Source organism: Peromyscus eremicus, chromosome 10, assembly GCF_949786415.1.
Source record: "Peromyscus eremicus chromosome 10, PerEre_H2_v1, whole genome shotgun sequence".
In the NCBI taxonomy this organism is placed as follows: domain Eukaryota; kingdom Metazoa; phylum Chordata; class Mammalia; order Rodentia; family Cricetidae; genus Peromyscus; species Peromyscus eremicus.
The window spans coordinates 32139930-32197672 of record NC_081426.1 but is presented as its reverse complement, the minus strand read 5'-3'; the positions used below and the strand labels follow the sequence as shown (position 1 = coordinate 32197672).

The 57743-nt window shown below is 48.1% G+C and overlaps 1 protein-coding gene and 2 long non-coding RNA genes across 7 annotated transcripts; 1 reads left to right on the top strand and 2 right to left on the bottom strand.

Moving 5' to 3' along the window:
- Positions 1-12053: 12053 nt before the first annotated feature.
- Positions 12054-34238, bottom strand: LOC131921113 (uncharacterized). The gene is made up of 3 exons (XR_009381845.1): positions 34111-34238; positions 19795-19880; positions 12054-12586 (listed from the first exon to the last, which is right to left on the bottom strand). It is a non-coding gene; the product is annotated as an uncharacterized LOC131921113 (long non-coding RNA).
- Positions 27621-30082, bottom strand: LOC131921112 (uncharacterized). Its single transcript, XR_009381844.1, has 2 exons — positions 29701-30082; positions 27621-28405 (listed from the first exon to the last, which is right to left on the bottom strand). It is a non-coding gene; the product is annotated as an uncharacterized LOC131921112 (long non-coding RNA).
- Positions 30188-45877, top strand: LOC131921111 (uncharacterized). Of its 5 annotated transcripts, XR_009381843.1 has the most exons (7): positions 32785-32925; positions 33401-33474; positions 34014-34194; positions 34922-35047; positions 35585-35635; positions 37162-37333; positions 41917-42053. XR_009381843.1 is itself a non-coding variant. In XM_059275788.1 (6 exons), the coding sequence occupies exons 3-6, from the start codon at positions 34157-34159 to the stop codon at positions 45835-45837; spliced, it is 615 nt and encodes a 204-aa protein (XP_059131771.1). In that variant the 5' UTR covers positions 30188-30297; positions 33401-33474; positions 34014-34156; the 3' UTR covers positions 45838-45877. The 5 variants fall into 5 exon arrangements, 4 of the variants coding, with proteins under 4 accessions (XP_059131771.1, XP_059131770.1, XP_059131769.1 ...); XM_059275788.1 differs by lacking the exons at positions 32785-32925; positions 37162-37333; positions 41917-42053 and adding exons at positions 30188-30297; positions 45438-45877; XM_059275787.1 differs by lacking the exons at positions 37162-37333; positions 41917-42053 and adding an exon at positions 45438-45877.
- The last annotated feature ends 11866 nt before the right edge of the window (positions 45878-57743 follow it).

Below are 57743 nucleotides of genomic sequence, written 5' to 3'. Positions count from 1 at the left end.
GATCCCATGAGGGATTTTGCTGCTCGGTTTTTCAGGAGACAAACTGGCTGGATTTGAATCTGGTGCTGTAGGACAGCAAGGGCTATCTCGCTGTAGGACAGCAAGGGCTATCTCGCTCTCCAGCTTGTGCAGGCATAGGCAATCTCTGCATTGTAGTTCAACTGGGCAGATACCCACATTCAGCCCTGAGTATCTGTTTGAGCACATGTAGGGCTGCAGGAACAATTTGCTGTGTTGGCCAAGAAGCAAGAGAAAGTCCACCAGACATGGAGTAAAGTCTAACCTTTGCCGGCCACAGCATGGCATTTTTAATAACATTCCCCCTGCAACACCCTCCTTTGGCTACTCCAAAATGGACTGGACTCTTTTCCCATAAGCTGGTACCTCATTAATGTTGCTACATTTAGAGAGACACCCCACCCCCTTTTCTATCCAGTGGTCAGTGCTGAACTCCTGTGTGTGGACGGCTGGGTTGCTTCCAAAGAGAAGGCTCTGTCCAGGTTGAACAATCTGGAAGTTGGTGTTTAGATGGGCTTCCCCTAGCTGTTAAGTTTTGGGAGCCTTCCTTGGGCTCCATCTGTGAAGTGGGCACAACAATTTGGTAGAACGAGAGAAAGAGCCTTTCATCGTGGGCTGTTTATCACCTGACCTCAAAGTGTGATAGTGGTCCTGTCACGGCAGTTTCCCTGATGCGGCTGCAGCTAGCCAGTAACACACCTTGGATGTGTTCAGGGCCCTTCTGGGTTCTCCCCGAGGATTATAACAATAAGTGCTCAATCTGGAGACTAGGTTGGGAGGTGAGCAATGGAGAGTTCAGGGCACTGGGCACAGGGCCAGGGTTATGCCTTTTGCCTCCCCTCCCTTCACTTCTCCAGTGAAGTCAGAAGAGATCTCACCAGGCTCCATCCTCTGAGGGCGTACAGGAGGGCGAAAGGATAAATAGGGCTGGAAGCAGAGGGATGCTCCTTGGACAAGCATCCCTTTGGTGGGAAGATCCAGAATTAAGACACTTCCTTTACTCCCCCAGCCCCAGCTGGCTCCTGTGCTGAGTCTACTCAACTCCCAGGATCGACCAGCTCTGTCCCACTCTTGAGTTTGGACCACACCTCCGAGATATGCTGTTGTCACTAGTGGGCCGGAGTTCTCTTTGACACAAGAAAATCAGACTGGAAGGAATCCTGGGATTTGGTCAAAAATCTAGGCAGGTTTAAGTCTCAGTGTTCATTGACTCCTTCAGAGCATGGTAGCAGGTAAGTAGGAATTCCAGGTCGAGACGAAGAAGCTTCAAAGACAGCAATGGATGGCATTCTCTTGTCTTCCACACAGTCAAGTTCAGTTTCGCTGCAGGGGTGACTTGTGAGCTGAAAGCTGAAGGTCAGAGTGTGGGGTTTGAAGTTTGGGGTTCAAAGAATATCCAGGAGAAGTTTCCTAGAGGTAGATACCTGAGTACAAAAGTCCTAAGGAAAAGCCATGCTGGCCAGGCTGGAACTAGCCTCTGGTAGTTGAAGCATTCTCCCCTCTGCTCCCACCCCACCTCAGTCCAGCCTGGCCCCATCTGCTCAAAGCACACTTTTTTTCTGAGCTGGATTCTGTGCCAGGTGCCTCCGAGGTATCAAAGGATGTAAGACCACAGGGAACTGGTGCATTTTTTTTTTTAACACTGTAAAGAAATAGGGTCTTGGTAAGAGGGGCACTGGGGCTCCAGTTAGCTGGGAAGCAATGGTGGCATGGGAGATTGCCTGGATGTGCCTTTTCCTCTATGAACATCTCCTTCTCTGCGTGTGTCCCCCCACCCTCACCCAAAGGGTGCTGGGAGAGACCTTCCAACCTCTCAGAGTGAAAGTTCCTTCTTTTCAGAGCTCATGCAGCTGTGAGATCCAGAGCCTGGTCCCCAGCTCCATCCAGGAGTCTCTGAAGCTCAGCTCTTTCTGTGCCAGCTGGGTAAGAGGCCAGCTGGGCCTCAGCTGTGGGGTGGAGTTGATCAGGAACACCCCTGGTCAACCGCAGCTCCCAGTGCTACTTGCTTGCTCCTTCTGACACCATGCTGGGCTCCTTAGCCCAGCTGTGTGCCAGCTGTGTGGTCCCAGAGCTCAAGTCACCCAAATCCTTTCCAGCATCCATTTCACAACCCAGGGAAACTGAGGTCTGCCTTTTCCCATCTCCAGTTCAGGAACAGAAAGGCAGAATATTGATCTAGTGGGGGCATGTGCCAAAGCCTGTGCCAAATAACAGAGTGTGTGCATGGTGACTTAATCCTGCAAAGGGCCAGGTAACAGAGAGGTGAATGTTAGCATCACCACCCCCTTGTGGCCACAGGTGTGCTGACACACAGCAGATGAAGGTAGACTGAGGTCTTGGGCAGACTGGGCTCAAACTGAGAAGGTAAGGGAGTCACTGGTGACTGCATTTCAGGAGGTTGTGCAAGTGCCAGCTGGGGTGAGGGTAGAGATAGGGATAGGGTGGGGTGGGGTGTCTGAAGGGAGGAGAGGAACACGTGGGAAGGCATGCTCCTGTTTTCCGATCCTGCCTTTGCTGCACATTTTGACGGAGTTGGGGCTCGGGTCTCCTTTCTGACCCTGAAGTCATCTCCCTTTCCTTCCCCTCTTCCTCTCTCCAACTCCACCTAGGGTTTTTATTCATTCTTCAGTTTCTGCTGTTGAGCATACCTGTCAATCTCCCCTCTGCCCCCACCCCACCTCAGTCCAGCCTGGCCCCATCTGCTCAAAGCACACTTTTTTTCTGAGCTGGATTCTGTGCCAGGTGCCTCCGAGGTATCAAAGGATGTAATCAACAGTATGCCTTTAGAGGAAAATCCTGCACCAGTAATGGTCCCGAGAAGTCAAGCAACACTCCTAAGGCCACCAAGCAGTGATCTAGGGAGGCTGGATTCTCACTCAGACTCCCAGCTTTCCCTGGGGTCTGTGGCTGTGTGTACCAGCAGAGGCAAGCATCAGGAAGCCCTGAGGAAGAAGGAGTGGCCGCCAGCGGCTGCTCTTCCTAAGGCCCTTTTGCTTCCCATTCTCACCAGCCCCCCAGAAGCCAGGCCTTTGGGTGACAGGTCTTCTAAGTTCCTCAGGGGTAAGTATGGCTCCTGTCGCCAGGATGAGGGCTGGGCAAGTGGCTACCTAGCCCATCTGCACTGTTAGCATCTGAGTGGCCCTTGGGGCAGGTCCACTGGAGAGTTCCTGAGCTGTGGTTCCATTTCTGGAAGCAGAGCCCTGGATCTCTCTACAGCAGTCTGGGACCGGAGTGCCCCGAGTGAATGTCTCCTTTTTCTTTCTCATTTTATTTTGTATTTATTTATGTCTTTGCTTCTTCTGAGATGGGATCTCTCACATGACCCGGGCTGCTTTGCACTCCTGATTTCTCCTGCCTCTGCTTCCAGAGTGCTGAGATTACTTGCTTGCTTTCTTATTCTGTTTTTAACGTGATGGATCTAATTTCTCGGAGTGAAAGGTTTCAGGTGGTTGGAGTGACTGGTTCCGAGGACACAGGTTCAGTTCGCCAACATTTACTAGGCAAAATGAGTGTTTCTCCCTGGCAGTTCACGGAGGCAGCTAGTAACAAGGACAGAGTGCAAAGTAAGCCACCAAGCCAGATGAGGCTATGGTAGAGGAAGGTGCTCTCTATGTTAGTGTTCTTGCGGCCAAACACTTAAGGGAGGAAGGGTTTCTTTACAGTTTAGGAAGGGACCGTGACAGGGCAGGCATAGTGGCCGGCTGGAGAGGCGTTACGCCCACAGCCAGGAAGCAGAGAGCAGACAGGAAGCACACTGGGCTATATAAAACCTCAAAACCTGCTCCCAGTTACTTACTTCATCCAGCAAAACTCCATCCTAAAGGTTCCACAAGGTTCCCAAACAGTGCCACCAACTGAGGGCCAAGTGTTCAAACACAGGAGCTGATGGGGGACATTTCACATTCAAATCACAACAGATAAGATAGGGACTGAGGTGGGGTTCCCTGTGGAGAGAACATGGGGACACTGAAGGATATAAAGGAAGTGTCCTTCACATGGCATGCACAGAACCCTGAGGCTGTGGCCATCCTTCAGCTGTGGTATGGCTCTGTGTGTGTTTTGTCTTGCTATATGGCATCTCCGCTTTTTTTTTTTTTTTAAGATTTATTTATTTATTATGTATACAGTGTTCTGCTTGCATGTATGTCTGCAGGCCAGACAAGGGCACCAGATCTCATTGCGGATGGTTGTGAGCCATCATGTGGTTGATGGGAGTTGAACTCAGGACCTCTGGAAGAGCAATCAGTGCTCTCAACCTCTGAGCCATCTCTCCAGCCCGGCATCTCTGCTTTTGATCCAGATTCACAAAGGGCAAAGTCTTTTCTTTTGTTAAATGTTCCCCTCCCAGCATAGTAACTTCTGAGACCCTACCTTGGTGGCTGGTCAGTCATTATCTGTTTCTGCAGTCACTGTGGGAAGGTATTGTATGGGATAATTATTTAAATCCTATTGCTGCGCCCCCAAGTCACATCACTTTGATGTCTTCTTGTTTATTCACAGTAAACTACAGTCTTTACCTTGGTCCACAAGTCTCTATAGAATGTGATGGGGAGATGTTTCAGTTGGTATAGTGTGTGTGTGTGTGTGTGTGTGTGTGTGTGTGTGTGTGTGTGTGTGAGAGAGAGAGAGAGAGAGAGAGAGAGAGAGAGAGAGAGAGAGAGAGAGAGAGAGTCACAAAAGCATGAGTGGGGCTGGAGAGATGGCTCAGGGGTTAAGAACACTGGCTACTCTTCCAGAGGACCTGGGTTCAATTCTCAGAACCCACCTGGAGGCTCATAACCATATATAATCCCCATTCCAAGGGGGACCCAAAGCCTTCTTTGGTCTCTGTGGGCACTGAACACACACAGTGCACAGACATACATGCAGGCAGACACCCGTGCACATCATATAAAAATAAAAATTAAGAAAGCACTAGAACCTGTTTAATCCCAGCACCCACATGCAAAGCTAGATTCCACAGCGTGCTCCCTCAATCCTGATACTTGTGAGGCAGAGAGAGGGGGTGGGGTGGGGAATGGTCTAGCCAAACCAGTGTGCTTCAAGTTCTTGCAAAACACAAGGTGGAAAGTAATAGAGGAAGACACTCAAAGTGAACCTCTGGTCTCTACGTAGAGGCACACTTGTGTGTACATGCACCTGCACACATGGACACATGCAAACCTTATGAGATTCAGCTTGAGTGTCCGTGTGATTTCCAGCCACCCTTACCATTGTGCCTTCTCTGGCCATCTCTCAGCTACAGCACACACGGCCCTACCTCAGGGCCTTTGCACTTGCTGCTTCCACCTGGAACGCTGACCTTTTGGCCACATGAGATCACCAGAGGGCAGTGAAGGAAGCTTGTCCTGTTGTCTCTAGACTCTCAGCTCTCAGAGGCCAGAGGCTTCATTTGTGCATCCCATGCCCGACACACACTAAGACTGCACATCTGTGATTGAGATGGATTATAGTCTCCTCCTACCCATGAGCAGTCACGGTTCCCAGAGGTCCTGCGAGCGGCTGGATAGCAAAGCAACTTATTGAGTGTGAGCACAACTTCTTGTTTTCTCTCTCCAAGGAGATCCAGAAGGCAAGAAGTTGGATGCTGAGATAGAGGCCGTCCCTCAACCCCCAGACAGCTGGTCTTGCAGGCTGTGGGTCCTGGATGTTGAGGAAAATGGAAGAAGCCAACCCTTATTTCCGTGGACTTCAGCCTGCTCCATTCATATCCTGTCTCTCCATCCAGAGCAGACTGTGGACAGTTGTAGACTGAGAAGAGGGACAGGGTTTCCAGCAAAGGAGGTGGGCAGAAGGTGCTGCTCCTGTGACCTCATTGTTAAGAAATTTAATTTCTAATTTAAGTCTCACACTGAACCAAGAATCCAGGAAGGAACCAGTGGAGCCCTCCTCCCCCATTCCCACAACTCTATGACATCAGAACCCTCCCATACCCACCACCCTCCCACACCCTGCCTGTTATGATATATGCATGTGGGTTACCCTGAGGGTATCCCACGCATTCAGAGAAACATGCTGGCATGCTGGGCAGATGCAGCGGCTGGTGGCAGGTAAGACACACCATGCAGGCATGGCAGCAGCGGTGACGGCAGACATTCATTCACAACCCAGGCGCTGCATCTGTGGAAAGAGTTCATTATAATATAGAGATAAAGAGACAGAAAGACAGAAAGGAGAGAGAGGAAGAGAAGAGAGGAAAAGTGGAGGTGTACACACCTCATGGCAGAGAAGAAAGAGAGTGGAAGAGAGAGAGGAAGGGGAGGAGTTTTTCCTTAAAATGAGGCTTTTACAACAGGATGCAGGGTGGCCCCAAGGGGTGGGATTTCAAGGGACAGGTCAGAATATTAACATTCCTCCATTTTGATTATTATAAATAAAGGTGAGTTATGGAAGCACGTTGGGGAACAAGGGCGCTGAATTCCTGAGACTGCTTCAAGCTGACAAGGGGCAAAGGGGGGAGGGGGATGCTGGGAGTCATGCACGGAGGGAGAGCTCAGGTATGTTCCTTGAGGGAGCTGAGAAGGCAGTTTGCAGCAGTGGTGTTCCAGGAGCTTGGGGGGAATGGCACACCAAATCAGGAGTACAGAAGCCATGGCATCTGCTATTTCTCTGGAGGTCAGGCAGGAACAGCGAATCTGCAAAGTACACTTGAAAAACAGGTGGGGTCAGAAATGGACTCTGGAGATTGTTAGTTTTCATCAGACCAGATTTCTTGATACAGTGGCAGAACTTTTCCCCGGAACCTGCAGGTATCTGTAAGACAGCTGGAATAGCTTTGGCAGAACCTTTTCTAGGAACCTGTAGGTATCTGTAAGACAGCTGGAATGGATTTACATCATAGCAAAAGGGTTAAAAATCCATAGACCTTTAAGGACTCTTAAGAACCCTTTGTAGTCAATGTTCTATCAGTTTATCAAAGCTGCATTTATCAATATTAAAACTTTGAACCTCTGGAGTTATATCTGAAACTATTCTGTACTATGAAGTCTGTGAATGAGACGTACCTGTCTATAATTGGAGAGCATATATATATATATAATCTTGGGATTGGGGCTGTTAAACTGATACCCTAGTCATCTAACATTGTCAGATCTGAGAAGGATAAATTTAAGAAGTGAGACAGCTTTCTAGCTACCTAGGCAGCAATCCCAAGTTTTTCTGTAGTCGTTGGGGAACAGAAGCCCCAAAGGCAACATGTGTTCAGCTGATAGGCCCAGGAGATGTGACAGATTTTTTCTGTGAAGTAGAAATTTAGGGAGGTCATCCTACTTGTCTTGACAGAGAGGACAACCGATCCCTGTTGCTCCTCATATTCACAGTCTGGACAGGATCTCAGCTTTTCCCTGCATGGCCAGCCTTGCCATGAGCTTCTGGGTGGAAGTTCTTCTGTGGCCATCTGTCTTCTTGAGGAGATACAGGATGCTGCCAGGAGCTGACATGTCTCTCTGTCATCAAAAGCTTTTATATTAAATGTCATATTCTCAGATCTCTACAGGTATTTGAGGAATAAAATCTGTTAAATGTATAGATCTATATCTATATCTTTGAGAGCATATATATAAATTAAATCTGAATATACAGGTTTCCCAGTTGGTCACAGACCAACGAAGTCAGCAAGGACAGGGAGGCCTTCATTCTTAAGCCTGAATAGATCCTGAGCAAGGAGAGACATACTCTAAGCCATTGGCAGTGATATCTGAATCCATTACCATTTTTAATGCCCTGTAGCTGTAGTTCTGATCCCTGAGTATAGCCAGACTACAATCCTGAATGACTTATATAGAAATAATTCTTTCCTTTTTTTTTTTTTTGGTTTTTCAAGACAGGGTTTCTCTGTGTAGCTTTGCGCCTTTCCTGGAACTCGCTTTGGAGACCAGGCTGGCCTCGAACTCACAGAGATCCGCCTGCCTCTTCCTCCCGAGTGCTGGGATTAAAGGCATGTACCACCACCACCTGGCCAAAATAATTATTTCTTAAGCTGTCTCCTGAGAAGGCAAAGAAGAGTGACAGGGAAAAGATCCCAAGGCTGAATGAGAACAGAGTTGGGGTATGGCCCAACTCTGAGAAAAGGACCCTCTGAGAAAAGGAAAAAGACCCTTTTGGTGGACTCTTTGCCAGGGGTTCCATCCTTAAGCTAGCCCTCCAGCCTGTCCTTGGAACAGGGAGCACAGGATAATGTATTCCCCATAGCTGTTTCAAGCTGAAATAGGGCGTGGGTGGTCAGGACTCTGGCTAGTTAAAGGTAGGGAGGGAACCCAGGAAATGGGGTATTTATCAGAAGTGTGTGGTCATCTGACCTAGCTGCAGAGAAAAGAAATAATTGCGTTTGTCTGGGCTGGTTCACATCACATAGACAAGAGTTTCTGCTGGCATCCATAGCAGGGGAAGTGCTGCAGGCTGTGGTTCACAACTATTGTTTCAATGTTTCTGCCAGTCTGCTGAAATGTGGACTAGAGATGAGAGTTAAAATGCATGAATTTATTTGGAACCTTTTGGCCTATGGTCTTAGTGACTGGGAAAGGGAGGCCAGGAGAGAGAGAAATACCATCCTCAGGAATAGATATGTGAGGAAACTCATTTGTCTAGAGCTCCTTTGACCTCTGTGAAGTGGATCCAATGGTTTCTTTGGATCCTGTGAAGTTTATATGAATTTTTAGTTCATAAAAGGACATAAAAGTTTAGATAAATTAGTATTATCAACCAGTACTGAAACCCATATCATAGAAGAGCAGACAATGGGTATCTGTAAAACAGCAGAAGTAGACTCATACCCTTGAGTTCTAGCAGAATTACAGATTTGTATTAAAAACTTTATCGCCAGTATGTGGAGGGAATAGGTCTCTGGGCCCTGCCCATTCGAGCCTGAGAGAGGCATTGAGGAACACCAGGCCAAAACCAGAGTCCCTTTCTCAGCCTGTAAAACAAATATGTGGCATGAAGCAATTTCCTGACCTCTCCCCCATACAGACGGCCTGAGTGCTGGGTGCCCCACACATGCTCAAGCTACAGAAAGGGAGTGACTTTTTGCTGCCCTTAGTAAAGATGCTGGTAAGGCCATATGACCTGTCTGTTTTGACCTTATTTAAGACGGCAGCTTGACCATGTGATTGCCCTTGTTTAAGATGGTGCCACCTGACCACTTGTTAATGTGGATTTTTCCCCCCCAAAATAAACTGAGCAGATAAAGAACAGATAAATTGAAGCATTTAAAAATCAGTCAGAAAGAAATACAGATGGCCATATCAATCATACATTTCCATTTGCACATAGGAAATAGACTTTGTAAAAGAAAGATGGAGAGCCCTCCCATACCCACTATGCTATGACATCAAAGCCCTCCTGAACCCCTTCACTCTGTGACATTCTATGCTTATTGTAATCATATTCTTTCTTACCTGGAAAAACTCTAAATTTTCCTTTAAAAGTCCTATATTTTGTGGCATAAGTGGAAGCACGAGCCTGGGAATTGGCCCAGTTAGGCACACTGGAACTTCTGAAGGGAAACTGGGTTTCTGAGTCTGGTCATTCACTGCAGGCTGTATGCACTCAGGTCTGTGTTTGCGTGTCTGAGTTACCACTCTTCATCTGGGTAGTAGGAGCTGGAAGGATTTCTGCCCCACAGGATTGCCATGGGGGGGCAAATGAACTGAATGTGACATAATTCTAGTTGTGCTGGGGACTCTCCTCAGGTCCACTGTCACAGCACCCTGGCTGATATCTATGTTTTCTGAGGCTCACATTAGCTGACCCTAAGACATCATAGGAAGTCAGGCCCTTTTTTACTGAAAACCTTGGCCCAGAACCCTGTCCTCGAAGTCTAGGGCTCTTAGTGTTCACCAGGCTCTGTAGGTCTGTGAGACTGTGCCCACCCCTGCCCCGGGGGGGTGGTGGTGGTTGTGTGTGCTCAAATGCAGGCAACCCAGTCTACGTGCAGTTACAGAGAGTCCAGTGTGCTCCTCTACGCGGGTGGGAGGAAGGGAAGAGCCATTTTCCCTGTGTTGAGCACCTACTGGGGTCCCTGTGCCAGCTCCTCCATTTAGCAGTCACAGAGACAGCCCAGTGGCGTGGGTGTCTTTTTCCTGTTCCTCAGGGAACACTGGATTCCAGATGTGCTGAACCAACTGCTCAAGAACCAAGTCTGGAATTCAGATTTAGTTTGCGCGACTGAAAGTACACACCCCTCCAATTTGCTTACACTGATGCTTACTCCAAGAGGCCTTTGAACATAAATTCACCCGCATACACTCCAGAAAGTGGTAGAAAAATAAGAATCAAGTAAAACACCTAAAGGAAGGTCATTAGGAATATGAAACAGACAACACACTGCCCCTTGCTTGGTGGTCACCGGGGACCATAAGAGCCGGGAACTCTGACAAGCAGCCTTTGACGTCCTGTAACTGGCTGGCTATAAGAGAATGTTAATGAAATGTTTTGAGTTTTCTTTTTTCTTGTTAAAATCTCATTTCAAATAATTCCGTTTGTCATCCTTTCTTCCCCCTTTTTTCCCCGTTTTCTTAAAACAAGGAACAAAAACAAATGTTTTCCAAAGCTTCAAACCAAGACCTCTGTGTGAGTTTCTCTTTTTCAGCCAAATAGTCCAGCAGGGAATTTCCTCCCCGTTCTGTTGGTTCCTACCCTCAGCATCCTGCTGTCCCCCTCCATTGTCCTCAAACACCAGTCCTATCCCCACAGGTGGTCAGAGTCCTGAGTTCAAGATGGGCAACCGTTTCTGCTACTAAAATGAGTTTTTATTTTAATATAAAGTACACATCAGCACATTTCCCACTGTATGATAAAGGAGGGACCTGTCAGAGTAGAAACTGCACCCTCATTGTTTCCCCAGAGGGTCTCCGTTTTCAAAGGTTTCAAAATTAATTTAGTTGTTTCCCCCTCTTTAAACGAAGCCATACATAGTTTAAAGGTCAAGTGGTTCTGAAGGGCCTTACAATGGAAAACACCAACCCTCCCCTCGTCGCTCCCACACCCAATTTTTCTCCATATACAACCATTTCAATGTGTAGGGTTCCCCGGGAGCTGGAGTTACAGATGGTTGTGAGCTTCCTCATCATGGTGCTGGGGTCTGAGTAAGCGAGGAGAGCTGAACGGTTAGGGCAGGCTGAGAGAAGAAACTGAGGAAGAGATGGACTCTAGAATTTGAGGTTGAACGTGAGTGGGTGGCAGAAGCCGGCAGAAACAGATGAGCCATACCTTAGAAGCGCAACATCAGCAGCTTGGTTCAGTTAGGAGAGACTGAGCCCCTTAGAAGGGGGCCCATACATGACTCTCCCGGGTTTCAGCACCAGATGAATGAAGTGAGGACATGATCACTCCGAGATATGGTTGAGGAGGTTTTTATTGCAGATGTGAGGGAGAGAACAGCTAGGAGCATTTGAAAAAGTCCAGAGCAGCCAGAAAGAAGAGAGAGAGAGAGAGAGAGAGAGAGAGAGAGAGAGAGAGAGAGAGAGAGAACGAACTAACTCAGCCAGTAGACTGAACCAGGCCATGGGAGGAGAGGGGGTACTGGGGAAGCAAGACAGGAAGACAGAAGAAGACCAAGAGAAACAGGAGGACCAAGAGAGTGCACGGCTGAATGGTAGGGTTATATAGGAATGAGAAGCTGGGGAAGGGAAGTCAATGAGCTGGAGAAGTTTAGGGTAGGGGGTGGGGTGAGAAGAGCTGAGAGGAGCCACAGGGACTGAGTGAGCCAGGATGCCTGCATCACTTTGGTATGCTAATAGGCACCACAGTTAGCTATTTGCCCTGGGTTTCTTTTGGACCTGACATGTATGTATGTATGTATGTATGTATGTATGTATGTATGTATGTATGTATTTCTCTCTCTCTCTCTCTCTCTCTCTCTCTTTTTTGTTTTTTTTTTTTTTTTTGTTTTTTGAGACAAGATTTCTCTGTGTAGTTTTGGTGCCTGTCCTGGATCTCGCTCTGTAGACCAGGCTGGCCTCGAACTCACAGAGATCCTCCTGGCTCTGCCTTCCGAGTGCTAAGATTAAAGGTGTGCGCCACCACCGCCCGGCTGTATGTATTTATTTATCTAGTGCATGTGTGGGTGTGCACATGAAGTGGCAGGAGTGTGGAGGTCAGAGGACAGTTTGGAGTTGGTTCTCTCCTCCCAGCATGTGGAGCTACTGAGCTCAGGGAGTCAGAGAGTAGTCAGATTCAGCTGCAAACTCCCTTACCCTCTGGGCTATCTTGCTGGCCCCCAGTTCTTAAATGTTAAACAACATCTTGTCTTCAGTGTTCTTTTTCTCTCTCTCCTTTACTCTGCTTCTACTTTTGTCCCTTTATTTTCAGTGTTTAAGAGCTCTGCCTTGTTCTCTGCACGGCCCCCTCTTGGAACATCACGACGTTCTTTTCCAGGCACAGTACTTTATGCCTTAGACATAAGAAGATTTCTCTGCTGCCTGCTGCCTCGCCTCCCCTCTGCCCCAATCTCCAAATCGTCTTGTTTCTCAGTTTCACCTTCCTCCTTCACATGGAGGGATGCTGCTGCTTCTTGAGCACCACTGGCAGAAGCTTCATGGGCACGAGGTGAGCTTGTGGACCGGATTGCCTGAGTAGCCAGCAAAACAGTGATCAACCCAAATGCAATGGGACCAACCAAATTATAGTGAAGTTAACATTTGGATCCAAGCTAAAGGCTAGATCTCTAAGTCTGAACTCTTGCTCATAACTTTTTGAATATGCAGCCCTGACCTTGAGGTAGAATATGTCCCTTAGCAATGCCATGTGGCTAAATCTCAGAGTCCTAGGTAAAGAGTGGGACAGAAGAAAACAGACCAGCTTTAATAAAGCAAAAGAAAAAAATTTTTTTTTTTTTGGTTTTCTATGCCTGATGTCACGCTCAGGCTGGAGAGGTAAAAAGTGGTGGAATGTACCAGAAATCCCACCATTTGGGAGGCAGAGGCAGGAGGCTGTCATTTGAGGTCAGCTTGGGCTACACAATGGGAAGGAAAAGAAAAAGGGAGAGTGAATGAATGAATGAGTGAATGAATAAATGAATTGCTTTGTTGCAGAGGACTGAAGGGACAAGGAGAAGGCAAAGGAATGGCCGGATTGTGTTGAGCCAAACTTCAACTTGGACTCACTTAGTCAGATGCAGGGTCAAAGGTCAGCCTGGAGGTCTTGTCTCAGGATTTCTCTTGGGCCTAGTGAGAGCTCTACCAGGAGCACATATGCTGGTTAGTATTTTGGCTATTTGACACAAACTAGAGTTGCTTGGGAGGAGGTAACCTCAGTTGAGGCTTTTCTCCCTTAAGTGGCCTGTGGGCAAGTCTGAGAGGCAGTTTCTTGATTAACTACTGAGATAGCCCAGCCCACAGTGTTTCCATCCCTGGGCAGGTGGTCCTGGGATGTATAAGAAAGCCAGCTGAGCAAGCCATGAGAAGCAAGCCAATAAGCAGTGTTCCTCTGTGACCTCTGCTTATGTGCCTGTCTCAGTTCCTGCCTTGGTTTCCCTCAATGATGGACTGTGATGTGGAAGGGTAAGCTGAAATAAACCTTGCCTTTCTTAAGACACTTTTGGTCATAGTGTTGATTACATTAACAGAGAAGCAACAAGGCCCCTGAGCATGTGGGTGGTGCTTACAAAGTTCAAGTCTGTCTGTCTGTCTGCCTTCAACCTTAGGACAGAGTGGGCTTGTGCTGTGCCCCTTCTCATGGGGTGCTCTTGAGACATGGGGTATGCCTCGGGCATATCTGGCGTCTGGGACTCCAGCTAGCCTCTGAACTTTCAACTTTAGTTTCCTTCTCTCTGATGTGGAGCAACTACCAATGTAACACAACCAAACACCCCACTGCAAGTGTTGATTAAAACTGAGAAGCGCTGCCAACACACCTTATGAAGTCATCAACACCAGAGAGCCATCAGTATGGCTGACTCTTCTGGGTCACTGCTCTTTTCAGTGCTTGTCTTTGTTGTCAAGGGGAGGGTTGTCACACCTCCTGGCAGGTTTCCTTCACAGCGAACGCTCAGTTTTAAGTAAGGTCTGACACACAAGGGCTTAATAAAACTTGGCTGAATGGATACTCTCTCTAATGCTATTGTTGATAGGAGACAACATGAGAGGGACTTGGGCTTTTGTTCTATGAATAGAACATTACCTAATCTCTCTCTCTCTCTCTCTCTCTCTCTCTCTCTCTCTCTCTCTCTCTCTCTGTGTGTGTGTGTGTGTGTGTGTGTGTGTGTGTGTGTGTTACGGAGTGGGTGTGGAGGTCAGGGAAAACTTTGTGGAGTGGGTTCTCTCCTTCCGCTGCTACATGGGTTCCAGGGATTGAACTCAGGTCAAGAGACTTCCACGGCAAGCCTTTTACCCATTGATCCATCTCTGCAGGCCCTCCCTTTGTTTTTAGAGAGAGCATCCCTCATTGGGACCTGGAACTCACCAATGAGTCTAGACTGAGAGGCCACCGAATCCCAGGGATCCCCCTCTCACTTCATCCCAACACTGTGATTCCCAGGAATTATAGGGGTGGACTGCCATGCCCGGCTATTTACACGGGTGCCAGGGATTGAACTCAGGGCCTCAGGCTTCCCCAGCGAGCACTTTCCCGACTGAGCCCTCTGCGCGAGCCCCACATAACAGTTTTTTGCCTCAGTTTTCTGTGAGGACCCTTGTTTCTCCCTCTCTCTTTCACGGCATTGTCGGGTCCAGCTCTGTCCAAGGTCAGACTCTCTGGCCCTGGGGTTCTCTCAAGCGCCAGAGCCAGCAACAGGCTGAAGTCATCACAGCCCCGAGATTAGATGCAAGAAGCCTCGTGATCCACATGAAAAAGATGTCAGGAATCGGAAAAAAAGATACGTTTTGGCTGGAGCGCCCCCTTCACCACTCTTGAGCTCTCTTAATAGAAGAAGTTGGAGTTTTCCTCTTTTTTTTTTTTTTTTTTTTTTTTGCGTGCAGATTATCTGAGAACGGCTTGGCACTTGGGAATTTTCCACTGGCGCGAGCTGAGCGTAGTGGCGCCAAGAAAGGAGAGAAGAAAATCAGACAACGTGGGCCCCGGGTTTCCTGCCAGTCTCAATTTGGGAGACTTTTTCCATCCTTGGGGCCATTTGTGAGAAATTAAGCTCAGAGGCCTTCTAGGGAAAAATCTTTGGACTTTTGATTCCCCAGTGTGGAAATTTTGCACATTTGAATATTAAGTAGTGACTTGAGAAGGGTGTGGGAGGCGAGGCCAGAAATTCGGCATGTGCTTTTTTTTTTTTTTCCCTTTTGTCATGGGAAGGCAGCATGGTTTCTGCAGCCTGAAAAGGCTTCGTCAAAACGTGGCCTCACTATCCACTGAGTGGGATGGAGAAATGGTGTCATCTGTGGCCTCAGTTTCCCGCCTCGGAAACAGAGTGATGCTATTGACTTCACTGAGTTTCTCTGGGGAGCAGCTGTGGATCGTTCTCTCTCTCTCTCTCTCTCTCTCTCTCTCTCTCTCTCTCTCTCTCTCTCTCTCTCTCTCTCTCCAGAAACAGTGTTTTTCTGTAGGGGCATTTCCAGTTACCTGTCTAATCCTCTCTCAAAGCTTTCCTGGTGGCAGGAAAGTGACTAAGGCTAAGCTCTCAGCTGGGCCTGGACTGTCGGTGCAGAACGCGCCTGTGGAGTGTTAACCCCGGCAGGTGCATCTGGTAGGGTGGACTCCTCTGTGGTAGTAGGTGTTAACACTCGATGGTGGAACCTGGTGAGAGGCTGCTGTCAACAATCCCTCTTTCTTGCCTTTTGAAATTCTTTGGGTTGTTGAGATGGCTTAGTACCCGAAGGTGTTTGCTGCCAAGCCTGATGACCTGAGTTCCATCCCTGGGATCCACGTGGGGCAAGGAGAGAAAAGTCTCCTGCAAGGTGACCTCTGACCTCCACATGCTCCTCCCCTCCACACATGCACATACAAATGAATGAACGAAAGAATAAATAAATGAAATAAAACGTTAAAAAAGAAATTAATTGGCCTATAGGGACAAAAAGTTGATAGAAACGTTGGGTCACATCTCACCTGTGTTAGAGAGGGTAATAAAGGGCAGAGACCAACACGTGAGAGTTCAGAGCAGGCTGGCAAAACTTGCCCTTCAACAGACCTTCATCACAGTCATGCCAGGGGGAACAGGACCAGCACAGAGGAGGAGGCAGGCCCTTTGCTCTGGAACAATTTTGCTTTAGCCCACATTCACAGGGTCGACCTGGTGCAGCCGATCTCTGCGCTTCACTGAAGTCATACACCAGCTGCCTGCTGGTGTCCACACCTGCTCTTGGGAGGCTCCATCTTCAACCCACAGGGCTTCTTACAGAGACCTTCCAGACCCTGCCCTCGAGGTAAACTTGAGGACTCTTCTGCTTCTGTCCCAGGGATGGCTCGGGGCCTCTCATTTTGGCTTCAGGGAAAGCTATTGGTCCTCAGCCTTGTTCAGCTTAAAGGAGGAACTTGTCAATGCAGCCTTCCGCAGACCACATAGTTAGATCCCACTAGCAGCAGACAGCAACATGAATCTTATTAAAGTATAGAGAGTCGGGATCCTGAGGATCCCAGCCCAGCTCATAGTGAACTTGCAAGTTAAAGGTTTCTTTTGAAATGGTTCTGGTTAGGCACATAGTAGGCATTTTGTATGAAGCCTTGCAATGTAGGATCTGGGGGTGAGCTCCAGAGTCATGTTCTGGGACTTCCAATATGGCCACTACATTGTGCATGACTTTGGGAAACTTGCATAAACACCCTCTTCTCTACTCTTTTTTCAGATGAGTATTCCTCTACCTTCAGTTGAGAAACACCTCAGTGGACAAGCCTATGAGTTTCCAGTGGCTTTGTAGAAACACCATGGTAAATCTACATTATCAGAGCCAGGTGCCGAGGCTCACACCTGTAATCCCAACCTGGACAGCTGAGGCAAGGAAGATGGTTGTGAGTTCAAAGCCAGACTAGGCTACAGAGTGAGACCCTGTCTCCTAAAGAGACACAACAGAATGAGATGAAACAAACAAACAGATATCAACCACCCTTATTAACTGGGCTGGCCTGGTGTAATTACAAGTTCTCTTAGAAAAGAGGATGCAGGGACGCAGTCAGAATAGAGATGAGGTCATGGAAGTGGGGCCGAGGAGACAAGGCTGCTGGCGTCGAAGGCAGAGAAAGTGACATGAACCAGGGACACAGGTACCATCTAGACACTGTAGAGACAATGGCATCCTTCTCAGGAAATTCCTGGCTGGGTTACTCCTGTCACATCCCAACCTCAGCACATCAAGACTGATGTCAGAATTCAGAGATCTCCATTTAACAAAATGGTGGCTGTTAGTTTGTGATAGGTAGCCTTTATTTGCGGTGAAGGGATTTTGGATTTTGTCAAAGGTCTTTTCTGTAGCAATGGAAATGATCGTGTGCCTTCTTTATGTGTTGAATTGTTTATTGATTTACATGCACTGAACCAGTCCTGCATCCCTAGAATGAAACCAACTTGATCATGGAGAATGACCTTTTAGATGTGTTCTTGAATACAGTTTGTGTTGTAGTTAGGGTTACTATTGCTGCAATGAAACACCCAGAGCAGAAGCAAGTTCAGGAGGAAAGGGTTTATTTGGCTTATACTTCCACCTTGTAGTCCATCACTGAAGGAGTCAGGACAGGAACTCAAGCAGGGCAGGAACCTGGAGGCAGGAGTTGATGCAGAGGCTATGGAGGGGTGCCGCTTACTTGCTTGCTCATCATGGCTTGCTCAGCCTGCTTTCTTATAGACCCAGGACCACCAGCCCAGGGATGGCACCACCCACAATAGGCCTGGGCCCTCCCCCATCAATCACTAATTAAGAAAACCCTACAGCTCAGTCCTATGGAGACATTTTCTCAATTGTGGTTCCCTCCTTTCAGTTGACTCTAGCTTGTGTCAAGTTGACATAAAACTAGCCAGGATAGTTTATAAGTATTTTGTTGAGAATTTTTGCATCTAACCTCATCAGGGAGATTGATAATTCTTTTGTTGTTGTTGGGTCACTATCTGGTTTGGGTGTGTGGCTGTCTGGTTCTAATGGCTTTGTAAAAAGAATTAGAAATGCTTCTTCTCTATTTTGTGGACTAATTTGAGTGTTAATACTAGTGTTAATACTAATGTTGGTATTAGTTCTTTGAAGGCTGGAAGAATTCTGTGCTGGATCTATCTGGCTCTGGGGACGCCATTATCCAATAAATAAAACCACTGCTATTTCCTCCCCTTGCAGCACAAAGTGACAGGAGCTAGCCATGACACAGGGCACTGAAATGGCGTTCAAGACTTGGAAGCACACACAAAGCTCCCTGGCTTTGTCCCAGCACAGTCAGACCGCCTAGACTCTCAGGTAGGTGCAACTAACTTCTGCTGTTTGAAGTTGCTGTGCTATAGGATCTCTTGGTAAAAGAGCCCCGTCAGGACCATCTGGGCCTTGTAGTTCTTCACTGGCCATTGCTGTGAGGAGCATTGTTTGCAGCAGGACGTGGGGATGAGGGAAAGGGACACGGGTGCCCTCTGCTGAGCCTGGATCCCAGATCCAGAGCCTCCGTGGCGGTCAAAGCCTAGTGTTGGCAAACAAATGCCAGGTGAGGCGGTGTCCCTCCCTGGGGCTCGGCTGGACAGAACCTGTGCCGTTTGGGCTTCTGCAGCTAGGGCTGGGACCAGTGGCCTTTGAGGCAGAAAGAATGGAAGGGGTACACAGAAGGCTCCAGAGCTTTGACTGCCCCCCCCCGCTCCCCCAAACTCCGATTTGTGCTGCCAATCTCTCCCCCTGGGTGGGGACACCCACTGGATCATGGTTGACCTGATGCTGAAGAGGCTCTAGACCCACCAAAGGACCGTCTTCAGCTGCTGACTCGTTCTGAGCCCGGGTCTCTTGCTTCCATGGAACAATAGTGTTCAGCAGCAGCCACTCAGCCCCATAAATTCTGAGGTTGCTTCTCAGACACCTCTTCTCCTAGTCACTCTGATGTAACTAAACTACCATAGACTGGGTGGCTTAGACAGGAGGAATTTAAGCTAAGGTTAGGACGGAAGCCAATTCCGATATTGGTGAAGGATCTCTCTGTTACTAAGATGCCATTTTTCATATACTAATTCCACCACAAATGCCCCATCCTTAACCTCATCAGTTTTCTCCCAAGTCTCTGCCTCCAAATTGCAGCCTGTTGGCAATTATGTCTTTAATGTATAAATGGGGAGGTCAGGGGCACCTCCAACCCATCCTGCTTCCTGAGTTTCAGAGGTGAATGCCCCCTTCCACTCATCTGCTGTCTCCATGAAGACCAGACAGCTACAATGATAGGGTCCCCGTCATCTGGCTGATAAGATCCAATTTTAGATTCCCACTCTGAGGGTCTGTTCATAGAATAATACCCAGCATTATCTAAGGGCTACCTAGGATTAGAACCCAAGGTAGGGTCCTTTGTGAAATAGAAAAGGATAGGTCTAGATGAGATTAGAGAGAGGGGGTCCAGGCAGTGCAGGAACGTGTCTGGGAAAGCTGGGTCTCAACTGAAGTCTGACCTGTCTGTGCACTGAGTTCTGGTCAGTCTCATTTAGGGGTGAGGTAGACAAAACTTTGTATCTACAAAGTAGTGAGAAGCTGTAGATAGCCCCCTGGTCTGCAGATAGACCCTGGTCAGCGCTGGAAAGGGTGGGGTTCCTCAGATATGTCCCAGAGGGCATAAGACAGTGTGCCCCAGGAGGGGGTTGGCTGAGTGACCTGCAGTGTGTGTGGGGTGTCCAGCCTACGAAGTGGGGTCTTCCAGGGTATTGTCAGCACCTCTCAGAGTTCATCCTACCTTTCAAAGTCAGCATCCTCATAGCAGCTTGGAGGTTAATCCCAGAAACTGGAAAATGAAACGAGTCGAATGCCAGGAGCGTAGGTCTGAGATAAGAGAGGGGTGATTGAGTTTGGCGATGGAAAGGCTTTGGCTCCGAAGCTGTTTCTCCCTGTCAGCCAACAACATGTTCACTAATCAGCACTTTACAGCTTACAAAGTGCATGCTCTCTCTTTCTCAGATTTATTATTTCATGTGTATGTTTGTGCACCTTGTGTGTACAGTGACCTTGGAGTCCAGAAGAGGGCATTATAACTCCTGCAACTAGAGTTACAGATGGTTGTGGGCCACCATGTGGGTGCTGGGAACGGAACTCCGGTCCTCTGGAAGAGCAACAAGTGTTCTTAACCAGTCTTTAATCAGTCTCTGTGACTGATGACCCATATAATAATCATGTGCATGTGTTTATATATGTATGTGTGTTGTTTATGTACATGTGTATATGTTGTGTCAGAAGTTTGTATGTATTGTACATATCCATTGGCATGTGCGTATTATGTGCATGTGTGTGCTGTATGTGTATGTACGTGTGCTGTATGTGTGCATATATATATATATGTGTATTGTGCTTGTGTGTGCTGTGTGTTGTATGCATATGCATGTGTGTATGTATGCTTGTGTGTGCTGTATGTGTATACATGTGTGTATATGTGTGTTGTATGTGTATACATGTGTGTATGTGCATGTGTGTGCTATATGGTGTGTTGTATGCATATACATGTGTGTATGTGTGCTTGTGCATGCTGCATGTGTGTTGTATGTATGTACATGTATATATGTGCCCTGTGTGAGGGGTCTCACTGTTCACAGAGGAGTGAAATGACTTCCAAGGAGTATGGGGAGGTAAGAGGCTGAGGCAGAGAGAAAAGGCAGGCTCTGCTCAGTGCTGCTCTGTCCTTGACTTTACACCTGTCCCTTCTTTCAATGAGAGGAAACCTTGGCCAGTGTCAGGTAGGATGCTCAATGGCTGTGATGACATGCATACCTGGAAAGCCCATGGGCAGGGTGTCTAAGTTCTGGCCCTCTCACCTCCCCACTTGTCGTCCCTTTCTAGGCTTCCATTGAGTGTTTTGTCTGCACTTGAGGAATGGGTTGGGTGTTCTGACTCCGGGAAACATTTGGTTCTGTTACCTGCTGACAGATGTCTTACAGGGCCAAGGGCCATAGCATGCTCTGCACACTGTAGGCAGGTTTTCCAAGTTCTCAGTCTGGAGTGGGGAAGGCGGTGCATTCAAGATGCTGTCTCTGAGCAGTACTGAAAATCTCTACAGTGCGTCATCGACATTTCCATTCTCCGAACACACAAGTGACAGTATTTTCCTCTCTACAGGTGATAAAGAAGTCTAGATGCTTCTGCTTCTACTGGGCTGGCCCATAAGCCTTCCTCCCAACCTGGTTGCAGAATTCCTTTGCTCTGGAGACCACTCTCTGGACCATGTCTTGTAACTGCCTTTTGGTTATAGATGTCATTTTCTGTTCCTCTTTTAGAATCTAGACTTTTAGAATCTGGGCTGTCTTGGTCACAACTGCATCCTTTGGGCCCCAACCCGTAGTAAGGGCTCAGTAGATTTTTACTGAAGGAACGGTTCATGTTCGGTTCCCCTCATACTCTCAAGTTCCCCTACTTTCCTCCTGCCTATGGACCCTCTTGGGATATAAGACAGGGTTGGATGGGTGATGGCGCTCCCAGAAAGGTGTGGTCATTTTTACCATGATCTCCTCCAAGCTCATGACAGTCGGATTCTCAGCCCCTTCAAGTACTGCAATTCTTATAGCTTTCTAGGAGTTCCTACTCAGCCTATGATGGGCTTGAAAATACCTCATGATGGAGAAAAGGTCACCTAGGGGAAGCGAAGCATGGATAGTTCAGTATCAGTGTGAACACTTCATCTCTGGGATGTTCCAGGATGACACAGGTGAAGACATGAAAGGATGACTGAATGGACAGGAACAGACTCACCTACACAGATCTCATCCTGGGTATATGGAGGGTAAACCATGGCTGGACCTCATCTGCTGGTGTATCGTGCCTTGTGTTCCTGGGAGAAGAAGTCAGCAGTAACACTGTGTTTGGGTGTGTTCCCTTAACTCCATGTAAGATGGCTAATATTGTCTACTTGGAGCGATCTAGAGGAGACCTACCTCTGGGCATATCTGTGAATGAGTTTCTAGACTGGGTAACTGGGGTGAGAAGAACCACGCTAAATATGGGTGGCACCATTTCGTGAAACAGGTTCTAGACTATGGGTGGCACCATTTCGGGAAACAGGTTCTAGACTGAATAAAAAAGCAAGTGATCTGATATCTTGCATTCATCTCTGAGTATGGATGCAATGTGACCAGCTACCTCACACTCTCACTACTGTACCCTCCTCATCATCCTGGACTGTACCCCTGAACTGGGGGCTAAAATAAACCCTTTTTCCTTGAATATCTTAGTCAGGTATTTGTCACAGCAGTAAGAACAGTGACGAATCCACCATCTGCTATAAGTTCTGAGTGAGGGTGTTGGGGTGGTGTATTTGGGTATAACACTATCAACCATAACTCTAGTGAGGGTGTTGGGGCAGTGTATTTGGGCTTAACACTACCAACTATAACCCTACTGAGGGTGTTGGGGTGGTGTATTTGAGTGTAACACTATGAACCATAACCCTAGTAAGGATGTTGGGGCAGTGTATTTGGGTTTAACACCATAAACCATAACCCTAATGAGGGTATTGGGGGTGTGCCTTTGGGTATAACACCATCAAACATAACTCTAGTGCGGGTGTTGGGGCCGTGGATTTGGGTATAACACCATCAACTATAACCCTAGTGAGGGTAGTGGGCAGTGTATTTGGGTGGTAACTAGACTGAAGGGAGCTTCCCTCCTAAGGAGATTAATGCCCTTATGAGGAGAGAGCAGAGGACCACCAACTCTCCCCCAAGTGAGGGTGGAACTAGAAACCAGACTTCTACTGCTCAGAACAGAGTCTTCTCCAGTACCTGACCATACTGGCACCTTGATCTCAGCCCTCCAGAACACCTGGAACTAAAGACCAGTCTATGGAACTGTGAAGAGCAGCTGAGCCTGAGGCAAACAGAGAGTCAGGCCTGCTTGAGACTTACCGAGTGATAAACCCAACACTAATGCCTCCATTGCCCTGTGTTTACCATGCACCAATCCCCTCCAACTCTGCCCTCAGAAAGTCTAACTCAATTTACTAATATGCAAATTACAAATGGGATAAAAGCAAGCCAAGAAGAAAACACTCAAGTCAAATGTCAGGAAATACAGGGAGGAAGCAATTGAAGGTGGATCGGGTTAAACTGACCTATGAGGGTTGGACAGTGAGGTGAGGACATGTGACAGAGCTGGGTCCCCACTTCTGACTTGTTAGACAAAGTCAAGAATGTGACTCCAAGTGTCCAAGGGGAACAAGGAGCCTGTTATGGGAATGAGGGTGACATAACTCTTTCTCCAACTTGTCTTCTCAAGTGTGATGTTGGGAAACAGAGAGCAATGTCCTCACAAAGCCCCCAAGTGACCACATTGGGCTTTCTCCTAGCATCCTTGACTATAGGCAGGCAGTACTGCACTAGAATGGACAATCAGTAGCAATTCATTGTGAGGGACTGGATGGGAAGGCATTTAGAGTGTGGGTAAACAGCGATAGGGATACCTCCGTCAGTATATGGTTTTTTTCTCTACTGAGTTCTGGAGGCTGTGGATGGTACCCTGGAGGTCTATTTTATGTCACCAAGATGCACCCAGCTGTCCTTTGTAGAGTCCTCTGTATTAATCCTCATGCCACCCCTTTGTCAGAACCAGATGTGTGTGTGGCACCCCGGTGTGTCCACCCAGAACCTGTGCAGAAGGTAGTCTCAGTGCAGCAGAGATGGAGGTGGGGTGGAGCTCTCAGAATCAGGTCAGTGAGGCTCTTGCCCTCAGGGTACTCAACCAGCCATCATGAACATGGATCGTTATGAAGTGAGGTACTACTCCTTGCCATGAATTGAAGCAATACACAGCTCTTAGCAGAAGCCCCTGTGATCTTGAACTTTCCAGTCTTCAGAAATGTGAGCCAAATAAACCTCTATTTCTTATAAACCACCAAGTCTCAAGTATTCTGTTATAGCAACGGAAGTGGATTAAGGTGATTGGCCTTATCTACTCAACTAGTAAGAAGTAAGCTTGGTTCTAAGGTGTGATGGTTTGACTCTGAGATGTGTCCACAGGTTCATGTGTTGACAGCTTGTTTCCCAGCTGGTGGTACTACACTGAGAAGTTGTGGGCATTTTAGGGGGTGGGTCCTATCTGGTAGAAGTAGAGTTGCCTATCACATGATCCCGCTGCCAGGAACTCCACCACACCTTCCCTGGCGATGGTGGGCAGGAACTCCACATTCAAGAACCATAAGGACCATTTCTTCCCCTACATTGTTTCTGTCAGGTGTTCTGGTCACAGTGACATGAGAGTAATTTACACACAAGCCCAGAGCCTTGGTCTGACCCTTCCCTGTCTCCTCAGTGCTGTTCCTCCAGATGAGCATGCCGGGTGAGGTAAGAGCCGAAGGGCTTTACTCGTCTTACAAGATGGCGGCCGATCCTCCTCCTCTATCAATCCCTTCAGTCCTGCAAACCACTGAACAGCCTGTTCTTTGGGCTGGAAGGCAACCAGGCTGAATTTCAATGTTTTCTAACCAGGCGTCACCCTCTCACCCCTGTCTTTCTTTGCAGCTTTCTCCCCTTCCAGACCCAAGCCCCTGATTGACGGAGGGCGGCTGCCAAGCACATCTGGCACAGGGGAAGCCCAGAGCAGCCAGTCATCCAGGTGTTGGGAAGACCCAGCCAGGGGTCATCCACGGCCAGTGTACGGCCCTCTGATTGGTCCAGACCTACTCCCCCCCCCCTTATCTGTGGAGCCTTCCTCCTGAGGACAGGCACTGAGGGGGAGGCTGAGGCCAAGGGACTGGGCCAAACATTTGGAAGCGCTTGCCTTGCAAAGACACGGCCAAGAAAGCAGATTCAAACATTTCTTCTACCCACACAGTTCAGGAAAGCTTAGCTTGGAATTTCCTAATTTTTATGCTTAATTAAGATAAAGGGGTCGCAGAGCATGTGCAGAAGAACTTCGCTTTGGCCTCCAGAGGCAGGACTCACCACGGACCCTGGCACCCAGACGTTGGTAGAAACAGGGGGGGCTCCAGGGTAAACATCTTTCTTCCAGAGGCAGAAAGAGCCTGAATGGAGTCTGCCCATGATCGCACCAAGTGACCGTACTGGGGTTTAAGTGTGGGCCCCAGGAAAGTTGGATCTTGCCTTGTCTACCCTACTGCTGCCTTTCAGGATGATGAAGCCTCTCCTTGGAGGATCCAGGCCCAGCTGAGGAGAGCAGAGTCCAAGGCAGAGCTCAGGGACCTGCCATTGCTCTCTGAGAACACCTTCTGTTTTGCAAATCACAGTGGTTTAAACTGAAGTTCAAAACAAGCCAGTTTGGTGCTGGGGCTCCAGCTCAGCCAGTGGAGTGCTTGCCTAGCATGCACAAGGCCCTGGGTTTGATCCCCAGCATGTGAAGTAGCATTGGAGGCACACAGCAATCCTGTAATCCAGGGGAGTAGAGGTCCTCAAGCTCATCCCCAGTCACAGTGAATTCAAGGCCAGCCTGGGACACGTGAGACCCCGACTTTAAAAAGATAAAGCAAGTCTGTTTTCTGAGCCTACGTGTCTGAATCCACCATCCTATTTCCGTTGGCCTTCTGTGGTTGGAGAAGAGGAAACTGAGGCACAGAAAATTTGTTATAGCCCTTGGAGGAAAGAGTCAGGACTTATCTGTAGATCATTCTGTCCCTCCCTAATTTCTCTAGGATGCTGTGGGAAGTCCAGTGCTTCCTACAGCCCAATCCTATATCAAAGTATCAACTTGAAGGAAGGGAATTAAAGTCACCCAGCTCCAGCCACATGGGGCCGTCATTACTTTTGAGTCTGACAAGACAGGAAGGCAGTGGAAGGCCAGCATGAGCCATTGCAGGGTCCTCAGGCTGCCCTAGTATCAGCCACCTCTGGACCACGCCCAGCATGTGACTGTGCCACCCGGTGATCAGAAAGCACTTCCCTCCTCTAATTCTTCCCTCCCCCTACCCCCAACACACACCAACCTACACAGAAGTCAGGGCACTAGAGACCTCGGAGAGGCAGCCTGTGAGCTAGTCCCCAAAGCTACGCCTGCTTTGAACCATATGGTGTTTTCTTAAAAACAAGTCTGATCGCCAACATTGAAAAGTTGGAGCCGTCACACAAATGTCTGCATTTCTGGCTTCTTTAGAGACTTGGACGATTTGCTATCACCAGACCTGCATTCTCTTCTGCTCAACAGTGAGGCTGAGACTCAGCCAGCCTGGACCACCCTTGTTTTATCTCCAGGTCACTCACTTGAGCCTTGGAGTTCGTCATGTGATCTGAGGACAGCTGGGGAAGCATGGCAGAGGCCCACAAAGCCACCTTGTCTGAGTCCACATTGCCCTTCTGGGCATCCCCCCCTCACAGCCCCAGGTATACAGTTGGCAGAGAGCTGCTGTCTTCGTCGATCAATCAAAATCTGTCCTGAGTATTTGATGGCGATAATCCCTTTTGGTAGTACCCATCTCATATCCACATCCCAGGGATCTGGGAGCAATCCTGCCAGGCCTTAGGTGGAAGAGGAGGTAGGCATGACATACCAAGGGCACACAGGGCTAGGATTGGGCATGCCATCTCACTAGGATCTTGGCATCAGCTTTCTCCTGAGTGGGTGGCCAGCATGTGTGGAGGAGTTGTAATTTCAGCTTTTGGATTCCACTAATTCACCGAATGTCTATGCAAGGTGAGTTTGCAGAACAGTGAATTGAGCCTGGCTCTTAGAAGCTGAATCCGTGTTTGCCAAAGTCATTCTGTCTGCCCCTTGCCTAGGAGGCTAGGCTCTGCCCCCTCCAGGGCTCACATGTTCAACCAAACACCACCCACTGCCTCATCTCGGTTCTGAAATTTTTCTGAGCAAACACAGTTGTCCAGCCTCATCAAGCCCGCCCCACAGTCTAGGTCCAGGACCTCTTTCCTGCATTCCTTATTCAGGGATGTCCTCTCCTCTGTGAGCTCCAGAACCTTGGCTTTTCTGGTTCCGGATCAGGGAGGGGCAGTCACTAGGATCTTTTGCACGTGTCCACAGCTGAGGGCAGGAGAAAGGGAACTCTGCTGTGGTCATAGGTCTGCGTCCCTGGAGGGTCAGCCCATGGGGCCTCTGCTGCTCAGCTGACCATGAACAGTCATTACCTGCAGCTTGGTTTCTGTCAGTCGTCTCTACAGAGTGTCTTCCTTGTGGGCAGGACTGAACCCGACAGTCAATACAATGTCATCTGGATGAGACTGCCTGGCATACAACAGATGCTTAAAACTGTATGTCAATACGTTGCTTGTCTCCTGCTGGCCCAGCATCTACCCCTTACCTGTCCTGTATTCACCTTTCCCTACGGGAGCTGACCCAATTTTTAAACTATCACTCACCCCCACTCCCATCCCTGCCACTTCTCTTCTGCTCACCGACACACAACCAAACTCAGTACTGCCACCATTCCCCCTTGCTGGGCACTGCCACCTTCTGAACTTCTTCATGCCTGACTCCCTGCTGGACTGGGCCAACACTGATCTTTAAAACCCAGGTTCGTGAATGAAGAATAAATAACCAAAGAGAGCTGGATCAGGAATGTCAGGCAACAGAACTCACACACCACAGAGGAAATGTAGAATATTCAGGGAGACACTGGAAGAGGAGAGTTTTGCTTCTGTTTATTGTGTACTGGTGGGGGCAGAATCCCAGAGTCTTGTGCATGCTAGACAACTGTTCTACCACCTAGCCACACTCCCAGCCTGATGAAGGTTCTAAAAGGTAAAAAAAAAAAAAAAGAGGGTTACGTAAGTTGTCTTGAAGCAATTATCCTTGGCTGAGAGGTTCAGTCCATGTTGGACAGTCCATTATGCTGAGCCTAGATGTCCTTGATGTTCTGTGTGAGGCATGGAGGCCTTCTTGTTGGACTGTGGATCTGGCAGTCTCTTGTGCTAGATAATTCTTGCTCTTTGGCACATATAAGAGAGTGCCCCCTCATGACCTTCCCTGGTTTCACATTCTCAGAGTTCGACACAAGTGACGCCATTTTGGTACTTCTCTTCACTGGGTAGAGTCTACCCTCTAAGCCGACCGTTTTGGGGACAGGGAGGAAGACAAGTAAGTAGACTCATGTGAAACGTTCAAGCTGTGTTAGAAGTGGGATAAGGTCAGGGGGCTGCCCCAGGGAGGCCAACAATGCCCCACATCCACTGAGGATGTGGTCCTGGCTGGTTGCTGAGGGTTGGACTGTGTCTCCAGCTACCCATGCCAGAGATGAAACACTGCCAGCTTAAGTCCAAGAGGACCACCCAGTGGTGCGAGCCATCAAATGAAGGAGGAACAGAGCAGAGACTGCAGAGAGACTGGGCCAACCACAACTCAAGGTCTCCTCCACCTGTGCGCCTGCTTCTGCTGGCCAGGCCACCTGTCTCATGCTGTTGTCTGGAGAGCTGAAGGAGGATTGTGGTCAGTCTGGTGGGGTCATCAGCTCAACCTTGAGTCTATTACTTTGGTGCAGAGAGTTGAGGTGCCAGGCATCCGAGAGATGCCCCCAGAGTGTCTACATGCAGGGGAGTGGGGGCAGGTATCTGAAAGGGAGGTTCCAGGAGGAGGATGCGGAAGGGGTGGGGGACATAAAGCCATCTCCACTTGGGATCTGGATCTGTAGCCGGACTACACACCATCTATATCTGATCTTCATTGTCTTGGTGGCATGCCTCTCCTGTCTTACTCCTGAGGCTACTGCCTTTCCTCAAAGGCCAATGGGCTCCTGTCCTGTTGTGGAGCTTAGCTCTCTGCTCCCACCTGAGCAGTAGAATACTGGCTGTGACATGGGTCTTGTTCACAGTCCCCTGGTACAGCAAACTCTTTTTCCTGTTCTTGGAGCAACTCTGGCTTTCCCAGTGGGTTGTAGGGATCCTGGACTCTCACTCACACTCTTCCCAGTAGGTTATAGACAAGGGCCAGGGCCAGGTCAGATGGTGTCCTGGGGCATAAACCTGCAAGCTCTATTCTGGGCTGAGCAGGACTGACTGGAAGCTGGTGTCTGGATAGGGTTTCTTCCCTCTACTCAACCTGGTGCCATCTGTCTGCTGTGCACAGTGGAGGCTGGAGAGGGGCACACAGTGTGTAAATGTGCACATCTGTCTGCTGTGCACAGCCAAGGCCAGAGAGGGGCACAGTATGAATGTCATGCAGACCTCCCAGGAGTCAGAAGACCACTTCCATGAGACTGACACATGCATGCGTGTGTGTGTGTGTGTGTGTGTGTGTGTGTGTGTGTGCGCGTGTTACATTTCCTTTACCAGGCCGTCTTGTGGGGCCTTGTAGCCCATCTTACAATATCAGCCAGGTCTGGTCTCCCCATATTCTCAGAGTACACGATCTTGAGGCTCTCTAATTTCCTTGGGGACTTAGTTCTTGGGAAACAATGTTGGGCTTTTAGGCAAAGAGGACATGAAGGCTGATGTTCAAAACAGAGTGTCCCAGGCAGACACCTGGCCACAGCAGCTGCCCCTCAACACTAGGCAGGCATCCACAGCAGAGCCTGCTCCTGCTGTGGGAGCCACAGGCAAATGGCCGCCTTGGCTGCTGCATCCTGCTGACTCATTCATCTCTCCTGGCCTATCCGAGTCATAGCGCTCTGGTTGCCCAGATCCCCGGCCAGCCTCCCGGCACAGCTGGGTAACATTAAGAACTTGGCGCCCCTCAGTCCTGTCTCAGCTCCTTTGGGCCCTTCCCTTACCACTGTTGTTATCCTTGTCGTCAGATGCCGATGGGGTTCTGGGAGCAAGTGGGGATAGGCTAGATTGACACTGGACTGCAGGCCAGGGCGGGCCTGAGGTGAGGAGCTCCTGCTGGCAGGCTTTGGGTGCCTGTTCAAATCCTGGGTGTGTTCATGGTTCTTCTAGCCCTCATTTATAAAACAAGGGCCCAGGGAGACCTACATCCCAGCCCCCTGAGGGGACTGAGTAGCCACATGCACAGAGAGGGGACAGAACAGCCCTGCTGTTCCACCCACCTCCTCGTGCTTAGTGACTCAGTGACCCCTCTGAGACCCCTCTCTTCCCTCTGCCCACCTCCTCTGCCGCCCCATTCACACCAGCTGTAGTGTGAGGCTTGGTCTTGTCCCCCCCCCCCCCCCCGACTCCTCATCAGGCTTCTTCTAACGTTCTAGGCACGCATGGAGACCTTTCATCTTTCCAGGTTCTAGAACATTCTAAACCCCAGAAGGAATCCTCTGCACAGCTGCCAAACACATGGCTCTGTGCCTTATCCTCTTCTGTTCTCTTGGCCATCACTACCCTGTGTCTGTTTTCGTCAACTCGCAATCTCAACAGAGGTAGAGATATACCTTGCATGATGGCCCGCCTCACTGTCTTGTGATGGTTTATGGTTGCCTCTAGGGGGCGCCCTCACACACTGTCTGTGGCTAAATGAAGGGCTTGCAGGCTGGAAAGGTTGGCTGCCAACCAAAAACAAAACAAAACAAAAAAACAAGTTCCACCCACTCAGTTCTTCTCCTGACCTGCCAGGTCACTTTTCATTTAAAGACCCAGAAGCTCTGTGAAAGTCACATTAAACCCTGCCCAGCTACCAGCAGAAAACCCCAGGCCATGGAAGATGACTAGACATGGCCTCTTGCTCTGATTGTCTTGGGAGAGGAGGAAGTACTGAGGGCCATACTGATAAGTTTCAGTTGATGAAACCGGAATCCTTCATGGCCGTGTGTAGCAGGAGTAGGAGTAGACCGTGCTGTGGAATAATCTTTTTGTACACTGTGAAGATGTGTCTCTGCCTGGGGTGCCTTCTGATTGGTTTAATAAAGAGCTGAATGGCCAATAGCTAGGCAGGAGAGAATAGGTGGGACTTCCGGGGAGAGAGAGAAACTCAGGAAGAATCAGAGGCATGAGGGATTTCTCCAGCCAGACACAGAGGGGTAGAGAAGAGGTAAAGAGCCACGTGGCAGAATATAGATGAATATAAACGGGCTAATTTAAGTTATAAGAGCTAGTTGGGAACAAGCCTAGGCTAAGGACAAGCTTTCATAATAATAAGTCTCCGTGTCATTATTTGGGAGCTGGCAGTCCAAAGAAAGTCTGATAAGAAAGCTTGCGACAGGATAGGGATGCAGAGAAGTGGCTAAGACACCCAAATGCTTTTGAGCCTTGGGTCTGTTCAAGCTAGACAGAACTCACTCCTTAAAAGACAGCAAGTCCATAGGAGCCTTTGGGCAGGTTCTGGGAGTCCCCGCCTCCCCACCCACTGGGCCTTGTCTCTAGCCTTGATTTCTTTCCTTGCACCGTCTTCCTGTGGTCCCAGGTCCCTCATAGCTGTGAGGAACTAAAGACCCCAGTGGCTTTAGTAAAGTGATGTTGGACTTCTGATTCTTTTCCTGGGAAATGCGGAAATGATCCCTACTACAGCATCCTCACAAGGCTGCTGGGACAACAACAGAGGCCAAGCGCGGGGAAGAATAGTTTTCCCCTTGGACGGAACATGGTGAGCAGTGCAGGCACAGTGGCTGGGAACGGTGCCGAGCTGAACGGAGTGTTGGCTCCAGGCTCTGCTAAGGGGCCATTGGGAGCTATTCCTCCTCTTGGCGTCCATTTCCCTGATCTGTGAGTAAGAGTTGTGGCCTCCTGACTTCAAGTTCATCACCACCAGCAGTCTCCATGACTGTGCATTCTCTTTCTGCTGGACTTCAACAGCCCTTTGGGTGGTGGGGCATGGGGAGAGGTACACCTCACTTGGCTCAAGGAGCTTCTTGAATGATGTAGCCACATGGTTCAGGACCCACTTGGAGAGTCTATTACCTCCAGGACCATGCAGGCTGCTGCACCATATTGGCCTGGCTTTCCTGGCATCTGGGTTGTGCCTTTCTGAGTGGGTCCAGGTATGGGAACTCCTCAGAAAAAGACTTAAGGCTATTAGTCCTTGTGGGTGGGTTCTGTCTTTGTCAGAATCTCCTCCAGGATTGCTCTTTATCATTGCATCCAGACCACTGCCGTGTGGAGAGCTGGGACCTGAGCATGGAACCAGCTGTAAGATGGGAGCTGGAACTCTAGCCCCTTCCTAGGTTGGTGCCAGGCTCATAGGCGTTGATGGGATTGGTCATTTATGAATGGCCATCAGCTAGGGCCCACTTCTGCCACTGTTCCTCACCTCTGTAAGCAAGGGGATCTCCACATCTGGATGGCCCATGGATAAAACAGGAGCCATAGAGGGATAGCCAATAACTAGGAAGTCTCCTTAAAACAGACTCCAGCCCTTGACGGAAGGGATGTATTTAATAATGACTCCAGGAGCAAGATGAGGAATGAGGAAGAGGGAGGAAGATTACAGAGTCAGGAAGGAGGGGAATGTGAGCAGGTCTCTGCGGTGGGCCTGGAGGCTGGTCTCCCGAGAGCTTCTGGGACAGTGTGGAACATACTTCAGTGTACCCCAAAGGAGAGGAAACTGGGGTGTTTATATGCCAACTGCTGCTGCTCTCTGGGTGTTAATGTCTCAGTTTTATTGCCTGCATGGGCGGGGGGGGGGGGCCCGGGCACGGGGCAAGCACGGCCTTGGGACTATGCATGTTCTAAGGTAGAGAGGCCCCCCTGTTGACAGACTGAGGGCTGTGGGCCAGGCACCACCAGCAGCTGCCATGCTGCCACCTCAGCAGCTGTTGTAGGCTGTGCCAGGGGTTAGCCCCATACCTGACATGTGGTTCCCAGGAAAGAATTGTTTATTCTTAGCATTATGTAGTCTTTGGCTTCTTCAGTCCCAGCCCAACCACAGGTTATTCCCATAGCAACCCTCCTCCCTATGATGCCTTGGGTTCTAAGGAGGCTCCAAGAGTGGGTCCTGTTAATTTAGGGCATCCTGTGGCTCCTGGCTGTACACTTGGGATCTGGAGTGATTGCTGCCTCCTCAGAAAGACCTGGGCACAGCACTTCAGGAAAGCCTCCACCCGTTCCTACACTTGGTATCACAATTTCAGCTGTTCTGTCTGAGTGCAGGGGTGGGATGGTGGTCTGGTAACTTCTGGAAGGTGGCTTCAGTCAGATGGCTCATCTTCTAGAAACTTCCTCAGGAAGGGACTGGAGCACAGGTTCAACTCTAGGCTCTATGTCTGTGAGTTTCCTTCTTGGGAAAAGACCAAACACAAACACAAAACAGCCATGTGCTGGCCTCTTCCCCACAGTGTCCCTTCTCTGCCTGAAATTTTCAGCCACCATGCATGTGTCTCCCATTCTGCTGGCTGGAGGCTGGCCAGAAAGGGTGGAAGGCATTCGCTTGTGAGTTGGACAAGGTTCCAACATTCCTGCAAGTTCGCACCTTCTATGAGCTAGCTGCGTGTAGCTGCATCCTAAGCATTTCAGCTCCTTCTGGGGCTGGGTGAAGTCACTGCTATGAAGCAATTTGCTTGGAATGAGTGGCACATGTTTTTCCTTCCACAGAGAAACTCCAGTATGTAGCTGGCTCTCCTCCTCTCAGCAATTAATTTTAGGAAGCACTCTCCAATGCAATCAAGGTGAGGGCAGACGAGGTCATAGGTGGGGCTCTCTCAGAGGTTTAGAGCCAAGCAGAGCCAGAACAAATGAGACCACAGGCCTGGAGCTGCAGGAGCGAAGCATCAGCGAAGTCTTAACTGTCCTGGGGGTGCATGCAGGCATCAGGGGCTGTCTTGGAACAGGAGATGGGGCAGGGGGCCCCGGAAGCTGGGAGGTTTCCCTGGAGACAATGTACTAGGTACTTGGAGGAAACCCTTTACTGTGACTGCTTTGCAGCGGACTGCAGGTCTCCTCCTGGGGAGGCCATCAGCTACTGTAAAGTAGGAAACAAGGGGGGTGAAGGGGGCAGTTTACCACATTAAGAGTCTGAGCAATGCTGGCTGCTCTCTGGGAGGCACCTCTGTTCACTGGGGGGTTTTCTACAAGGTGGGCTTGGGTACACATTTTGTGTATGGGGAAACTGAGGCTCAGAGCTGTCAGAGAACTTGCCAGATCACCTGTCTGGCAGCAGGGTGATCGATCAGTTTTCGTTTAGCAGATATTCCCTCCACGTCTCTAGAACTCTTCAGTTCTGAACAAACCAGGACGGTTGGCCACTCTAGCAGTACCAGAGCCAAGATCAAAGCCAGAAGCACCCAGTCCCAACCTGTTCTCACCTGAACACTGTGCTGGTTCCTGACTTCCAAACCATAAGAGCCTCCCATGCAAGGAGACACAAGGCCACACCAACAAGAAATGAGGTAGGAAGATTCGAACCCAGGGCTGCCTCTCTCCTACATTTTCTGATGAGGTCACCTTTTTAGGAACACCTTATTGTTTATTCCACAGTGGTGGAAGGTTCTAGAATGCTGCTGGGAACTGAAAGGCAAGGGCCAGTGGTTACACCCTTCTGGAGCGGCGCACACATTCCTTGGGAGGAGCTTGGGTTTCTGAAGCTTCTGCAACCTTTCCTGGAGCCAGGATGGTAGGGAGCTGACACACCAGCCTTGGGAGGAGAGAGGGCTCACACTCAGGGCTGCTTTGACTTCAGCTGCAGCTCGAGGGTTCAGCTCACTGCATGGGTAGCAGACACCAATACAACACAGAACAAGGACTGGCTTGAAAAGAACTGCAAACACATTAGTACAATGTGGTAACTTGTTTAATCAGAATCAACTGGTGGCCCTCCTTGTGTGACATGATCCAGTTCTGATGCTCTTCCAGGGTGAGGCTGAGCTGAAGTCTCACCCAACCCACCGCCCCCAGACAGACACACATCCACTGTGAACAGACTTATGTGGGCATGTTTATAGTCACAGAAATTTTGTAATGGCCCGTCCTTCATTGGAACTGTTTCAAATTTGTGAACAACTGCTGTTGGAACTTACTCTTTCATTTCAGCTGGCACAAGACATCACAGTTAGCTGCTTGTCCTAATTATCTCCATTGCTTCTCTGTTGCGGGTTCCCACCAGCCTTGTCTTTTCAGCCATGCTGGTTCCAGGCCCATCGTATTCCTGAGGAAGGTCGTGCCAGCTGAGCATAGTGCCTCCTGCTTGCTGGCTGTTGGCGCACAGTGGCTGTATTCCGATATCCCCTCTTCTCCTTTCTCACGGTAATAGAAGCCTGACGTTTTGGCTGGATGCATGGCCACCCCTCCCAAACCAGAAGTCCATGTTACATTACAGCCTTCTTTGCAGCAAGCTGTAGCTAGCGAGCTAAGTTTGGGACATCAGGCCTGATGTGCCTTGTGCAGGCTCTGGGTTGGGTCCCTCAAGGGCTTATCCTTTCTGACATGCTTTCTTCCTTTGCTGTTGGTTGGCATACAAGTGTGCTGTTGGGGAGGGGGCCGTTTGGAGGTTTCTTTGTTCATTCATTTTCCCAGTGTGATCAAATACACAAGGAAATAAGACTCCAGGAGGGATAACCAGCAGAGACAACAGACAGTAGGAAGAGATATATGGAGACACCAGATATAGGAACAATCAGAGAAAGATTGAAAAATAATGTAGAGATGACAGAACATGTAGTAAGGACCCTCGGGACCCTCTTGTCGCCAGGGCTGCCTGACTGACTTCAGTATATGTTAGAGAAATTGCATCCACTGTGGCGCGCTTCTGTGGTAACACACTCCCTGTTCCGTACCACATAGCCTCATGGCCTGTCTGGAGCAGCGATTCTCACGAAGTCTGAACACCTTTCAGTAAGTATCCTTTAGTGTCTATTGTCACATTTCCTAGCACAGACACTGCGTTAGCCTTCCGGGACTACTATCACAAATATGAGACAAAGCAAAGGGCTTACATTTACTTTAGCTCACAGCCTTGGAGGTTTGGTTCCAGGGACACTCGACTGCATTGTTTTGGGGCCTGTGGACAGCCAGCACATCATGGTGGGAGCCCATGGTGGAGGCTTCTCACCTCAGATAGACCTGGAAGAGGAAGAGATAGGAAGAATCCAGGGCCCAGTGGCCTAAGACTTCCTACTGGCCCTACTCCTGAAAGGTCCTTCTGTTTCCAAGTGGCATCAAGTGACAAGCAGATCCTCAGCATATGAACCTTGGGTGACAGTCAACATTTTCCAGGAATAGCTTTGGCTAACAACTGAAATATGGGGATTAGCTAACATTTGAGTACTCTTTTGGTAGATGAAGGTGGTTAAGAGGTACCTATAAGGGTCCAGAGATGGGATATAGGATTGGCTTGCTTAGCAGGCTTTCTTATACAACCCAGTTCCAGCTGCCTAGGGATGGCACCACCCACAGTAGGCAGGCTCTACCACATCAATCATCAATCAAGAAAATGCCCTCACCGACTTGCCACAGGCCAATCTGATGGAAGTAATTCCTCCATCAAGATTCTTTCTTCTCTGGTGATTCTAGTTTGTGTCAAGCTGACAAAACCCAACCAGCACATGGTCTATTAAATGATAAGAAAAAATACTAGTTTCCCATGAGGCCACCAACCTGCACCCAGGAAGTGGGAGGGGCTGCTGGTCCCTCTCATGTTGCCTGCTCTTCCAGCACAGTCTTAGTTACTTTCCTTTCCCTGTGAACAAACACCGAATAGAGGGAAGGTCATTTGATCTCACAACTGAAGAGGAGTGGAGTTTCTCATGGTGGAGAAGGCATGGTACAGGAGCATGGGGCAGTTGGCCACATTACATGTCCTGTCAGGACTCACAGTGGACAGGGTATGGGGCTGGCTATAAATCCTCAAGGTCCATTTTTACTTCCTTCAGTGAGTCTCTGCCCTCTGCAATCTTTACAGTCTTCCACAACAGTATCAACAGCCAGAGACCAAGTGTTCAAACATAGGAGCCTAGAGAGGGCTTTCTTTCTTTCTTTCTTTCTTTCTTTCTTTCTTTCTTTCTTTCTTTCTTTCTTTCTTTCTTTCTTTCTCTTTCTTCTTTCTTTCTTTCTTTCTTTCTTTCTTTCTTTCTTTCTTTCTTTCTTTCTTTCTTTCTTTTTCTTCTTTTGGGAAATAGGGTTTCTCTTTATAGCCCCGGCTGTCCTAGAACTCATTCTGTAGACCAGACTGGCCTTGAACTCATAGAGATCCACCTGCCTCTGCCTTCCAAGTGCTGGGATTGAAGAGGTGTGCCACCACTGCCCAGCTATAGAGAGCATTTAACCCTCAGACACTGCAACACCACCTGACCCCCCGGGACCTTCCCACATTCTTTCTCTGCTGCCCGAAGCACTTCTCACGATTTTGGTTTTGGTTTAAGCCAGCTCAGCTCCTCACACCACCGCTTTCAACTCCCTTCTAAGAAGGACTTCCTTTGCTCTGCCTTCTGAGGTTCGCCCGCGCTCTCCCCATCTGCTGGAGTCCCGTGTGTGACTGGCGGTGAACCGTGCATTTCCTGGGTGCTTGTTACAGCGTGTTTGCTTCTGCACATTGTAAGTTCCACAAGTCAGGGAGACCTCTTCCAATTTGTCCCCAACACATCCACAGTAGCCATACAGTGCCAGCCACATGGTAGGCAGTCTCTGAGTATTTGAGGAGAGGTATGAGCCAGAGAGGGCTGGGAAGTTGGGAACAGATTTGCCTTTAATGGGAATAGGGAGCAGGGTGAGGCCTGGATCCCATTCAGGTCAGTAAATGTTTATTGAGTGTCTGCCCCTTGTTCTCCTTCATCATCAGATAATCACATGTGTTAGTTCCCTGAAAACCAGCTCCCAGGCCAAACAGTGCAGATGAAAGCATTTAATCCTATAGCAACGACTTTCCCTAATGGCGGCTGTCTGAAGGTTTCCATGTGGGTCCGGGATGATGGAAGGGGAGGACTCACATGCTGGGGAGTATCAATCAAACAGCAAACCAAAACAAAACACAAAAGCAAGTTGCATCAAATAATTCCTAGATGCTCCATTAGATATAAAAATAACTGCTCTTTCCAGTTTAAACATATGCTAACTGGAAAGTGATCTGCCCCCAAGTCACTATTGAGATCTGGGATTTTTGTGCCTGGATTCACTTCTGTGTTCTCTCCCTGCTGACTCATCGGCTTCTGAAAAGCTGTACAGTGAAATGAGCGGATTGGATGACTGTCCTGGTCCCATGTGATGCCAAAGGAGTGAGAGCTGTCATTGTCTGGGCACTTTGGGACCATGTCCGGACGTCCCCCAGAGCCTGCTGTCCGCAAGCTCAGCAGTGGTTGCACCTTGGTACACTTTTCTCGGTCTGTCTTCCATTGAGTCATTGGTCACTGTGTTCCTTCATTCATTCATTTACTCACTCATTCACTCACCCACTTATTCATTTATCCATCAATACAATAAATGGGGACAGTAGATACAGAAACAGGAAGAGGCCAGTAGTCATGAGTACCTGGGAGTCACAAGTGCTGGGGAGGGCTGGCCCTTGTGCTGGCTGCCAAAGTACCTGGGATTTAGAAACCAAGTCAGCCCTTGCTAATATTCATGTCCCTAGGGATTTAATGAAAAGCAACTGCTGTGTGTGCTCATGGGTACATACACATGTCTCTGTGTATCTTCAAAAAAAAGTTTATTTTTATTTACATATATGGTGTTTTGTGGATATGTATGTCTGTGCACTACATACATGCAGTACCCTCAGAGACCAGAAGAAGGTATTGGATCCCCTGGAACTAGTCATGGATGGTTGTGAGCCGTATTGTAAGTTCTGGGAACTGAAGCAGGGACCTTGGCAAGAGCAACAAGTGCTTTTAACTGCTGAACAATCTCTCAAGCTCCCTCCATGTGTCTTAAAAAAAAAGTGATTTTTAACCAAGAGGGATTTAACTCAAACAGGCATCTTTAGAATTGAGATCCCACTAGGAGGAGGCATATTAACTAAGAGAACGAACAGAAGGCGCCTCCCCCACGGTCCACAGTCCTGAGGGGCAGAAGGACAAGAAGCCACGAGCTAGAGTGACCCACCACTGTGAGGGGTAGACACAGAGGCATGAGCCCACTGACCTGGGAATGTCACTCCATCTCTCCTTCAGGACCAGAGGGCAGAGGACACCCATTGAGCATGCATGTCTTCCTGGGTGAGGCCTGCTAGACCCAAGGAGCCCTCTTGTTTAAGACAGGAAAGAAAGATGGCATTCAAACTACTTCCATACAAAACCCCGTTTTTTCTCCTCTAACCTATCAGGGAGTTCTCTAAAGCTAAGCTAAGTGAAAATGGAAAAATTAAAATAGCAGCACGGGTCTGATTGATCAGTTTTTGTTGTGTGACGTCAGTCTTAAACAAAACAGAATGCATTTAACTCGTGAAGGATATAGGGAATATGCACTTGTGTCTGACGTGCGTATCAGTTACTCTTATTGGAACAGTACAGGCCCTGTGCAGAGTGACCTCAGTGGTCCCGATCCTGGGTGTGACCCGAAGGAAACAAAATCAGAGCAGTGAAGAGACATCTGCATGTAAAAAAATAACTCGGAGAGTAGAAGGGAGACTTTGGAAAAAGGGTGGGGACTAGTGGGTGGGGGCAGGGCAGGGTAACAGCAGGTTGAATGTAACCAAAGTACATTTTACAGGAGAGTGAAAATGCCACAATGATACCCATTATTTTATACAATTATTTTAAAATTGTTCTTATTTAAAATATTTTATTTTTATTGATGTGTACGTGTGTGTGTCTGTGCAGATGTCACATATGTGTGAGGCCAGATGAAGGGAGCCAGATGTTCAGGATCTGGAGTTACAGGCTGTGAGCTGGCTGATTTAGGTGCTGATAAACAGCAAGTGCTCTTAACCACAGAGCTATCCCTTCCTTCCTTCCTTCCTTCCTTCCTTCCTTCCTTCCTTCCTTCTTTCCTTTACTCCTCCTCCTCCTCCTCCTCCTCCTCCTCCTCCTCCTCCTCCTCCCTCTTCTTGTTTTTTTTGAGTCAGGTTTCTGTAAATGGAGGTGGAGCTTTTTGTCCCATCCGCCCAATCCCAACTCCTCGGCCGCCGCTTTCCAAATTACCACACAGAGGCTTATATTAATTATAAATGCTTGGCGGAGGGCTTAGGCTTATATTAACTAGCTCTTATATTTAAATTAACCCATTTCTATTAATCTATATATTGCCACACGGTCTGTGGCTTACCGGTACTCTGACATCTTACTTCTTGGGTGGTTGGCTCATGTCTGTCTGACTCCACCCTTCTTCCTCTGAGTCCTCAGTTTGATTGTACCACCTAAACTTATCTGCCTTGCCATAGGCCAAACAGCTTTATTATTAACCAACGAGAGAAATACATATTCAGAGCTTACAGAAGGACCATTCCACAGCAGGTTTCTCTGTATAGCTCTGGCTGTCCTGAAACTCACTTTGTAGCCCAGGCTGGCCTCTAACTCAGAGATCCACCTGCTTCGACCTCCCAAGTGCTGTGATTACAGGCTTGTGCCACTGTTGCTAGCCCCAATTACATTATTATTTTTCAATAAAAAGAAACATTTGCCCTCTCATGCTCATGGTAACACTACTCACTATAACCAAGAAATGGGGTCAACCTAATTGTCTATTAACAGGAGAGTGGATAGTAAAGCTAGAGTATATGCACCATGGAATACTATTCACCCTCAGGAGGAGAAAACACCATCATTTGTAACAATGTGAGGACACTACACCAAGTGAAATAACACAGACACATAATAAAATACTCCAAGACCTCCCTCACACGTGGACCCAAGGAAGATAGACGTCCTAGAAAGAGGAGGGTGGCACCTGGGGCAGGGATGGGAGAGTCTGATCAAGGGCACAGGATTGCAATGAGATGGAACAGAAGTCAGGACCTTCTTCACACAGCATTATGCATTATGGGACAGTTAACGCCAAGATGCCACACCCATGAAAATTCAAACGGTGGGGTTAAGGGTTCTCACCACAGATGTTACCTGTGAGTTGACATAATTGTTAGTGCTGAATTCAAGCCATCACATTCAGACGGACACAGTGGGTACACGCAATATCTGTTTAGAGATAGATAAAAAAAAAATTTACCTGCTCCAACTTTACTATTTTTTAATTTTTTAAAGGCAGGGTTTCACCATGTACTTCTGGCTGGTCTGGAACTCTATTTAGACCAGGCTGGCCTCGAACTCATAGAGATCCATCTGCATCTGCTTCTAAGCGCTGGGATCAAAGACCTGCGCTACCACACTCCTGGCTCAACCTCATGTCTTGACGTGTGATTCCTTCTAACTCTTCTTTAAAGTGAGGAGAGCTGAGAGGCAGAGGGGCCCCAGACACCGTGTTCTTCCTGTCCCTGCATGCCGTCCTTCCCAGTGTCAGGGAAGCAACAGGAGTCAGAAAGTCTGTGACAGAGGTCACCAGTTTCTCAGACACTGCTGTCCCCTTGACTCTTGTAGCTGGTCTCCTTGTAGCAGAGTGTGAAATCTGGTGGCAGGCAGGACTCTGATGTTCAGTCCCTGATACCATGCACCCAATTCGCAGGCCCTCGGGGTCTGGCTGTGTTCAGCTTTTGGGGGAGTTGTGTAGGGGGATTCTGAGCTCCCAGGGCTTCATGAAGGCCCTATGCCAACGAAATGGCCAGGGACAGTGGGCACTCACTGCCTCCATTGTCCACTGTCACATCAGACTTCACTTAAAAAAAATCATTAAGAATTTCAAAATCAGATATTCTGACCACTAAAAATATACATTTCAGCGAGATGGAAGAAATGCTTTGGGGGAACTGGAGAGATGACTCAGCAGCCAAGAGCACTTTCTGCTCTTGGAGAGATTCGGAGTTTGTTTCCTAGCACCCATTCAGGCCGCTCACAGTTACCTGTAGGGGTATCTGACACCTCCGGCCTCCTTGGGTGCATATACCCACACACAGATACACGCATAACTAAAATAACTAAATTTCAAAGAAAAAAAATTTTTCTGATAAAACCTGACATGTAATACTGATGGAGTTTTATCCTCCCGAGAAAGTAAATATAATTATAAGGTATAGTTTTTATTAGCAAGCCTTAAAGCTGTGTTAAAGCTTATGCTTTTCCATGTAAATTTCCCAGGTCTTTTGAGCTTATCTGGATCCTACTTCTGGCCATAGAGATTCCTCAGCAATTGTTTATTACCCACCTCTAGCTGGTGTGCTGGATGGTATTTAGGCTGTTAAACCACATGGCTTTTCACAATTAAATGTGTGTGTTTCCACCATAAGGCCCTGTGTCCTATTTGAATATACTTATCAGTAAAACTGGAGCAGAGAAGGATTCCGGTCATGGACAGCCCAGCCTGGGGCTCAGAGGTCTGGCAACTCTTACAATTTGATGGGCACTTTGAGCAAGGTGACTTTATCTGACTCAAGATCCATGGACCAAACAGAATCGCCCAGGCTGAGCAGGGGCCATCCAGACACAGAGAGGCAGGGAGGGGGCTACATGATGGAGGATGTGGGCACTTGTGACAGAGTGGGCCCATCCATGATGACGAGGTCTGATGGGAAAGTTGGAGCCAGATTAGATTTCTGTGTTCACTAAGGATGCTGCACTCTAGGCATTCGTTAGACTGGTGTCCCATTTCCAGGAAGTGTCCTTGTCAAATAGCAAGGCAGACTTGGTGCTTGGTGGGAATTTACAAGGCTCTCCTCAATTGAGGAAAATGTAACTTAAAGTCTGAGATATATCAATTAATGAGACTCTTGCAGCTTGCTGTAGATTATAACCAAGTATTTTTGTGGATGTATATGTAGGTGTGTGTGCAGGGGCATGTGTAGTGGTTGCACATGTATTTGTGTGCATGTGGAGATCAGGAGTCAGCTTGGGTGTTATTCCTCAGGAACTGTCCACCCTGGTTTTTGAGATCTCTTCTTGGGATCTGGGGATCGAGTGGGATGGGGGACAGCAAGCCCCAGGGATCCTCCTGTCTCTGCCTCCCCAGTGCTCAGATTACAGACACACACCACTGTCTTTTTAAAAAAACGGATTCTAAGGATTGAACTCAGTTCCTCATGTCAGTACCGTAAGTCCTTACAATCTGAGTCATCTCCCCAGTCTCTCTCTGAGGTGGACTATACTGCACCGTAGCTGCCACTGTGGCCTAAAAATAGATGACGTACATTACCCACAGTACTGCCATGTAACAACAAGCCCAGAATTCTAGCAGCTAACAACAGCAGTGCCGACAACCAATATCTCATAACAGCAGTACTGAGCCAGCAGCTAGGCTGGGGTGGGCAGAGCTTGGGGGATCGGTTGGTTCTTGGTTCAGCCTGGCAAAGGTGTCTAATCCTCCTACAGGATCTTGAGCCCTAACTGGGCTCTTCTCAAGACACAGGAGCCTGATCATGCAAACACCCAAGTCACTGACATGCCATCCCACCGATAAGCCACCCAGCTGGGAAATCTGAAGACCCCTCAGAGGAGTGTATACCTAGGGAAAGGTGAGGACCTGGGCTCCTGCTGGAACCTTTCAAGACCCTGATTCTGGTAATAAGAATGTTTTGGTCACTTCCACAGACCTGCAACAGGAAATGTGGGGTTTCTGGGTGGCTCTGTACCTTCCCTGACAGAACTCCTGCTCCTCTGAGCCTTGTTTTGCTCATCTGTACGATGGGAACATTAATCCCTTTCACAGGGTGTTGCCGGGATAAAGGAAAGAACCTCACAGAAAGCAGTTTACTGGCTAGCATCAAGAGGCTGTCTTATTTCAACCCCACCAAGCCTGATTTTTGACTTTGTTTGACTTGGTTGCCAAGAACCTTTGGCTTAAAAAAAAAAAATCAAACCTAGTCTATTGAATAACAGGAAGGCCATTGTCAGAGCTAATGGAAGTCACATTGTTTACATTGGTGATCAAATCTCCCACTCAGGGACTGCATCACATTGCCTTCTGTCTCTACTAAGACACAGAAGAGTGACTCCTTAGAGTCACCCAGATGGTTAGTGGCAGAATTTGTTAGTCAGAGAGTCTTGTCTTTGTATCTTTGCACGTATCTGTCTCCGTGTCTGTCTGTCTCTGTCTCTGTCTCTCTGTCTCTGTGTCTCTCTCTGTCTCTCTCTCTCTCTGTCTCTCTCTCTGTCTCTCTCTCTCTCTCTCTCTCTCTCTCTCTCTCTCTCTCACACACACACACACACACACACACACACACACACTGCATCATGGGAGGGAAGATGGGCACCAACAGCTCCTGGCCCTGAGGGACCAGGCATCTCAAAGGCCATGGTCACACTTGTCTAACAGTGGGGCTAAGCCATTGATGATGGCCAGTGGCCTCACTGTGGATATAGAGGCAGATGGTTCCTGTCAGCCTCGAAGTTGTCATGTGTACAGCTTTCTGAGGGGTGACCCATCTCCAGATGCTCCTCATTAACAAGCCTTGCTACGCTCAGGAGACATGAGGCGATTGGATGAAGAGAACCAATCACGGAGCAGGGCTGAGCTGGACAGCCAGCCTGTGTTCAGAGAAATCCTGGGGACCATCTTGTTCTGTTCCCTCCGCTCAGGTTTGCTGTCCGATAGCTATGGATAAAAGTTGCCTCGTTAATGAAAACTATGGGGTCTAGGAAGGATCAAACCTGGAGTTCTTCACCAAATAAAGAGGAGGAGTAAACAGGACAATCTCATTGCCCAGAGAGGCTGGGTACAGTGAGGGGCACAGCCAGATACACCTACTTCACCCATATGTTGAAGTCCTTGCCCCCAGTTCCTCCCAACAATGGGGGGACAGAACATTTGGTGTCCCCTGTTCATTGCCTTCCTTTCCCCTGGGGGTTGCAAGGTTGCTGTCCCTGTCCTCCACTTGAGTAGGCCATTTGCGTAACGCTCTAAAATTCCTGAATGTCTCAACAGATCAGAGCAGAGATGTCTGGATATTAGAAAATGGTTGCTGGGGCATGAGGGTCATTTTCTCCAGAGTGTAGCCGCTGATACACTGTCCCACTCCAGTCACCTCCAGCCTGCACTCATGCAATAACACCTGAAGTGGAAGGCGGGGAAGGGGGCTTAGAATAAGGGCTGCAGCAGGAGAGGGAGTGGTGGGAGAGAAGAATGGAAAGTGAAAAGAACTAAAATTAATCATGCACATGTATGAAACTGTCAGGGAACTGAAAAAGAATAAGAAAAAAATTCAAATAAAGGCCTGGTTCCAAGTGTCCTAACTAACATTAATCATCAGCTTGACACAACTTAAAAATCTTCTGTGAGGAGAGCCTCAGTTGAAGAATTATCTAGATTAGACCGGCCTGTGGGAGACCATCTTGATTTGTGAACAGATGTGGGAGTGTCCAGCCCACTGTGGGTGGCACCATTCCCCAGGCAGGCGATTCTGGGCTGTATAAGAAAGCTGGCTAAGCGGGAGGGAGCCCTCGTGTGAACCAGCAAGCATGTCCCTCCAGGGGTTCTCAGGTACTCTCTATCTGAGGGAGTTCCCTGGTTGGAGGAAATGCTACATGAAATAGCAAGAGGGTCTGCCTCCAAGGTCCTGTTCGAGTTCCTGCCCAGACTTCTCTCAGTGACGGACTATGACCTGAGCTGGTAAGTCAGAGAAGCCCTTTCTCCCCTAAGTGGCTCTTGATCAGTGTTTTCATCACAGCAACAGGAAGGAGACCACGGTACCATCCCAGAAACACACCATCACCGAAACACACCTGTTGCACAGCGACAGAAGAGCTTTCCCATCACCCATCACTCTCTCTTCGGCGCTGCAAGTTGCACACACACACTTCTCTGAGACTTCCGTGTGCTGGAGTCCTGGGAGGGTGTTTCACACGTATAGAGGTCCTCCCTCGACCTCTGTGTGCCCTGGATATGTCTACCGTCCTGAGTGGGAGAGCAGCATGTATGCCTACTTACTGTACAGTGAGGGTCAGAGGGGGAACCTGGCCCCAAACCTGATTTTAGCCAACCTCAAAGCCTTCTTGGGAATGAGGTCTGGAGGGCCAAATTCTCAGAGCCCATTTTTCCAACCTCTGTGGTCCCCGGCAGAGTGCTGAGGACATTATAATTCCTCAAAAACTCAATGTCTGGATTGAATTAATGAGCCAAACAAAGCTGTAGTTCTAACCCGCGCCTGGTCGTGGGTCAGGATGTGGGGCTAGACCCTCATGCTTTTAATTACCCAGCCAGGCTGCGGTTGGGACTGCGCTCATGTGACCACATGACTTCGGCTTCTATTCCTCCCGCTCTGCTTAGGTGAGCCCCAGGAATTTGGACCCCCACCTTGTGTGTGTGTGTGTAGGGGATAAAGGTACCCTGATTCCCTCACCCTCAACAAGAGTGTTCCTCCATATCTGCTATCATTTGTTCCTGGGACTGAAGGACTGACATCTCCACTTTCTAAGAACAGTTGGGGTCTCACTACCTCCAGGGACTTTGAGGACAGAGAAGCTGAATCACTGGACGGCATCTGCAGACAGGGAGAGAGGCGTGTATTGACTCCCAGTGAATTGGGTGCTTCAAGAGGACAGGATAAGGTCAACAAATACTGGTGGTAAAGTTGTATATGGACACCATGTACAACTGCAATGGACAAACAGGAAGTGGGGCAGGAAGTAGGAAGTGATGACAAGATAGAAGAAATGCTATAAAAGACAGACTCTATCTTTCACGTATTCTGATCATTACTCAGACAGACCGGGACATATTTAGACTAAATTCTTACCTGTCAGTTATCTGACACTCAAATTTTTCTGGGAATCCTGTGTATTTATTTGCTATGTCTACTAACTTTAGGACCATCTCCTGCCAAACCAAAGGTCTGGAGTTCAGCTGGGAGTCTCCCATGGAGACTGGAGAGTGAAAAGGAGGTTGGACAGTCTTAAGCAGGTAGCTGAGATCTGCATTCCTGGATCATCACCCCATGTTTTGTAAGGCTGAATCCTTTTCATGGATCCCCAAGAAACCACCAGTGGGCATTTCAGTTTGCTTAAATCTGTGCCTTCTGTTCTCTCCAAAGGCCCAGGGCATTATTTCAAAGGATACATGTTCCTTCGTCTTATTTGGTATTTAGGGATTCACTAGAATTCCTGTTTCCGATGCCAATCCACTCATTCATTCATCCTAGCACCCCATCTCTCCCCAGTTTTTGTTGAAGCCCTACCATTTTGTGTGTGTTCATATGTATGTGTTTCCATGTTTGTGTGCAAGTACATGTATGCAGAGACCAGAAGTCAACCTCACGTCTCATTTCTCAGGATGTTGTCCTTGTTTTTTGAGACAGTATCTCTCCCAGGCCTGGAGCTCACCAGTCTGGCTAGGTGGGTCAGCCCGCGGGCCCCAAGGACCAGCTTGTCTCTTCTTCCCTAGGGCTGAGATTACATGCAGGTATTGCTATGAGGAACGTTTCAGGTCATCTACGCATGGTTGGACCACTGCATCAGTGTCCTCCCTGGAAGTCACTAGAAATGCAGATGATAGGAAGAAATCTGTGCATTTGAAGTCCTCCAGGGCCCACGGAGGGAGCTCCAGTTGGCGTTTCTCTGGTTCTGAGAACTCTGAGGCAGGAGAATTTGGATCCTGGCTCCATCCCCTCAAAGGTGGTGGGGCCTCTGCAGAGCAGTTTCTCTCCTCCTCTGCTTTCCTCTGTGGAGGCCCTTAGTAGAGCAGAAGATCCCACTCAGGCCCACTCAACTGCGCATCCTGCCCACGATGAAGGTAGCCGGCTGGGGTGATCTCTTGGGCACCATGCCACTGAGCGGGGGCAGTCTGCTAGGTAGAGGACCACAATGCTTTTGGTCCCGGCTCCACAGAGCCTATTTCTTGCCACCCAGTCTGCGGGTCTCCAGCCAAGAACAAACCGACACGTGCTGCCAGTTGGCCTAGGAAGGGAGGTGGCCCAGTGCCAGGCACTGCTAATTGCTAATTTGCACTGAAACAGCAGACAAAGCCCCCGAGTGAATGCCCTGATTATTTGGCCAGTTCTCCCCCAGACTCCCTCAGCCACCCCCCTGGGGCTGTTCCCTCAATCTGGAGCCATTCTCCCCAGGAATCTGGGGGGCCACTGGGGCCAGAATCTCTTCCCTAGCCCCCAGGAAAATCCAGCTTCTCTGCAGCTAATTGGCAGCGGGGAGGAGCTTGCTTTTACTGTGCTGTTTATTTTCAGGATTTGTGTCTCCCTGTGAAGAAGAGAGTACAGTGCTGTCTCTCAGGTGGGCACAGAGCCCCAGAGAAACAGGAGGGCTGAAGAGAGTCAGGTATTTCTCAGCCCCTTGATGTCACTGAGCCTCACTTTCTCATGGGTAGGTGGTTTGTCTGTTGATGCCTCCCCAGCAGGCAAGAGACAGCATGAACTTCCAAACCCGAGTTCCCAGAGGAAGCTTCACATCACCCCTGGGAGTCTGCCGGCCCCTGGAGTTGCATCCTCCCAGTTCAGCTCCTGTATCCCCCTCCTTCTATCACCTGGATGCTCAGAGCTCAGCCCATCCCCCACTCCCACGGGCAGAGGGAATCCGCAGGCCCTCAGTGCTTCTGCAGCATTATCAGAGAACTGACAGATGCCTGGGGTGGAGGTGTGCCCAAGCAACTGCCGCACTCCAGAGGCAGAAGCAGGGGGAGCATCCCTTCAAGGCCAGCAGAGCTCTGGACAGCAAGGCCCCTCAAAAGAACGTCAAAACAAACAACCCCCCACCCCAAACTGGCCGGTACTGAGGAGTGTGGCGTGAAGTTACACCATGTAGCCATCCTTCAGCTACCAATTTCTTGTCTCTGTGTTGCCAAATGCACCCCCCCACTCGCGCCCCCAAGGCTGCCAGAATTCTGTTGCCAGCTCCCATGGAGACCCGTCAGGGTGTCCCACTCCAAGTATTCTGTATCCAGCCATTTTCCTGCAAGGGACTCAGCTCCAGGAGAAGGACATTTCCTCTGTTTGTCACCATCAGTGACAATTCCACCCCAGTGGGAGAAACCGATGGTCCACATAGGTGGCGAGCACAGCCCGTGTCTAGATTTGGTCCAAGCATCTACTGTCATCTGAATGGAAGCTCAGGGGACAAGAGGTTTCTGAGCAGCTTTGTTGGTCATTCCTGACATACGACAAATGACACGAAGAGCACAACTTGGTAGATTTGGTCACACGTTCAACCTGGGGAATGATCATAATCATGGCAGTGAGCGGGCCTGTCCGTCACAGCTTCTGCTCATTTTAAACAGCATTTAAAATATTTAGTTTACTGCCCTAGGATGCTTTAAAAAATGTTTATTTACTTATTTTTAATGTTTTAAGATTTAGTTGATTTTATGATGAGTGCTTTGCCTGCCTGTGTGTATGTGCACTACGTGCATGCAGTGCAGAGGCCAGAAGAAGGCATTAGATTCTCTGGAATTGGATTTATGGCTGGCTGTGAGTCACAGCATGCATCCTGGGAACCGAACCTGGGTCCTCTGCCTGAGTGGCTGTTAACCGTGGAGCCATCTCTGCAGCCCCTATGTGATATTTCATATAGCAATATACATGTAATGACCAAGTCAGGGCAAGCACCTCTTCATATCGCTATCTTTGTCAAACACCATTTCTTCGTGGTAAAAAACATCCAGAGCCCTTTGTTCCCGCCTTTTGGAGATATAAGGCATGTGTTCATTTTCTTCGGTCACCTTGCCATGCACTAGAACATCAGAGCATCTTTCTCCCATCTAACCGTGGTGTGGTACCCACTGGCCAACCTCACCACCCCTCTCCCCCATGCTGTCCCCTAACTCTGCTAATTACACTATCAACTTTGATGAGATCAGCTTTATAAGATTCCCTGCTCTGCTCCTCCTGTCTCCTCCCCATTCCCTTCCATCTCCAGACAACCACAGATCGACTTTCTGTCTTTGCAGATCATATTGCGTCTTAGGGAACTCTGTAACTGGAGTCATATGGAATGCATTCATTTATGCCTGGCTTCCTTCCCTCGGTGTAATTATTGTGATTGTCATCTACGCTGGAGTGCTCATCAGGAGTCTCTTCCTTTTCATTCCTGAGCACATCCCCTGGCACAGATAGATCATGTATCATAGTCTGTTTTTCCATGTTCTTGTTGGTGGATTTTCAGATCCTTCCATCTTTGGACTATTAAAGTGGCTTTGAATACTTAGGTGTAAGTGCACGAAGAGTGGTGGGTCTAGACATGTCTACCTTTTAAAATAACGGCTAAACTCTTTCCCTGGGCAATCGCCGTCTTCGGACTCACCAGCAGGTGTGAGCTGCACTTGCTCCAAGGCTAATCCTCAGTGTCATCAGTGTTCAAATTGCTCTGCAAGATGTGTGGCAATGTTCATGGTGGGAAGACTTGCACTGTGGAATGATTAATGGCACCGAGACAATTTTCACCCCTCACCTGCCACCCGCACATCAGCTTGGGTGAAGTGCCTGGTCAAATAATTTTACCATTTTAAAATTAGGTTGCTTATTATTACTGTCTTGAGGTTTCTTTTACATATATACATATATTGGTGGAGGTGGGGTGAGGTTTGTGTGTGTGTGTGTGTGTGTGTGCACACGCATATATGAGCATGCCCATGTTCTAGGTGACCAGAAGAGGGCAGTGGATCTCCTAGACCTGGAGTTATAGGCAGTTGTGAGTTGTCTGATATGGGTGCTGGGAACTGAACCCTGGCTCTCAGGAAAGGCAACCAGAGCTCTTAGCGTCTGTGACACATTTCCAGTTCCAGGATTTCTGGATGCACAGCTTTGCAGACACTGCTTTGCAGAGACTTCCTGTACTCCTCACCCACAGCATTTCTTTAACAGTGCTTTTATGGAAAGTTTCACCATTCAATGAAGATAGGTTAACTAGCTTTTATTTCATGGATTGTTTTTTGGTGTCCTGTCAAAATCTTTGCCTAACCCAGGGTCACAAAGCTTTTTCTCCATTATTTTCTTTTTAAATGCATAATAATTGTTATGGTTTGAAAGCAAAACGTTCCCCACAGGGTCATACATTTGGATACTCACTTCTTTGGAAGGCTGAGGAACCTTTAGGAGGTGGAGCTTATTCAGATGAAGTAAGGTTCTGGGGAGATGGCCTTGAGGGTCACAACCACCTGCTTCAAGATGTCTGGTCAGCATCCTCACTTCCTATCAGCAGGGTCATGTGACCAGCCCCTCTCTCAGGCTATGAGACGCAAGTCAGCCACCGAGCCCTCCCTCACACGCCCTGAACTGTGGGCCGAAACAAACCTCCCACTACTTACGTTGCTTCTGTCGGATATTTAATGACATCAATTAGAAAAGTAACTAACACAATGGCTCTCTTGCGTTCAGCTCTACCACCCACTCTAGTTGCTCATTGTGTGTGGTACAAAGCGGAGATCAAAGTTCACCATGCCGCCCAAGAACCTACAATTTCCCGGCACCCTTTGTTGAAAAGACTAATTGGGCTTCATGGGATTGTCCCTGCGCCTTTGTTGAAAACCAGCCGGCTGTGTGTTTACACCTCTACTTCTGGCCTCTCTCTCCTGTTGTGACTTTTCTGTTTGTCTTTGCACTAGTAACATGGCCCTGATTAGTGTGGATTAACAGTGAGCCCCAAGTCAGTGTGAATTCCTGAACTGTATTCTTTTTATTCCAACTTGGTTTTGGTATTTTATACACATGATTTTTATAGATTTGGTTGGTTGATTTCTTTTAAGAAATAACTTTTGGAATAGATTGTGAAAGTGTTTATTCTAATTAGTGTAGGTGGGTGCTCATGCCTGTGTGTGAGCATGCAGAGGGTAGAGCAGGGCTGGGGGTGTAGGTGTCTTCTTCCATCACTTTCTACCTCATTGTCTGGAGACAGGGTCTCTCCTTTGGAACCCTGTGGCTTTGGCTAGGCCAGATGGTCAGTGACCTCTGGATCCTCTGTCTCCAACCTTCATTGCTGGCCTTACAGCTAGCTACTCACAGCCATATCTGACTTTTTAATATGAGTGCTGGGGATTTGAAATCAAGTCTTTATATTCACAAAGCAAGATTTTACCCACTGAGTCATCTTTCAACCCTTAATTATGCCTTTTGGTGCTATTATAAGGATGCTTTCAATGTCAACTTCTAATGGTTAATTCCTAGCATTTAGAGAGACAACTGGAATTTGTATATTGATTTTTTTTTATCTTGCACTTCCCCCTTGGTACCTGAATTGAACCCAAGGCCTAATGTATACTAAACAAGAACTCTATCAGTGAGCTACATCCTTAGCCTCTCCTCAGTTTCTCTTTTGAGACAGAGCTTTCATTAAGTTGCCTATGCTGGCCTTGAACTCTCTCTGTAGACTAGACAGTCATCGAGTCTGCGATTCTTCCGTCTCAGCCTCTGGGAGGCTGAAATTACAGGACCATGCCAGCAAGCCCAGATCCACGTCCTCCAGTTCTGACAAGCTCACTTATTGATAGTATTTCTGGTAGAGTTCATCAGATTTTTTTTTTCCCCATAGAGAGTCACGTAATCTGTAAAACCAAACGTTTGATCTCTACCTAACCCACCTGGGTGGCTTTTTTCCCCCTTTCTTGCTTTGTTGCACTGACCACAACCTCCATACAATGCTGAACAGAGGGCGTGAAATCAGACACCTCTTGACCTTAGAAGAAAAACATCAGAATTTTCAGTGTTAATTATAATTTTTAACAATGGATTTAAAAATGATCACCAGGTTAAGGAAGCTCTCATATTCCAAGTTTGCTGAGAGAAAGAAAGAGAGAGAGAGAGAGAGAGAGAGAGAGAGAGAGAGAGAGAGAGAGAGAGAGAGAGAGAAAGAAAGACAGCTAGATTTTGTAAAATATGTTTTTGAATTTGGAAGTTATTCATTCAGTTCATATTTGAACATGTGAACAGCTTTGGTTAAGTTTCAATGTTAAAATTGTACTCCATACCAAATCCATTGGGTTCTGACATGTTATCTGTTGTATAGATTGTTGAGATTTTCGTGAGACTTTGCACCTACATTCACGAGGGATATCTGTGGTTTTCTCTGCTTTCCTTGACTTTGACTATTCTGGTCTTCAATACTGGCTGTAGACAGTGAGCTGGTGAATATGCCCTCTGTTCAATTCCTGGAGGAGAATATATGGAATTGATAATGTGCATTACTTACTTGTTTGGTAGGATTCGACTGTGGAGTTCTCTGGGGGTGAAGGTTTCTTCCTAGAAAGTTTTTATTATTTTTTTATTATTTTATTATTAAGTTTTTATTGTATTTTATTTTTGTGTGGCATGAGGGATTGAACCTACATTAAGCAAGATCTCTACAGGAGAGATGTCTCCATGGTTAAGAGCATTTACCACTCTTGCAAAAGACCTGAGTTCAGCTCCTCACATCCAAATGATGGCTCAGAACTGCCATTGACTCCAGTTCTGGGGATCTGGCGCCCTCTTCTGGCCTCCATGAGCTCCTGTACTCGTGTGGTGTGCATGTACCCACAGAAGCACACACATACACATGAAAATAAATAATCTTTAAAAATACAGAATGCCCAGACATTTTAGTGGTGAAATATAAAATCAGACCTAGCACACAGAGATCTTTAAGTGCCAGTGTCCGATCACCACCAGCAGGCAGCAGTTCACATTTGCAGAAGGTTTTTGTGTAACTTCAGTCCCATCGACTGTATCTGGTTTTCACACATCTGCCTCAGCCACCAACAATGCCAAAGGCATCAGTGGCTGGGTACCCAGCTTTGGGTGGTGTACATACCTGGACTTTCTCATGCTAACCTGAGAAAGAGCATAATTATTAATTATCTAAAACCTTTAAGTATGTGATTTGCTTCCTGTTTTAAAAAGAAATTTAAGGTTAATATTGTTTTCAGGTCATACCTATCTGTGAATCAGGGTGTGGTGGGTCAGCACACCTGTGCAGTATCCAGTGGTGAACCTGGGGATGTCAGCACACCTGTGCAGCATACAGTGGTGAACTTGGGGATGTCAGCACACCTGTGCAGCATACAATGGTGAACTTGGGGATGTCAGCACACCTGTGCAGCATACAGTGGTGAACCTGGGGATGTCAACACACCTGTGCAGCATACGGCGGTGGACCTGGGGATGTCAGCACACTCGTGCAGCATACAGTGGTGAACCTGGGGATGTCAGCACACCCATGCAGCATACAGTGGTGAACCTGGGGATGTCAGCACACCTGTGCAGCATACAGCGGTGAACTTGGGGATGTCAGCATCCCCATCTCTTTGATTTTTGCCATTCCTTTGGGATGGGGTCTTCTGAACTCTTCCAGGTCTTTGTAAAGTACATAGTGACCTGTTGGACCTGCAGCCACCATTACTTAATGTAACTATTTTGGTTCCCGTTGTCCAGCTTCCTTCTAGCCATCCTGGCACCCCACAGTTCTTCTTTGTCTCTTAAGTATTTTTTTAAAATTTTTGTTTGTGTGTCTGTCCCATGTGTGCAGTGCTCCTGGAGGCCAGAAGATGGCATGAGTTCCCCAGGGGCTGGAGTTGCATGCTGTTGTGAGCCAGCATGTGGGTGCTGGTGACAAAACCTGGGTCCTGTAAGAGTGGGGCACTCTCTTACCTGCTGAGCCACCTCTCTGGCCCCTCATATTAAAAAACAGGTATTTTATATTATGTGTATGCGTGCGTGCGTGCGTGTGTGTGTGTGTGTGTGTGTGTGTGTTGTATGTGTGCCTGTGGATACATCTTTGCACACACATATAAAAGAAAGGTTGACATCAGTTTTGTTCCTCTATCACTCTCCATCACTTTTTGGAGACAGTCTCTCACTGACCCTGGGGCTGACTAGCTGGGTAGACCAGTTGGCCAGCAAGCCTCCCCACCCCCCATTCCATTCTCTTGTCTCTGTCCTTGAGCACTGGAAGTGCAGGTGTGTGACAACAAGCCTATGTTTTTTTTTCTATGTCTTTTTTTTTTTTTTTAAAGTATGGGTGTTTGAGATCTAAACTCAGAATCTTCATGCTTACTTAGCAGTACTTTATCGACCGAGTCATCTTCTCAGTCCTCCACCTTCATCCTCGGGGCTCAGTTACTGCATCTGAAGAATGAGGTTTGTGATTCAGTGAGGTCCAAGTGGAAGTGTGTGTAAACACTCAGCTGTGACGACGGCCACACCCTTCTCCTCTGTAGAGCAGAAAGCCTGCCCTACTTAAGCTCATGAAGACCCAAATGACCCCTCCTGGCATCCAGTCATAACCTGAACTGTGGCTTCAGGGCTCTTCCTGACAGGAATCTTGGGATTGTCAATCTCCAAGTGTCGGCTCTGTACTAAGCTGTCATGACTCACCCGGGACACGGGCCAGACCCTGCCCTGGGAGCCCCGTCAGCGTGACTCGGAGCATGGGTCTCAGCCCATGGCCTGTGGCTGGGAGCCGACTGCAGGCCAGGGGTGGGGCTCCTAGCAGAGGTTGTTTGGAAGAGAAATAGGCACAGCTCTGAGATTTGGCCGCATCCTGAAAGCTGACCCATGTGGCTCACAGGGTCTGTGCCTGAGCTGGACACGGAGGGTGGGGATGGCTCCTGGCTGGTGGGACCTTGTGTTAGGTGGCTCAGGGCAAGTCACTCTCCATGGGCAAGGTCTTAATTTATTTTTTACTCAAGTGGTTGTAATGCAACCCAACAGCATTATTTTTGTGCAGTGAGGCCGTTACATTTTCTTCTACCTGTTTCAAAATATTCCCTACGGTATTGATAACTGTGGTCAACTGATGATATAACAGAACGCAGGAAAGCTGAAATTGTGTAATTGTAATTGTGTCTATCCACCCCTCTCCTCCTTCCTCTTGCTCCCCCACATCTCTCGTAACTACTGCTTCCCTATGTGGTGGGGAGCAGCTTTTCAGATTGCGTGCATGAGTGAGCTCATGTGGTGTCTGATTTGTGTGCCTGGCTTATTTCATTTAGCTCAGTGGTGAGGGTTAGGTTTGGCTTTCCTGTTTTTGTTTTTAGTGTATTTTAATTGGACAAAGTAAGCGGTTTTGTTATGACATTCTTGGTATGCGACACACTTGTTGAAATTCACCTCCTCTCTTGTGCGTTCTTACACTCTACCCCCTTTCTCCTTCCTTCCCTACATCTCCGATGGCTCCCTTTTACCTTCATGTTCCCCACCCCCTACATCCTACATTTGAGAGAAGACATGATGTTTGTCTTTCTGAGTCTGGTTTATTTCACTATCTCCAGCTCTATCTGTTTTCCATTATTTACAGATGAATAAAGTCTCTCTCTCTCTCTCTCTCTCTCTCTCTCTCTCTCTCTCTCTCACACACACACACACACACACACACACACACACACACTACTTTCCCCACCTATCCATGCTGGTCACTTGGGCTGCTTTCACAATTGGTTCGTGTGAACAGTGCAGAGAGAGATGTACATGGGGATGCACACATCCCTGTGGGAGGCTGACCTACAGTCTTTTAGGTATATTCATTCTAGCTGCTGCATATAGTAGCTCTTTATTTTTATTCTTGGAGGAACCCCTAGACTGATTCGATAGCACTTGGACTAATCTGTATTTTCGCCCACAGTGTGTGGCATCTGTTGTTCCCTGTATGCAGCTGCTCTGACGGGTGTGTGTGTGTGTGTGTGTGTGTGTGTGTGTGTGTGTGTGTGTGCTGGATCTCAGTGTTGACGAACACTTCCATGACGGCTAAAGGTGTTGAACACACATTTCATCTTTTCGTTGGCCATTTCTGTTTATTTTGAAAAGTGTAGATCTGTTTTAACTGCCCATTTATTGATTAGATTATTTGTCCTTTTGTCATTTAGTTTTTGTTTTTATTTGTATACTAATTTCCTGTCAGGTGAGTAACTAGAAAATATTTTCCCATTCTGAAGTTTGTCTCTTCACCTTGCTGATTGCGTCTTTGGCTGTGCAGAAGGTTTTTAATTTGATTCAATTGTGTTTATCAATTCTTGCTTTCGTTTTCTCAATTACTGAAGTCCTATTTGGAAATTCCTTACTAATGCTGAAATCTAAAGATATTTTTTTAAAATGTTTTCTTTTATCAGGTTCAAAATTATGATTTAAAATATATTTTTATTTGTATATGTTTGTCTCTATAAGGTGGTATATGCACTACACACACGCAGTGTCCACAGAGGCCAGAAGAGGCCATCGGATCCCCTGGAACTGGAGTTACAGGCAGTTGTGAGCCACCATGTGGTTGCTGGGAACTGAACTCAGGTCCACTGCAGGAAACACTCTTAACTGCTGAGTCATCTCTCCAGCCTCCCTGATGTCAAGGTCTTTGATCCATTTTGAGTTGGTTTGCAGGGGTAAGAGGAGCAGATACAATTCCATTCTTCTCCACGTGCATTTGGTAGTACTAGAACCATTTGTTAATGACACTATCTTTCTTATGTATTTGACTCCTTTCTCAAAAGGCAAGTGGCTACAGCTTCTTGGGCTTATTCCCGGAACTTCTATGCATAGATCTATGTCTGAACTGAAAGAATAGCACAAAGAATTAGTGATTCAAAGTGTTAGCTCTTTGAAAGGATAGCCAGAATTGATAAACTCTTAGCCAAACTGAGAGAGAGAGAGACAGAGAGACAGAGAGAGACAGAAACAGAGAAAGAGACAGAATTGGAAGGGGAGGGGGAGGAGAAATGTGGAAATTAATAAAATTCTAGACAAATGGGGCCATTAGAACAGATACCACTAAAATCTAGATGATCGTAAAGAAACATTTTGAAAATCTCTACTCGAATAAATTGGAGAACATGGACTAAATGTACACATTTTTAGACATATGACCTACCGCAGTTGAGTCAAGCAGATATAAACACTTGGCCACTCAATAAGTAAACAGATTGTGACAGTACTAGGAAGTCTCCCAACACACAACAGCTAGTTGGGTTCACTGCCAATCTGTTCCAGATCTCTGAAGAACCAATACCAATGTCCTTTAAGGGGGCACCACCCTCCAAGGACCTCTAAGTTGCTCTCTTTTGGGGGGCTTTGATG

Coding starts and splice junctions, on each gene's coding strand:
- LOC131921111 (XM_059275786.1), top strand. CDS start 34,300: ATGCTGCTGGGAACTGAAAGGCAAGGGCCAGTGGTTACACCCTTCTGG. Junction 34,419..34,921: donor CCTTTCCTGGAGCCAGGATG/GTAGGGAGCTGA, acceptor TTGTCTTTTCAG/CCATGCTGGTTCCAGGCCCA. Junction 35,048..35,584: donor CCCTCTTCTCCTTTCTCACG/GTAATAGAAGCC, acceptor CGTACCACATAG/CCTCATGGCCTGTCTGGAGC.